The sequence below is a fragment of the Hesperophylax consimilis genome, chromosome 14 (genome assembly GCF_061612785.1).
Source record: "Hesperophylax consimilis isolate HC1 chromosome 14, BYU_Hcon_1.0, whole genome shotgun sequence".
NCBI classification, from domain to species: Eukaryota; Metazoa; Arthropoda; class Insecta; order Trichoptera; family Limnephilidae; genus Hesperophylax; species Hesperophylax consimilis.
This window is the reverse complement of record NC_142849.1, coordinates 32,143,825-32,215,913: the sequence shown is the minus strand read 5'-3', so window position 1 is coordinate 32,215,913 and position 72,089 is coordinate 32,143,825. Positions and strand designations below refer to the sequence as shown.

At 32.2% G+C, this 72,089-nt stretch overlaps 1 protein-coding gene and 1 non-coding gene across 4 annotated transcripts; one reads left to right on the top strand and one right to left on the bottom strand.

The window, feature by feature from the left end:
• Positions 1 to 16,203: 16,203 nt before the first annotated feature.
• On the bottom strand, positions 16,204 to 16,276 carry TRNAA-GGC (transfer RNA alanine (anticodon GGC)). The gene has a single exon. It is a non-coding gene; the product is annotated as a tRNA-Ala (tRNA).
• Positions 16,277 to 33,304: 17,028 nt separating this feature from the next.
• LOC149418199 (uncharacterized) lies at positions 33,305 to 70,115 on the top strand. 3 transcript variants are annotated; one of them, XM_089639363.1, is made up of 9 exons: positions 33,305 to 33,379; positions 34,415 to 34,522; positions 36,033 to 36,056; positions 37,591 to 37,614; positions 58,555 to 58,590; positions 59,443 to 59,600; positions 64,722 to 64,837; positions 67,282 to 67,381; positions 69,777 to 70,115. In XM_089639363.1, the coding sequence occupies exons 2-9, from the start codon at positions 34,438 to 34,440 to the stop codon at positions 69,801 to 69,803; spliced, it is 570 nt and encodes a 189-aa protein (XP_089495489.1). In that variant the 5' UTR covers positions 33,305 to 33,379; positions 34,415 to 34,437; the 3' UTR covers positions 69,804 to 70,115. The 3 variants fall into 3 exon arrangements, with proteins under 3 accessions (XP_089495489.1, XP_089495490.1, XP_089495491.1); XM_089639364.1 differs by lacking the exon at positions 36,033 to 36,056; XM_089639365.1 differs by lacking the exons at positions 36,033 to 36,056; positions 37,591 to 37,614.
• The last annotated feature ends 1,974 nt before the right edge of the window (positions 70,116 to 72,089 follow it).

Below are 72,089 nucleotides of genomic sequence, written 5' to 3'. Positions count from 1 at the left end.
ATTTAAGCGCAATAAAACTACGAAAGGAAAACTCTTTTTTTAAATGGATTTTTTCTTCAATTTCAAAGGTAACGTATTCAATTGAATGTTACTTTAGTGTAACGAGATTTTGATAGATGTTAACACTTTTTTCCCTAGAGTCCCAACTGCCCAGAACTAATGGCTTCACCAACATTTGGAAATTCACAAAACGCTTAACACTTAAAGATATTTCAAGGCACGTTTCAAATCAGAACGATATTTCATTTTCATCACGATTATTCTTAACCCTTTCGTACCGTGTGTACGAGTATATTTTAAAATAGATAGATCTAAGGTAGGTATATTTTATTGGATTTTTCCATCAGTTTAGGCGGAAAACATTTTTTTATTTTAAAATGTAATTTACCCAATTTTTTTCCGGTTAAAAAAAAAAGTTTTGAAGAAATTATTTCAGTGTTTCATTTTTAAGTTTAAATGAAATTTTTTTTTTTTTATACAGTGTATCAATTTTGCTTTTGTTTTTATTCTGGTTCTTCCAAGTCAGTTGTTTTTTTATGGTTTTATCCACAGCAATATATTGGTTTAAATATTACTTTTTTATCGTTTTTTCAAATGAAATAGTTTTTATATATATGTAGATATATTGTTAATTATTTTTATTTTTGGAAAAACTTAATAAGTACAATCTCAAATCGTAATACTTAATAATTGAAGACAAATTAACAACGAAAAATGTGAAACTGAAAAATCATATAAAGATTTGGTGGCATTTAGGAATGCTAAGATAAAAAAAAAACATCCTAGACTTGTAGAAAAGTCAATAGATGTCGCACATAAAAATAAAAATGGATATATAATCTAAGGCACTATCTAGATTGCATTTAATTCGGGTAGTATCTTTCAATCATGAATAATCGATGCTAATAAAGATTTGCGCTAAGAAAATAAAGATAATATTGGTAGCTCTTAGTCGAAATGTGATACATTCACAGACATAGTAATTAATAGACGAGAAGATAATGGCGAGGGGTAAAATCGATGTGAATATGCTTAAAATAAAGTAAAATAATGCTTATATATGGAATGTAATACGACAATTGGGTTTATTCTCTTTTTCAAATCTATATTTACAAGTTTTCATAGTACAAGTCAACATTTTGCCGTGTTATTTCGTAAAATGAACCGATGATGCCTCGACCATAGTTCGCACAAGAATGATGACGTCACGTTTTCAAATTTCACTTGAGGCCATACGCGAGCACAGCCGGCTCCAATGGAACCGGTATGGGGAGTGGGGATAATACGCTTTTAATCACTTAGGGCAGGTCTACTAATATTCATATGTCTATGGATACATTAAAATATGAACTAAGGGGGTTGGATCGAATTGACTCAGTGGTAGAGCGAAGCCCCAGCAAGGCTGAGGTCCTGAGTTCAATTCCTAGATGCGACCAATTTTTTTTCTTATTTTTCTTTTTCTTTCATTATAGAGACGTTGATATTGTCTTCAATGATGAAATTGTTTGTTTATCTTATACTCATCTACAAGTCCAATGTTGTAAGCGAATAATAAATAATTTAAAGTAAACATTTAAGTCATCGTGAGATACATGTTCCAAATTGTTATATCTCTGATTTAATTGCAGATTTCTGTGTTGGGAACTCTTTGATAAAGTAAAAGGGTCTTTACTATAATTGCGTTTATTTACGTTACAATAAATAAGTCTGGATTTAGCTACACTGTTCATTACCCGAGGGTTGGTAATTCTCTGTTTCTAGAAGCTTGTTGTCTGGCAATAATATCCCACAGGCAATTGTTACACTCTAGCGACATCTGTCGGACTCTGGAGTAAGATTTATGACTGGTGCCATCTATCGCTTGAAAACCCAACTTATTACCAAACATCACACATATAGATCTTTATCTATGTTAGTGTACAAAAAAGATGGTGTTATCAAATAGAATACTGCAATAATTCATAAAAGTGCAGAAAATAAATTAAGAACGACATTTTTCTATTCGGCAGAATATTCGAGGAAAATAAACTCTCTCGCCATACAAATTAAGCATTAAATTATATTTGCGGGGGTTGACCTACGTAAGATTGTTGCTCCAAAGGTCATTGTTAATATTAGCTTTACTTTTTGCATTTCAAATTAATAACGAGCTTCGCAGCGGAGTGAATTTATGACGCATAGTTGCGCGAAGTACCAGTAAACATTTAAAAATGTTTTTTTATGTGACGATGATTAATTTTACAAATTCTCTCCCAATTCTTTTTCTCCTCCCTCTTACCCGTTTCTCTTCTATATCGATGCAATAACTACCGTATTATTGTGACAACTTCAACACGGAAACACAATTGTATACTCACAATTGTTTGTCGTATACAGAATTTGGGTAATAATTATAAGGACTAGCAGTTAAAAACCCGCTCCGCGGGTTTTTGCTGCTAGGCCCTGCGGGCGGCACTTGGTTGGGCTGCGCCCAGTTTAAGTGATATTAACAACAGTTACATTTAATAGATAGATATTAGGTCATTCACAGAGAGAGGGTGAGTATATATTGTTAAAACACGGAACAGGAAGGAGTTAATGAATAATAACATGCTCAATTTAGGCATAATAAGAATGACAGTTGTTTGAATAAATGAAATTTTACGTATTTGTGATGGATTATTTCAAATGAAACACTATTATTGACTACATGTCTACAACTGATATTAACTGTTATGGTACCTAATATAATTTGCTCATAGGAGACTTGCAGTGCTTAAATATGTGTTACAACCGTCAATGTCTATAAGTTGAATCAATATCGTATAGTTTGTCACAACAATTAAAGATAGTTACAACAAAGTTGACTGAAATAATACATTATTACATATTGATTAATTGTACCCGTGTTTATGGATAAAAGGAGGGTAATTGTGCAATGTGATTAGCAGTCGGTTTAATTAAAAGGTGTGAATTTTACTCCAACTGGTGGTAATTCTTTTCCTAAAACTGTTACTGTATCTAATAAAGTTTAAAGTTAGATTATATATACACCTTCATCAGGAGAGTAAAAATCTATATATAAAGGTAGATTATTACAATATAGCGCCCCTGAGGTGATATCTCACAAAAGCGGCGCCATGCAAACTGTCCAATTAATAAATAAATATAATGTTTACATTTTATTATGTACGTATGCATTGATATACAATGGAAATAGATAAAATAATGTTATCCGATTAAACTTTATTTTATTAAAAAACAAATAACTTTTTTAACTTCACTTTATTATATACAACCAATACATGTTTCATGAACGAAGTATACACCGAAGTCAAAAATTAAATATAGATTACAATTGGAAAAAAGAAGTGGAAGGAGGGGGGAGGGGTAAGAGTAGGCTGGGTTTATAAGAATTAGGAATTACAATATGAAAGACCAGTTAAGTGGGAAAATATTTAAAAGAGAGTTTATAAAAAAAAATTCTTGTTAATTACATCTACTTTTATAAACATGTTCTCTTATTTCTAAAATTTCGAAATTATTTATTTGTGATGCTTTATATCCTGTGTGAAGTATTTTAAGACCTGAAATTTTTTTTTGCATATAACCATAAAACAATATATTCATAAGACAAATAACATTTAATAACGGTTATTCTAATAAATTGATAGTTGAAATACTAAATAAAATAATTAAACATATTATCTTCAAACGGTATTTTTACCCTAGTTCTTAAGATATAAATAAACAATGGCGTAGAATTCTGTTTGTGGATAACGACACTTCTAAAATTATATATATAAACATTCCTGGTACTATTCAACCGGCGTTTTACACTAATAACAGAATGAATAAATATATTCTTAATAATATAGATTGCGAAAATCAAACAAAAAAATCAGGAGTTTATAAACTCAATTGGGCTGGATTGTAATTTATTTTACAAAGGTAGAACCAATAGAAACTTTGAAGTCAGAACTAAAAAACATCTCAGGGTTCTAAATGGAAATAGTGAATATGAGTTTGCAAATCATCTTTTGAATCACACTTTCGATAAAAATTCAGGTCTTAAAATACTTCACTCAGGATTAAAGCATCGCAAATAAATAATTTAGAAATTTTAGAAATTAGAAAACATGTCAATATAAAATCAGATGTAATTAATAAGCAAAAAAAAATTATAAATAATAATGAAAAATGCCATTGCAAAGTAGAACTAAACTTCCAGAAGAAATCTTATTATTAAACGCTTGATGTTCAAGTAATTTTGCATATTTAAATATACGCGCCAGTCATTTGATTCGTTTCTTCACCGCCAGAGGGGCGCTCTGTCGGCCACCTAGCCGCGATGCGTATCGGGTATCGGCCATATTGAATTAACGCGTGCTTTTTTCGTCAAACGTCAAACGTAATCACGTAATTGTGGATAATTTTCACTGTAATGTAATTAATCCAATGGATTATGAACTTTCTAAGACATATTTTCTTCGATATTATCCAAAAATTGTATGAGCAGGAACGATATTTTTTAAGAAATATCGTATTACATGTGGCGATTCTATTTCAGTATGAAATCGTGTCTTAATCTTTAAAGTCTTATTTAAACACAATTTGAATTTGACCAATCACAGGGCCTACACCGTCCAGACGCTGGAGTAATAATATTATCAGATGTTGTTGACATGTTTAACGTATCAATCAATAAACATCTCTGTAGAATTTATATCGGAAAACAGATCAAAAAATATAATAATGATAATTTATTTATTATTATTCATATATTTATTGTACTATTCCCAAAATACTATTTTACCATCTAGCTTCGTGGAGTATTTTAATTTTGTGATGTCATGCTTATTTGGATGTTCTTTGTGTAAAAATGGTAAACATGTAAAAGTCCAGCTGGGTTTGAAATTAAAAATAAATAAATAAACATTGCAACATTGAAGAAGAAGATAATACTAATAAATCTGAACGAAACAAGACACAGGCGATAACGATAACGATAATAATATAATAGGAATCGAACCCAGGATCTCTTGTCTGTCCGGGACAGGCGTCTTAAACCACTCGACTATTGGGCCCTATTTATTAAATGTCATATTTGTCAATTTAAATTTCAAATTCAGAATTAAAAATTTCATTTTCCCATAAATTGGCAGCTAACTTATAAAAAAATAAGCATATATTCGTTTACTTTGAATTTTTTCGAAGATGTATTATGTTCCCACTGCTAATCTCCTACAATAGCATGAAATGGCGCCACGAATATTCACTGCATGTCGTTATTATCGGTAGTGGCAAAATATTATTATCTCTTTGGCTAACATCATACTAAAATTATCGATAATAAGTAGCTATTATAAAAATACTTTTATCTTCATACTGACAAAAAGCAGGAAAAGTATTTTTTTTGCCAAGCCAAGGTTAGTGGTTAAACACCGTAATATAATTTATTTTTGTTTCGGTTAGTTTATGATTTCCTAGTATTTTAAATAAGTACCTCAAAGATTATGCTTCATGCCTTTATGTATTTATAATGGGAAATAATCTGGTAAGTACTTACCCGAATTCATAACAAATGGTTTTAGTCTATGCTTCAAAAATACAGCTACTTGTCATCGTGGTTTTAAAGTATTGTAAAGCATAACTTGCTAAAAACGCATTTTAATAAAATAATTCAATTATATTCTCGTATGTAGCTTATCACAAATTTACTTAAAATACTTTGTTTAGCAAATTTATTCTCACGAGATTACAAAAGAAAACACATACGGTGATGATGAGAAAAGACACTGAAGCTAGAACCGGTTCCACGTAGGGAAGCAATCAGCTTTGTGGGAATATTAAGTGTATGGGGGGATGTTATACTGAATACACAGTACATAAGACTGAGTGTTAACGCGAGCATTGGAACTGACACGAAAACGTTTAAACAATAATATTAGTGCACATACAACTGAATGCATAATTTTCTCTTGCGTGGAAACCGTTCTACAGAGGAAGTGATCTAGATCTTTTAAATTAATGATATTTTACTGGAAAATCAATGATGAAATCAGCAATAAAGAAGCATGCCCAATCCGTTTTACGACAATAAATTGCGATCTCGTTATATCCGGAAAGTAGAAATAACTAATAAATGCTCGCACATAAAATATAAAATTAGAAATGAATGTATTTAATTTCAATGAAAATTTTATTTGTGTTATTTCAAAATGTAATTTTAATTATTTTTTACAGTTTTTAAAATTACTGTTTCGCTGATTTTCTCAACTACCATACTAGGCTCATGCCCGTATTATGATAGTCGAACATGATTTATGTAAGAATAACAAAATAATATTTTTTAGAATAAATAATAAAACATAAGCGAAAAGGACATTTTATGGTTAATCGAAAATATATACTATTATAGAAATTAGATATAAAATTAAAGATCAAACTGATTAAAAAAAGATATTTTAATGAAAATAGAAATAAAAACCAAAATGTTAAAAGTTAGAATAAAATTTATGCAATTTACCAATTGTTTTATAGCATTAACTGTTTATTTCCTTAAAATATAATGCAATTTACCAATAGTTTTATCGACTACCATAATACGGACATGTGTCTAGTGTGCTAGTCGAAAAGCATGTAAAAAACCGTATACAAATATATTTTACGTATAAAGGAAAAAAAATCTTATATAATTGTTTATTTCCTTAAAATATATGCAATTTACCAATCATTTTATAGCATTGTTATATAACCCTTTATTTCTTTAAAATATATGCAATTTAACAATTGTTTTATGGCATTGTTATATAACCGTTTATTTCCTTAAAATACGTGCAATTTACCATTTTATAGCATTGTTATAAATATTATACATTGTTATAATATACTTTGTGAAATTTATCATTTTATGGCATTGTTATATATCTGTTTATTTCCTTAAAATACATGCAATTTACCAATCATTTTATAGCATTGTTATATAACCCTTTATTTCCATAAAATATATGCAATTTACCAATTGTTTTATGGCATTGTATAACTTATATAACTGTTTATTTCCTTCAAATAATAAAATAAAATTTTATATTTTTAATTTATTTCTAATCCAGCAGCCATACCAAATCACCACAACGCGGAACTTTTAATAAAGCACCTCCTTCCCTTGCACGTTAACGAGGCGGGACAATTTAAGGCCTCGTTGTAGTGTTGATACAACCTTTTATTGCTCGTTAACAGGCGACCTAGCTGTCACACCACATCGTCAAGTGCAATCAATACAATCATATTGATGTATTATGCGTGGTTTAGTATAAACTACAAAGGGCAGATTAAAGAGTTTGAAAGTTTAAGAACAACGATAACGCAGTATTGAATCGGAATTAACTTTAAAATGATGAGTTTAATCCAGTCACACCTAAATTATGCAAAAAATATGGGGAAATTCACACATTGAATACTTAAACGATTGACAAATAATACAAATGAACTTATTAATATAACTCTTCAATTTTAACCAGATACCCCCACTAAAAACTGTACCTTAAATAAGCTTATTAAGGCTGGCCGCATACATACGTTTTCCGTATTCGATTTCCGAATTCGTTTTCCGTATTCGGACATCCGAATGCACGGAATCAGTAGAAAATACATTAACTGCCGCACACGTTCGTTTTAGTTCCGAACGGAACAAATTCCTTACGCACGTTCCGAATGCAAGCCGGCGCGTTCGGAGAAACCGAATGGAAAAAACCTAATGACGTCATGTGGAACGCAGCTCTTGCATACATTTTGTTTGTGCCGATGCAAACGTTTGGAAATTTCCGTTCAGTAATTCAGTGTTGCTAACGGATCTTGGGAAAACGAATTCGAAAAACGTATGTATGCGGCCAGCCTAAAAATTTTATATCAATATTTCATAAAAGTGATGTTTTTTTATAACATAAAGTGATATTTTTTAAGCATGTGTTGTCAAACATGTATCCCATAAATAAACTTTTTGAGATGTGTATGCAATACATTACACATGTCAGTTTTTTATTGTTAAATTTTCTGAATTAAAAGTAACAACATAATTTTTTTAATATTATTTTCTTGTATGAACGAGATAAAAGTCAAGAAATGTTATTTTTGAATTTTGAAAAAATGTCTTGGTAAGTTTTTTTCCAACTTTTGTCATGTTTGAAATTAAAATATTGCAATTTTTAAAAATTAAATTATGAAAAATGTAATTTAATCTAGTTTTTGAAATGGTATTTGTTGATATGACATCTTCAAGAAGGAGAAATTTATAGAAATACGAGAATTTATATTATTATTTCAAATTTATACATCAGATAAACAACCCTACTTGGCTGGATAAGCAATGCTTATAAATTTCCATCAACTATTTTATGTCAGTTTCTATATTAGTAAGGTTTTTACAAATACGGTAGTTTATAAATTGAATACAATTTTCATCACGTTTTTTAGTAATGCTTATAACATTTTAACACATAATTGATTCCGAATGCGCAACACAATCTTGGTGCGAGTCCCCAGTTTTAATTAAGACTACACCCAGAATACAAAATGGTTTTTCTCCTATTTTTGCAGCACATAATTTGCAACCAGTATTTTCTTACTACACTTCGAAGACAATAATGACTTCCTTCGAAATAAGTTAGCAGAGAAATCCACAACTGTAATTTTATCGGTACATTCTGAACATAAACCTGGTTTTTACTTATCTTTGCGTGAGTCTGAAACTTTTATTAAAACTACATTCAGAATATGAAAATGGTTTCCTTAGAACTGATTCAGCGGATAAATCTACAACTAATTGAAAACGGATGCCCAAATGCTTTCTATTTAGTAACGAAGGTGTGTACTTCAGCTATGTTATATCTGTTATATCTATATATTTTGCAACAATGTTTTAAAAATCCATCTGAAACACCGTGAAAGTAAACCGTTCTCGCCCGTTCTTATTGAATGTATTTTTCTCTAGGAATGACTCTAGACTTTATGAATTAAGAACAAACCAACAGAGATCTTAATTTTCCAATGATTAAATTTGGTTTTGTAACATATCCCTCTCTATTTTATTATAAGGCGTAAACATAAAGCTAATGTTGTCCGACATAATAATGACTGACCGACAAATTGTAAGCGGACTTTTTCAACGAGAAATATTTTCAGCAGTTCGGCGCGCCTGGAACAGTCGGCGCCTGAGATTTAGTTCTCGGAAGTGCTGGTTTATTACCTTTACATATTTATTTAGACGAAGGCCTTTAGCGAGGGATGTCAACGTAGAATTTAATTATTTTTAATGTATTCCCTTCCGACAGATTTAAACTATTTTCCGTTTGTTCAAGCAACTTTTGCGCTGAAAAATAATTGTATTGAATTTTGTAGATTCTTTAAAGAATGTTTTTCTTGTTGTATATTGTATCCAAATTCTCATTCTTAGTGTATATTAAGTTTATTGAGCGTGGAGAAAATGTAAACCTAACCTTAAGTTTTGTTGAAGAGTAATATTTTTGACCTTAGGTTAGGAAAAGTTAGGTTAGGTTACGTTGGGCGTTATGCTAACTGGTGATGTTCCGTTACATTACATTTTTATTTCTACGGTTAGTAAGTCAAACTTGATTTTAGTATTGCATTACATTTGACATTTCAAGTTGTTGGCAGATTTAATGGTTGAGTTAAGATTATTTTTCCAAATGAATCGTTTAGATTGTGACGTTTCTGATGAAAAATTGTATGATTTCTTATTGGAAATAAAAATTTAGGTATGCTTAATACTTAAGCAGGTAGATATTTAAATACATAATATGTACAAATATTTTGAATTCAGGAGATATTTTGGTTTTATTATTAGATAAAGGACAATTATAAATCTACTGCTTTCAGAACAACTACTTCTAATATTATATTTGATAGAGACACAAGGGACACAAGAGATACAAGGGACACAAGAGATACAAGAGACACAAGAGACACAAGAGACTTAAGAGATACAAGAGACGGAAGAGACGCAAGAGACGCGAGAGACGTAAGAGACATAAGAGAAACGAGAGACACAAGAGACACAGGAGACACAGGAGACACGAGAGACCCAAGAGACATAAGAGACACAATTGATATATAAAATAATTAAGTCGACATGTTTTAAGCAATAACAAAACATTTTAGCTGAATTCGTATAAATTATCAACGAAAATGTCTACTTCAGCACACGAGCCCGAGCGCTAAAATAGGCGATATTATTTTTGGATGTGTTTAGGTGAAACATACTAATGTATTTTAAACAATAGGAATTGGGAATATTTATTTCAATATTGCCAAGACATAATGACATATAGTGACCGTGAATTATTTTATGTAAATATATTAGAACAGCCAATTGCTTTCTGATTTTATGTGTATCAATCTTAAAGTATTCGAGACGTAAGTAATAAGATCTAAAATGGTCATTAGACAACATTTAAAAGATAATAGTTTCATCATATTACATTGTTTTACAAGGCCAGTAAGTAAAATAATAAAATTGTTCCCAATACACTTCTACCGGATTATTTCGCCAGTGTTTGAAGGTGTAATTATTATATTTCATAAAACACCTAACAGCACCACGTAACGTGACATTGACGTAACGTAAGATTCCATCGATCAAAAGGTGTCATGAAGTTCAATATTATGATAGCACCCTTTTTATCGAACCGATCCGACGTGTCATAGTGACGTCAATATTGTTTAAAAGAGATTATTTGACGGAAAACAACATATTGACCTTTTTTATAATGTTCACCGCAACAGCGGGATAAAAAGAAATTTTGTGAAGATAAATATTATTATATAAGGTCGGAGTATTACTAAATCTTCCTTGATGGTCGATAATCGATTGTCTCAGGATTTATTTTTTTATAAATTTTATCTTAGTTATTTGTACTTATATATTTCAAATGACTAATTTATTATAACTTGCATATTATTAGTATTATAATATTTCACCCCTTTTTGGAGAAAATTGTTTTGCTTATTAACGTAATGACGTTGAAAATCTCGAAATAATCATATTTTTTATGATACTAAAATAATTTGTGATCATTTACGAACGAAATCTTATTTTTTGGCTTTTACTTGTATTTTCCGAGTAATGAAAACATTTTCTCATTACACACGATAGCATTTTGGCAATTTACCTAGTAGCACAGGACCTTTCGCGACGCGTGGTAGTTTAGTACTAAAACTATGAAATCAAAAGCACTACAATTGACTTGCCACTTTAAGATTTCTCTAGTGCGAGTATATAAACTATAACGTTATTGTCGGTGACATTTTTTTTTATTAAAAACAAAAAATGTTGTCTCTATTTACTTATTGAAAAAAGGTAAACTAGTCGAATTCTGCTGCATGCAAAAGGCTCTTAAAAAACAACACTTGATTTCAACTTAAATATATAATGAAGACAACTATTTAAGTCATGGGTCATGGCAAACCCCTCTCACGATCATAAAACCAGAGCAAAGCAAACAGACATACTAAATATTCCTAAATGTAATTCTACCTTTGGACAAAGAAGCTCTGAATTTTTAGCAATAAAATTATATAATAAACTTCCTCTCAACATCAAACAAAGGAAAACGAAAAATAACTACATTAAGGACATCAAATCTTGGCTTAAGGAAGTATCGGAAGAAAAACTAGCTAATATATTAAAAACATCATCTTAGTCGCTGAAAACGTATACTAACATATATAGTCCCCCTCAGCACAGGATCTCCAAGTGAGGAGGACTTCAATGATCTGTTTTAATTTTATATATTTTTTTTTTCATGTGCCATACAAAAATGTACCTAATTATTAAAAAAAGTAACTACATAAAAAAAGTGGCACATGCACTAAATAGGTTTTTAGGGTTTAGTTAAGGTTATTTTAATAACTTAGACGTATTTCTTAATCTTCAAACTTAACTTAGATTGAGAAAAATGTATCTTAATTGCATATTTTACAATCTCCCACGGCATAAATAGTTATTTCTTGTAGTAATTAAGTTGAAACCAAGTGCTATTAATATATTTTTTACTTACTAAGCGTGCAGCGGAAGTTCATAGAAAAAAATATCACCGGGTAGCGAAATGACATCTACCTTTTTTAATTCAAATTAAACTGAAGTTATACTTGTCAGGAATAAATAAATAAATATTTAGCCTGTTTTTCCATTCCTTTATATTTATTATTAGTCTATATTCATCTCTACTTTGTATAGATTTTTCTAATTACTCTCGTAATTGCTCAATATTTAGTATATAACAGAATCCTATATATGTACACCTATACATATAAATGATCCAAAAGTTTCAATTGTTCCTATTATATCCTCCAATTACATAATGTTATTCTATTTTCCCTATAATTAGTGTAACTCGCTCCCCAAGCACAAGAACCAGTTACTTTGGTGAGATTGCAATTATAAATGTATTTCGTACCGATATGTAATTTATATAACACACTTATGTTAAATAAAAAAAGGTTGTTAAAGTCAGTAGGTTATGTCCAGATACCTGTACTAATTTGACTGCACTGAAGTATAAAGTCAACGCATTGTTGTTAGATTGCAATTTTTTGTAACCAACCCCAGGTGACAGGGAAAATTATCAGTAATAAGTAGTGAATAAAGCATTGAGGGAGAAGATAATACTAACAAATCTATAAGAAACATGAAAGAGAATAAGACACAGTAAATAAAAAGATATAGGATTTTAACCCAGAATCTCCTTTTTTACCGGGGTAAATTAGTTGCAAGATGATATTGTTTATTCTGAATATGAGCTCGACAAATATGACATTTATTAAGCAGGTCCCAACGGTCGAGTTGTTAAGACGCTGTAAGAAAAGAGGTCCTGGGTTCGATTCCTAGTTTTGATCATTATCTTTTTATTTCCTTTGTCTTCTACTGTTTCATGTTTCAGATTTGTTATTATTATCTTCCTCTTCAATGATATATTACATCGATGGGTATAACCTTAAAAAAAGTTATTGAAATAAAACTTTTAAAACAGCAGATCTGTAAAAAAAATATTAGATTATTGTCCATAATCTGGAGCAGTTATTTCAGTTCGCTAATCGATGGTGCTAGAGTGACCATATCATGGGCGTAGTGAAGCTATTTATGGATACTCCTTAATTATCGCAACCAATATTTTCCATGCTATTAAGTTCATTAATGAAATCACCAGGGTAAATATTTAACAGCCTCGGAGCATAGACTAAATGAGACATCAATGCCTCAGAGACATGTATCACAATACAAAATGTCTCATTTGACAATATTATTTTGCTAAGCATTTCAAGTTAATTAAATCGCTAAAATCGATCTCACGAAACTATTCTTGTTTTCAGTAAAATTTTTGGATGTTTTGTTGCATACATGATTGAACAGTGAAAAATTGAATACCTCCATTAATTTTAACACAAATATTTACAGAAAGTATTACCAGTAATTTATATTGTCGTATTATGTTGTGTTGCGCTACCTGTGATGATGGACATTGCGATGTTGGCCAAAACGTTGGCTCTTTAGTTATATGTTGTGGAGGTAGTGCAACACGGTAATAAATGTTTGGAGATAGTTAAAAAAAACATTGGAAACACAAGAAACATAGGAAACCTAGGAAATGTATATAATTCCGAAGCTATTTAGGGAATGTATAAAATATTGTTTTAAAAATTACTTAATACATACATATCCTGGGAAATGTATACATTTACTAGGAATTGTATATAATTAGATTATCGTATTAGGAAATATATAAAAATAATGCTTTCTGTAATAAAACACGTTGTTTTATTTGTAAAGCTGGCTCTACACTCGCGCGCGAAGTCGCGCCGTGAATTCACGCCGTGAATATACGCCGCGATCCGCGCGTGAACTGTGTCCATCCACACTCGCAAAGCTTCAGTCTTGTTCGCCGCAAACCCTTTGTCGCGGGCCGAAAAACCGACAAAAATCGGGGAATGGCGCGAAGCGCGGATGCGAAGATTGCGAAGGCGTGAACAAGATCCACACTCGTGTTTCGCGGCCTTCGCGGCCGTTCGCGCCGCGAGTGTAGAGCGCGCTTTATATTCTTATAAAGTTAAACATTCATTTGGTAAGTAATCAGTCTGTTATTTAAGTAATTATGAATGTCACAATATTAAAGTAAAAGTCTTTTGGGTTGGGTTAGGTAAGGTTAGGTTAGTTTTGGTTAGGTTGGACGTGCGTACGCACTGACTGTTGACGCGGCACTAGCGCGATCGCCTGATCAGACGATGCAATACCCTCCCCTTGCCCCGCTATCCCCGCGTACCCCATTGATATCTTAAATGTTTTACTATTTTGATTGCTATTTAGGAAAAGTATAGATTTCCTAGGAAATGTGTCTAATATAATTTATTTCATACATTTCCTGGCGATTTTAGGAACTACATACATATCCTAGGAATTGAAAACAATGACGGATTACATACATTTCCGTTAACATATACATTTACCATATTATTAATAAAATATCATTACTCAAAACATTAATATGGAAACGTTTAAGCTGCTTATTGCGGATAAACCAGTGAATCCACCTAGATTTCGCCATTTATCACATATTTTTAGGTTCTTTAAATTTGGCATATTATGTCAAAAGATCGCTCGAAACGTTTTTGGTAACTTGCCATAAAATGCCGTAAATCGCTGGAGTGGATAGAAAAAATGGAATAAAATAAGTTTTTTTTCTGTACTGAGGGAGAAATGACAAAAAAAATGTACATTTATTTATGTTAACTATCCCGCAGCTAAGCGGAGGAGTAGGTAGTTCCCAAAATTACTCTCCTAAGGATATTAGCTTAAATTGACCTATAATTTTAGTATTTTACGTATTCCTGCGCAAATACGTAAGATTCCATTAATAATTGACTGAATGATTTAAATTTATATAGTTTAAAAACCCATAAGACAGAAAAATCATGGGGTCGTCGAAGACCCACTCGGTTACAAACGTTATGTTTGGCATCTTGGACTGTCAAGAGAACATTTGTTTCAAATCGCACAATCGATTTAATAATTATCTGGATGCAACCGATTTTTTTTAATAATTACCTGGATGTAACCGTTTTTTTCAAGAATTGTTGCATTGAGTGAACGAAGACAATACTGAGACGCGATGTTGTTACATAAAATCATAAGCAGTTATTGACTGTCCGGATTTATTAAACAAAATTGATTTGAAAGTACCTACACGTTACGTACGCTCATACAATATTTTTAATGAAAAACAATATTAAACTAAATAAAAACAAATTGCTTTCCTCAAGAGAATGTGTAAAACATTTTTAAAAAATCTCTCTGATGTAGATATCTTCAATTGATATAAAAAAAACACTATAAAAACTTTATTTCAAATGTATTCAACAACTAAACCAAACTACATAAAATGTAATGATATACTCGTATTATATAATGACATAATATTATGTAGTATCTCTTGTTATAATTATATACTTTATATGTAATATCTGTTAATTTTATAAATATACTGTTTAACTAGATAATGTATAATAGGGAGTTCTATAATTGATTTCTGAATTAAGTAAATTACACATGCATAAACAACCATATTGTAACTGTTAATTTCCCTAAAATAAAATAAAATTAATAATAAATTGCAAAAAAACATTTACTAATAACTAATAACCTATATATCAATTGAAAAGATATTTGTCAAAGGATAATTCCAACTGGCTTCATATGGTGCTGAAAATATCTTCGAAAAATAAATATTATTTTATGTTTTTCTTTATCAAAAGGAGACAAATATTCCCGGGTTACAAATAACCTGACAAATTTTGAATTCTCCCTACCTTCATTTATTGATATTTGATTTGATTTTTTACGCCCATCTGTGCTTTTACATCTTTCATTTATTTTTGGATAGTAAATATCTGAATGTGCACAATAATATAAAAAACTTTACCGCTGATCTGTGGATACAAAAAATGCACAAGTAATATCTAAACAAACAAAATTGATAGGGAATCAGAAATAATGTTTCTTTGGTATAAATTCTGAGCTCTAATAGATTGGAATAAGATATTGATGGCTCTGTTCCATCACAATATTGTTCATTCGAACAATTATTTTTATAAGCAATAATTATTAGCCTGAAACACTCATCCACATTGAAAAATCTCCTGATAAAAGATACATGACGCCAACGGGACTTGAACCCGTGTCCTTTCGATTGCCGGTCGACAGCTCTGACCACTAAGCTATGGCGGCTTATCTCTTATCCGCGAAATAATTCAATATATACTAGTGTTTCACTGAACAATAACTGCTTATTACATTTTTTCACCTGAAAAAAACCAACTTTATTTTATATATATTTCTCATATATATATATATATTTCTCATGTATCTTTTACCAGGAAATTTTTCAATGTGGATGAGTGTTTCAGGCTAATAATTATTGCTTATAAAAATAATTGTTACCCTTTGTGCTATGCATAAAAAAATCTTGTCTTAAACCTTAGTTTACCATAAAAAATAATAATTGTACATTCGATATTATACATTCGATATTAAGGTACATCTCGACAGTAAGGCTGTACATCTCGACACGCAATTCCCTATTGAGATAAGGGGCTTATGATTTTATTGTAATTTATACTATTTTTTTAATAAATAACTACCTACCTAGTTATTTCACTTTTAGATAGATGAAGGTAGGTAGATGTACTGGACGGGAGTCCGCAAAAAACTGTGGGCACCGGTTCCGAACCGTGTCTTCAACCGATGGGAATGCTCCTTTACGATGATAGTTGTATGAAATTATTGCAATCTGCCTTCCGCACCCGGTGCTCGGTGAATGTTGGGCACTGGGTGTGCTGTCGTCTCTGCTCGCTTCTGGTGTTTGGCGGTTTTCCTAGGCAGGACCGGCTGGTCTTGAAGAGGTAACACCAGAAGATTTGGAGCAGAAGACTAGGCGAGGTGGGGCAGTTGGTGGGCAGGAGTCACTAGTTGAAATAAAAACACTTGTTTTTTGATGGTAAAGTTTGAACCGATTTAATATTTTTAATGACGCTGCTTATATTCTATAAGGTTGACTCGCAACCGACATTTGGCTGTCGACCGAAAAAGGGTGGGGATTCTACCCGCGCCACAAACGCGTACATAGGCCACCGTAAAATGTTGCATATTTATTTTGCCGGTGGATTAGCCGAAGGCAGACGCTTAAATTTGAGAGTTCGCAAAGATTTTGCAAGCTCGCCTGTATTAAAATTACATAGTTTTATTACATAGCAGTTATAACAATGTGTATCTTGAAAATTATATTTTTAGTTTGTCAAGATACGACAAAAAATAATAAATGTTTGTAAAATATAATTGTTTAAATGAACTTGAAGCGATTAAATTGGTAAAATGGTTATGGCAGTATTTTTCCCCCGTGACATAGCGCTCCGAAAGAGGAAAGATTCACTATGCTACGAGGTTCCTGGATTTTTGTAGAGGCAAATATGTAAAAATAATTACACAAAAATGGTTACATAAAATCCTTAAAAAACGGCAAATTAAATATCTACTCAGTGGTAGAATATCGCAAATACTTTTTATTTAACTACCGCCGAGGAGTTGTACAAGTTAAAATAGGCATTAGTAACATTTTGTAAATTATAATTTGTTAGTATAATTTGTATACAGAAACATCTGAACATCGTACCGCTCGGTCGGGGTACGTGCGCGATACGGTACCGATGCTTTTCGGGGTCAGAATTTTTGGGCAATTTTGGCCGAAAGGGGATACAAATGAAAGATAGAGATAGATAGGAGGATGGATTCGATTGCGTAGTTTGTGGATTTTGCGCAGTTTGTGGTTTTTTCGAGGCTTGTAATATAGCCACAAAACTGCTTCCGTCTGGCTTGTGTTCACACAGCCAGACCTCAACACCTTACAGCCGGCCGGAGAAATCCAGCCGGCCTGGAGCAGGCGCACGCGCCCCAACTGCCCTTTTCATGGCAATCTTCGCAAATCACTCACGTCGCCCCAACTGCCTTTCTCAAGGCATTCTGCAAAATACTCAAATATTACTAATTTTTTCTCGTTTCTTACAGAACAAATCAACACATAATGCTTTACCACCGCACACCAAGTGGAACAGCGACATTCAAGCGCAACAAGCCCCTGCCTACGGCATTCCCGGAGGGAGCCACTGGCTGGAGATTCAATCCAGATACGCATGGGCAGGAATTCGTGTATGGATCCTAGCAGACCGGCTCCGGCTCGTCAGCCGGATCACCAAGAGCCACATCACCTATGGAAGAGGAATGGACGAGAGCTACGGCTTCAAAGCGCCCCCGTTCCACCCCAAAGCCCATTTTTCACCCATCTGGTTCACGAAAATAAATACGAACCCCTATATAAAGTAAGCGAATCACTGCAAGAAATCCCGCGCAAAAGAGGCAGAGAGCAAAGAGGCAGAGCCCCGGGCACAGAGACCCGCGGTCCGAGTAGACGGCCGGTCCTGGGCAGACGTAGCGGGCCGAAGCAACCACCAGCAACAACGGAACAACGCCAAGCGCCAAACACCGGATCCTCTGATGACGAGGACATAATGATCATACTCCAAGGCATCATCAAGGTACGCGAAAGACTGGCCTCCTGCTCATCCAAAGCAGAGAAACTGATCATCCTAATGGAGCTTCTCAAGGACACCTCACCGTGAAGCTCCATGAGAAAAATGACAGCGACGGCGAAGAAATAGTATCCTTTTTAATATAACAAAATGTTTTTTCTCCCACAGGATTTCTCTCCCAAACTTTTTCTCCCAACATGCAGGACCACCGAAGCGAAAAGGACGCAGCCAAATTATGAAAAAATGAAATACTTAAATTCAGTAAATCACAAAGTAAAACAGCGTAAAAAGTTCAAAACTTATTGTTTTTCTTTTTCTTGTCATTTGTATGAGGTTTTTTATCCAGTTAAGAATTTTTCCTCATAAAACTTATTAATGTAACATAAAATCAGTCAATTAAATACAACCATCAGATGGTGATAGTAATAAGGCTAATCAGCCGCAGTACTAGTTAGTTAGAAACATGAAGGGTATTGTTATAAGCCCTAGCTAGTTAGAGGATTACGAAAGAATCCATAAAATCAAAAAAAGGGATACAAATGAGCAGTGGCGGGGAGCGAGGAATTTGCCAGTGGCGTGGAGTTGGCACATTTTATAAATGTAAACATATTTTGAAAAAATGTGGCTAACAACGTCCGTTACAGTAGATGAATCGCTTTGTTGAAAGTTATCATTTTACAGTACCTGCACATAATGCAGGTAAAAATATATCGTTTTCAGAAAACGTCATTTATGAGACCCACAGGAGAACAAGAAACGTAAAACCGTTTGAGGTTGAAATATCTCTTTCTGAAAACACTCCTTAATTTGGATCGTAACTGTTCGTACATGATTGATGTAAGTTTACCAAACAAACTATGTTTTTTCAATTATTTGAGTACTTGTTTTACTTTGACGGCCCCCACCGTCCATTTCTTTATTTTTTTATTAAAAATAATAATATTTACTAACTATGTTTGCTGCACGTTCCAGAGTGGAAGATACTCTCAGTATAAATCAGATCAGATTCCCAATTAGGAATGCCATAGTCTCACTGGCTTTTGACGATTGGGAGCAGTTGATATTAACATAAAAAATAGTTGTTGTATTATTTAAATATGCAAGTGTCAGGAAAGTGCATAGATGTTATATTAAAAAGTAAAATGATTATGTATATCCCTTTCGACGCCTCCGTGGACGAGGAGTTAGGCTCTCAACTAACAATCTGACGCGAGTTAAAATTCCGGCGTGCGCAAGTAAATTTTATTTATATTAAAAAAAAATATTAGACATGCAATACGTTCCAGAGTGGAAGATACTATTAGTATCGCCCCGGTGTAAGACCACCATTCATAAATGAAACGTTGGTTGAAATGGCTTTAGTCGTGTTTTACTAGATCTGAATAGTCAGATACTCCCCAACTTGCGCTTCCCCATGTACTTATCCTCCCCACTACCTTCAGCCTCATAATAAACCCCAATTGGGGATGCCATAGTCTCACTGGCTCCAGACAGTTGGGATCAGTTGGTTTACATTAAAAATTCAGTTGGTACGACTGCAGTTCCCCAGTGAACCTCATTGAAGGTAACTCGAAATTACGTAAGAGAAGACTTATTCCTTCTTATAATTGCGAGAACTCGCTTATTACCTTAACCCACGGAGAAACCTTACCGATAAAATATATTGCTAATTTATTAAGAATATCTTTAAATTATCCGGTTAAAAACGGCATTGCATGAATAACGAATGAATTGATTACTTATAAACTATTAGTAAAATACCAATGAATTTTCATGATGTCGGAACACGTGTTCATTAAATTTATATTATTACGAACTCACTAAAAGGATTTCATAGACATTTTTAACAAATAAACAATACTCATTTTTCTCCGTTTCCTTTACGAAATAAAGAAATTCGAATTGTGATAGGCCCCACAAGCAAATTTTTTTGTTAGTGATCCCATAGGACAGGTTGACATTCTCGAAACACTTTCAACTCCCTGAAACACGCGCGTGAAGATATTTTACACAAGCAGATTCCGCATGTTCGATCGACACCGGTTGCGTTCCCAAGAACAGATTTATTGTGTGTCAGGATTTTTCAAATGACAAAAGTTGCGTGTAAACATAGACATATGAATATTAGTAGACCTGCCCTAAGTGATTAAAAGCGTATTATCCCCACTCCCCATACCGGTTCCATTGGAGCCGGCTGTGCTCGCGTATGGCCTCAAGTGAAATTTGAAAACGTGACGTCATCATTCTTGTGCGAACTATGGTCGAGGCATCATCGGTTCATTTTACGAAATAACATGGCAAAATGTTGACTTGTACTATGAAAACTTGTAAAAATAGATGTGAAAAAGAGAATAAACCCAATTGTCGTATTACATTCCATATATAAGCATTATTTTAAGCATATTCACATCGTATAATATGAATCAGTTGTTACTATCACATCGAGAAACGTCTGGACGCGAAACACAAAGCTGGTTGGTTGCTGGGAAGTAAATTATGAACATTTATAAAAGTGTCTTAACTAAATACTTAAACGAAATATTCGACTCTGAAAATAGAACCGAATTTTTTGCCGAATTTGGACTTCGCAAATTTGTTCATAACGTGGCGAGTAATTTGCGCTCCCATGTAAAAATGTCTATTCATTCAAAAGCAGATTTTACTTTTAAGAAGTAAATGGTGATATTATAATGCGAGATGCCTATTTACTGTCAGATTGATTTATTGACGAATCACAGTCAGCCTTACTCCCTTCGTTCTTCAACAGTTGATTTTACCCCTCGCCATTATCTTCTCGTCTATTAATTCCTATGTCTGTGGGTGTAAAGGATTTTGCGAGTAACCGTCACCGTTACCGTTACCAAAAATAATTGCGTTCACGTGGCACGCGAACCAGCGGCCAATCTTTCCTCAAAACCGTTCACAACCCCGCGCTACGGCGGGTTTACTTCAGCTATACTAATATTAAAAGGAGATAAGGATAACTGTCCTGATCACAGATATATGAATATATAGACTAGAAATTAAAAGTGAGGGGTAAAATCAACTGTTGAAGAACGAAGGGGGTAAAGCTGACTGTGATTCGTCAATAAATCAATCTGACAGTATATAGGCATCTCGCATTATAATATCACCATTTAGTTCTTAAAAGTAAAATCTGCTTTTGAATGAATAGACATTTTTACATGCAAATTCGGCAAAAAAAAAATTCTTCTATTTTCAGAGTCGAATATTTTGTTTACGTATTTAGTTAAGACACCTTTATAAGTGTTCATAATTTACTTCCCAGTAACAACGATGCGCACACTTGAGAATCGCTACATTCGACCAAATGTTGGCTATATGTGATAGTATATGTTTCTATAACTGATTCATATTATACGACGTGAATAAGCTTAAAATGATGCTTACATATGGAATGTAATACGACAATTGGGTTTATTCTCTTTTTCACATCTATTTTAACAAGTTTTCATATCACAAGCCACTATTTTGCCGTGTTATTTCATAAAATGCCTCGACCATAGCTTGACGCTAGTTCGAACAAGAATGATGACGTCACATTCTCAAGATTCACGGGAAGCCATACGCGAGCCCAGCCGGCTCCAATGGAACCGGTATGGGGAGTGGGGAACAATACGCTTTTAATCACTTAGGGCAAGTCTACTAATATTCATATGTCTATGGTCCTGATGATGGTACGGAGGTACTGAAACCGTAGACAATAACATTTTTCATTAAAGTGACCTAAAATCAAGTATTTTTATTTCATTTATGTAAAAATATTTTATCATTGAAGACAATATTAATTAGCGAGTCTCAAACGAAAATTAGAAATAGGAGTATCAGGAAAAGCTTAAAAAAATATTTATCCTGGACTTCTAGAAAAAGTCAATAGATGTCGCACGTTAAAAATAAAGATAGATATATTTATGCAAGACGCTATCTGGATTGGATTTATTTCGGGAAGAATCTTGTAATCATACATAAAGATAATGATAATGTTGTAATTCTTAGTCGAAGTATGATGCAGTTAAATATGACTGAAGGGGATAGTGTCGAATTAGCTCAGTGGTAGAGAAAAGCCCCGGCAAGGCTTAGATCCTGGGTTCAATTCCAAGAAGCGCGTAGTATTTTTCTGATGTTTTTTGTTTGAAATTTTCGTTTGAGAGTCGCTTATATTGTCTTCAGTGATGAAATATTAAAAAATGAGGATTTACTCATTAAGTTATTCCAAAAATATAAAATAATTTAATGTATAGGTTTAATCTTGACAAGTAAAGTTAAATTTCATGTTTTTTCAAAGGTCTGCGCTTATTTACTAAGTAACTAACTAGATTTACTAAAAGTGTTCATTCGTAGGGTAAATATCTGATCGTCTCTCTAATTTGTCAACAAAATATTATTATTATATCGTAAAGATAATTGACAATATTTGTTTTTGAAAGTCGTGAATCCTGGCTTAAGTATTGGAAATTCTTCCAGCTTCCAAAATTCGAGATTAATTATAATTCTATTTTTTCACGCGTAATGTACTGATTTTCAAAAGTTTATTTTCCTTATTATAATGATTTCATTCATGACTTTTTTTAGAAGACTTCCAGATAAGAATAAACTACCAAATTAATCTCTCTATAAAGTTTTACAAAATGAGCTATTTCATTCCTTGGCAACCAACCTATCTGAGTGTTATAACATTTTAACGCAATCAATCAACCCTTTTCTGGTGTTGAATTTCTAATCTCACTAAATACCAGTGTTTTTGAAACTTTTTCACAGATGAATTTATTTTAAAATTTAGATTAGTTTTTAAAACCGCATTCCCTTTTTAACGGTCTGGTTTAGAGGTCTTTGTTAGCTGTGATATCGGAACTATATCACACCAATTAACCAGTTCAAACTAGGTGAAACCAGGTAAAACTAGATCAAACCTAGATCACATAAAAAAACAGACAGTTTGATAATGCCTTCAGAGGGCGAAACAGCTGTCACGCGTAATAATAACTACACAGCAGAACTTGTTTAAGGCGAATATAAACGCCAAACATATTTGGGTTTCTACCCCTTCCAACAGAATATAAAATGTGCACATTTTTTGTTACTTTTCTGCACGAGACAAGTAATTGCAGTAGCCGCGTACTATGTACCTGCTATACGTAGGAAGCGCCCGACCAGGCCTCCCCGTTCGCCAAGGCTTCCGTATACCTACTAATACCTTTTTAACTGGTGGACGATTACTATCAATCTTATTTTGACAACAGCGGCAGAGCTATAGCTGCCGGATGGACTCAAACTGTGGGGATATTAGTGATTAATATAATAATTAATATTTTTTATTTTTTAATAACTGTATATTTTTTATTGATTTTTATTATTTGTATGCATTATTAAAACATATAAAATATTTGTTAATAATACGTTACATTGAAATGTCACTTACATATATTATTTAAAAAAAAAATTAAATTCACTTTTATCAAATTTATGTTGCTAATATATTTTTTAAATTCAATTTACAAATAATTTTTGAAGAACAATCAAATTACCAAACAAATATCCAGTATTAGAAATTATCAAGGAACAATTCTTAAGTTATTTTTTCTAAAAATAGTGCATGAGTATATAATTCTACATGCATGTTAATTGTAGCAACTACTAAATATATAATCTAATATCAACTTGTGATAGTACTCCCTCTCTAATCACGATCATTTCTCAACTAGGGAGGTATTATTACCACTAATTAGAACATATTAGCTTTATATGCATTTAAAAAAAATGTACTTATACCTGCTTTTATTATAATGTAAAAAAATTGGAAAAACAAAAAATACTTATATTGTGAATTTATATAGCATATTCATAAACCTAAAATTTCTCAAATGATATAACATTCTCAATATCAATAGAGTTGAAATCAGGAACAATTGTTGATGACACATCGTCTGTTATTATGCCATTTTGTAACTCCATTGATGATGATTGCGTTATAGGCGTAATTTCTACAACATCACACGGATCTGGTATTTTTTCTGAATATGTTAATTTACGCTTTGTTGGAGGTTGAGAGAGTGTTTTTTTTTAGTTTGTCATTGATTGCATCGACTATAAAAGGAGGATTCCTAATTGGCATATTCCTGTTCTTTCTTGGATCAATAATTTCAGGAAGTAAGCAATGTAAATAAAATCGGACCAATTTGGGTTCCATTTTTATTTTCCGGAAATCGTCGTCTTTATAAATATATTCAGTTTTTAAAGGATATTTCCGTCCACTCCATACAACAAATAAACAGACATTTTTTTCCGTAATGCGAAATTGCCCTTGAACCTGAAAATACCAATCATGATTTGTATTTATTCATACTTCCATCTTTGTTTGTCCTACAAAAAGTAACTTTCTTCTCTTGAATAGCTCTTTCTAAGCCAAGTTTGAAGGACGTTAAAGGACATTTTACTTCTACTAGCATATCGCCGCTAAGACCGTCCGGAGAAGCTCCTAGAAATGGAAATTCCTTGTCAATAAATAGCCCACACGGTTGAATTTCAATATCGTGTTCAACGCTAGCCTGATGTAAAGCTTCTTTCTCATATTTTCTTGCGTGACTTATTGAAGATACATGAGAGATATTGACTTTGTACAGCAACGATTTTACAAGAGCTGCACAGCTTATATTGTCTCTTCTACGTACAACTTTTCCAAATGAAGATGCTGTGATCATTTTACGTAGCAACTCCATCCATTCACTGCAGTTACTCTGTAAAATTGTTTCCCGTTCTATTTTATTCCTATCTTTTTGTTTTTCTCTCAACTCATCCAAAAGTATTTCTTTCTCCGCCTCGAAAATAGATTCAGGAATATCTGGTTTTATGCAGAACTCTCCATACTCAGCATCTTTTCGATTCATGTGTCGCTGAATTCGATTTTTCTTACGAAAATATCGCAAAGTAAGACGACATTTTTTGTTTTATTCCCCATCTTCAATAAATTATGGACCTGTAAAAACGCATTATTAGTCAACATAAATGCAAACGGAAAGCATTTTTCCGTAAGAAGTAAGTCATTAATTTTGTGAAATAATGAATAAAACTATACATTCAAAAGTATTTTGAGATAAAAAGTACAATATTTGGGCCATGAATAATAACAATATAATAACAAAACTCCCTCACCGTTTGAGAAATAATAATACTCGTAACCAGAGTGTATATTATTACTCTAAACTCGTAACCAAAATAATGCCGACAAGAAAAAACTGTCGAAAAAACTGTCACCAACCGACTTCCGTTCCGTGCCACGTTCCGCGGACTTCTGTACAGATGCTAGAATGTTTGCGTCTTATATCACCACGAATAGAGGCGACAATTGCTTAACCAGTGGAGTCTGGCTAAATTTGACGTAAGCGCCAAAGTGAGTTTTATTTATTTGTTGAATATTTTTATATGAATGAAAAAAAGTTAGTCAATAATAATTATAAAAAATAATCTTAGCCATAAAACGGTATTTTTTTAAAGGTGTTTCTTATATGAGTTCTTAGTTACCTCAAGAAAAAACAAAATTATCAGTGGTTTACGTTTATATTTTTTGTAACGCAACCAATAATTTTATTCCAATTCCGATCAATAATAAAGAAAGAAAAAGCTTCAATTTATGCATAATATATTTTTTGGCATTCATAGTGTATACCGATTCGTAGCAAAGATTAATCTAAATAGTGATTTAGCATTTACCTTCGCAAAGAAACTGTTTTTATAAACCCAATAACAATATTATTGAATATATACAAAATAAAAATTAAAATGGAGTTCTACAAATTAAACTTAATAACAATAAATAGCTAAAAGCCAGTTTAAAGTAGATTTAAGTAGTTTAAACTAGATTTAAGTAGATTAAACTAGATTTAGTCTAAGGGTAAAAAAAGTGCTCTATCTTCGGGTGGTGATTCTAAGTGATAGTATGTAAGTAAAAAATAAGAATTCATTTTTTTTTAAAGTTCCATTGTTTATTTATCCATACAAACATATTTTCCCCTAGTAATATATTTTTTATATAACTTTTTAACAAGAAAACTATCTTAAAACACTAGAATTTCGAAAAAGTTGTTCATCTTTTTTATTTGTACTATCATGTAGAATCACCTTAATAAGTTAATACACTTTACTTTATATTAGTAGTTCTGTGAACAGTACAAAAGTAGTATTCAAAAAAAGATAATCTTTACTGAACGATACTCAAAGTTAACCATCTATGTAGTCCATGTGCTTGCTTGAATAATTAAGTGAATGTAGGAGATTTTCAAAATTAAAAACCGAACGCACAAAACCAATTTACGGGTAGGTGAAATGCAAAACGGTCGAGTTAAAGCATGATTTCGCTACGTTAATGGAATTTCCAAAGCTGATGATGGATGAACAAGATATTTCAGATAGAAAAGCCAGAAAGACAGAAAAGCCAGATAAACAGAAAAGACAGAAAGACCAGAAAGACAGAAAAACCAGAAAGACAGAAAAACCAGATAAACAGAAAAGACAGAAAAACCAGAAAGACAGAAAAACCAGAGAGCCAGAAAAGCCAGAAAGACAGAAATTCCAGAGGGCACTGTTCTTCAAAATATTTTTTGCCGATTCAATAATTTCGCAAACAATACTTTGGTATTGCATAATTTAACATTTTTAGAATGGTTTTATAATTAAAGTATCGCTTGAATGTAATAAAACCAGTCATCAACTATAATGCATATCGCTGAACATTAACTTCAATAACCGTTTGTTTTAATTAACGCTTTGTTTTGTGATAATTGTGTATTATTTCCTTTTCAATTTTTTTTCGCTCATTTTGTTTTCCAGTAGGTTCCTATAACTCAATTTCCATTTGATCTGTAAAATATTACGATACGACATATCGGTAAAACGATACCTAATATAATTATGGCAGCCATTATTTTTTAACATGAATCGTAACCTACTCGACGTCAGTTTCATTTTTTGACATGCGAAGTTAAGAATGGGTTGTTTCGCAGAATTTGAACAATTCATCAAACTTCAACGTTCATTTTAGGGTTCTGTGAAAGTCCTATTCAAGTCATGTTATTATACAATTATAGGCTAGTTGCTTGATAGAACTGAAATAATAAAAGAATATAAAAATCTTTCACAGACTTGAAAATTAAGTATGAAATATGAAGAATTGTTAGAATTCTCCGAAACAATACATCCTAAGACTATTTTTTCACTTGTTTGTGGATTTTTGAAAATTATGGTCAGATTTTACTTTTATTTTATCGATCACAATAAAAATATGAAATAATGGTGAACCTCTTACAAATATTTATTTATCTATAATTTTTTGATAATTTACCGACGATTTTCTTCGGTGTTTCTATAATATATCTTTTGATTTATCAGTGATTTACCTATGATTTACCTTCGATTTGGATATAAGTTATCTATTTTTAACCTAAGATTAACCTTTGATTTAACTATGATTTACCTACGATTGACCTATAATTTATCTGTAATTTACCTATAATTTATCTGTAATTTACCTATGATTTATCCATATTTTACCTTATATTATAAGACTTATCTTTGATTTTCCTAAGATTTACCTACGATATACTTATCATTTGTTTATGATTTATATATTTATTGATTATGCTTGGGAAGGCTGACAGAGATATTTAAAAAGAGTAAACGCAGGTAACTCCATTAATGGAGGACTGAACGCAGTTAACGATAATAAAAAATTGTCCAAAGAAGCGAAGCTAACAGTCCACAATGGAGTACTGGTACCTATCCTGATTTATGGCAGTGAAGCATGGAACTGGCAGAGGAATATGAAAGTACAACGAATGCTGTTAAAATGAGATCCCTGAGGCGTATGTCTGATAAAAAATGTATGATCGTATGAGAAATGTGGAAATCCGCAAAGAATACAAGGCTGATGTAAGCGTAATGAGTAAAATTAAGAAAGGGACGCTAAGATTGTTTGGACATGTAGAGCGAATGAGCGAATAGAGCAGTGTAAGGAGAATATAAAAAGCAACCGGTGCATAATCACACAACAAGATTCACTGAAAATAAGGGCCTCATTATTCCAAGAGTAACAAATAAGTATGGAAGCCGAACGCTTAAATATTTAATACCAGAGATTTTCAATAAATTTAATAATTCTTTTAAACCTCAGAATAATGAGAGACCCTGCCCCAAAAACACTAAGCGTTGGCTAATAAGCGACGAATCAATGTATCTCTGAACTTTATTATTGATGTATTCCTGAACATCTCAACGTACCTGCCTAAATAATTTGTATATAGGTAGGTACTTTGAGATATATTATTTTGTGATATTGTTTATTGTATAATTTTGTGTCATACATGTATTAAAAATTAAAAATGTTTATATATATTATTTGTAGAACCTACAGACAAGACGTCATGTGTGACAGCTTTGTGGGACTGCATAAAACTTGTATCTTTAAAAATTTATAATAAATAAAAAAAATAAAAAAATAAAAAAAATATGAATGGTAACAGAAGTCGGGGACGCCCGAGGAAGACACGGCACGATCAAGTAAATCAGATGCTTGAATCGGGTCATGTCAAGAGTCAGAATAATAAAAGAGTAGGTATGAGACTATACACGAAAGTGTCAAGACTGAGTTGTTTGGCGGTCCGTCCTCTCTGACTACCCTTTCGGGGAAACAGCGCGATGGTTCGTTAGTTAGTTATGATTTATCTACAATTTGTCTATGATTACCTATGATTTACCTATGTTTTACGTGATCTGTGGATTTTTTTTATCAGGTTTCTTTGGTCTGATTCTCCGGTCCTAAGAACCAAATCAAAACAAGATAAAATGGTGAATATGGAATAATGTCAGGTTGTGATATTGTGTATTTGACAAACCCTATTAAAAGCTGTTTGCAGGACCTAGCATCAAAATCCCTCTGCAGTTTCTATTAAAATGCTAGTCACGATTCATACCAAATTATTATTCTACACGGAGAAATATGAGCCATGTTTATTTATTAAGAATCTCTTATTAAAATTATTATTAATCCGGATAAAACGCGATTGCAGGCCCTTAACGAATGAATTGATAGGTTTTCTGATATACTTTTAGTAAAATACGAATGTATTATCAGGATGTGGGAACAGGTTCTTGAACACGTGTTACGATATATTATAATTTTACTAAAATCAGGAAACGACCTGAAATCCCCTTTTAACCAGATTACCAAGAATTTGAAGAGATTCTTAATAAATTAGCAAATTTTCTCCGTGTTGTATATTGATATAAATTAATTTTATTTAATCAAAAAAGGTGTAAGAGATATTGAAAGAAACCATGACATATGACATTCGGATATGATATTTTCGAATTAATTAATTTTTTTTATTAATTATAAAAATGCTGTTTGTATCATCACGTTTTCTGATGGTATTATAAGGCATTACGTAAATATTAAATCGATACAACTTATTGGCTTTTCTTGTGGTTGTTACCCTTCAACTTTATATATATATACAAATTTAATTAGAACTAATTAATTTTATTAAACGCCAAAACCGGAAGGCTAACAAAACATACGTTAGGTCACTATGTTGAAAATGGACGTATTAATTAAATTTTTACAAACCTTCTCGTAAACAATGATACGTATGTTCGCACTTCTTCAATTTATTATTGTTATAGTACTTTAAACAACAACTTAATTTTTTTAATAAATTAAAAAACGTATAGGACGGGTTGTTTCACAAAATTTGAACAATTAATCAAAATTAAAGTTGTGTCAAAGTTCTATTCAAGTTCTGTTACTATCCAAGCACTGCGATGCAACTGGCCCGCACGGAAAAAAATACGTAGTATTGGATCTCTTGGAAAAATTACATTAATTCCACACAGGAGGCCCGGAAGAAAATAATTTTTCTATTGGGTACACTTCTACACAGGTATTTTGGATCTGTAGACTAGACATCGGAGCACGTGTTCATGCACGTGATGATATATTCGTCATTTACTAAAAGTTTATCAGGAAACCGATTAAATCATTTGTTAGTGCCTGCAATCCTATTTTAACCGGATTACGAATAACTTGACTTAGTTAAAGAAATTAGCATTACTCATGGCTTGAATAGAACTTTCACAGAACTCGAATTTAAGTGCGAAATTTGATGAATTGCTAAAGTTTTAAGAAATAACCCGTCCAACATTAAAAAATTGGTTACTATTCATAATTGAAAAGCAATAGATTTCTCCAAAAGTTTTCGCTTATTTATGTTTTATATTCGGACAACTATATATAAGGTTAAGGTTTTTAATATGCTAATAATATTTGGTACTTGCAGTACATAGCGTAGCATTATCAGGGCAAAAATAATTCTAAAATAATACATTTGAGACAATAATAGTTTAATATGAAATAAATAAGATTATTTATTTGAAAACTCTAGTATCATTCAAATAGTATGAAATATGTAACACCCAGAATAAAAATAAATAGATTGCCAGCGAAAAATTGAAATTAAATTTATAGGGTGTAATGTACACAGGAAATACTTACTGATATGAAATATTGTTAATTTATTAAAAATCTGGTCAAATTAAAAAACTGGACTGGAGGCCTACAACGAATGATTTGACTAAATTTTATAACAAACTATCAGTAAAGCACGTATATATTATGAGGAAATAACACGTGTGATTAAAAACAATAATATGTATACGGACAACGCCACATGACTAATATTTTCTTAGTTCTACACATTTTTAACAGTATCTTGATAAAAAAGTTGTACTCATTTTTCTCCGTGTAGTTTCTGTAATTTTTAAAATCTAATTATTCAAAGGTTTTTAATATTCTTAAATAAATTCACACTATAATGCAGCTTAAAGTACTAAAAAATCATTTCAATTTAATCTACAGTGATATTATTTTAAATAGATTTGTTTTTTGTTGCTTCAGGTTATCAGAAAATTAGAGAAGACCGTATACATTTATGCTTTTTTATTAATTTCTTCTAAATTAAGTTACCCATAGAAAAGTTTTTATTTACTTATTTGTACGTGTTGATAAATATAATATCCTTAAAAAATATGAAGCTTCCCTATTCCAGAATAATTTAAAACAGAATATGTATATATTTTTTACATTAACCTCACACAGGAGTTGGGACGATGTGCGGAGGATTTTTTTTAAGGAAAGGAAGTAGAGGAAGTTCTGGGAAGATAAAAAGTATGTGGTTTGGTTAGGATTTTATGGATCCGTGTGTCTAGGTAATGACCGAGGGAACCAACTCTAGGGGACGCCCACGCCGAGAGTACCTGGAGAACCTGCTGGTGGACGTGCGCTGCTCATCATATGCAGAAGTCAAAAGAGCCGCACAAGACAGGGAAGAATGGAAGAGGAGATTAAATAAAATTGCTGCAAACCAATCCCAGGATTGAAACCACAGAGAGAGAGTGTCTAGGTGTGACGGACGTACGAATTTATTCCTCCCTCTGTGGAGACCATTTGGAGAGGTCTAAGGTCTCCCCAGACCAGCCTCTCTCGATCTGGTACGCCATACAGCTGGTGGGCTCATCCTGAACACATCTCACCCAATGAACCCGGGCACTCTTGCTAAATCACTAAATGTACCAAACAACTTGGGGTGAGATATGGCAGGTGTTGGTTATCCAATAAATTAAATCAACAAGACTAAGATCAGAAGAAAGGATGGTAGTACCAAAAATGAACACATCGTTTGGACAACGTTTCAATGTATTCCTGGCTCCCAAGGTGTATAATGGGTTCAAGCAGCAATGCAGTAAGATTAAAACAGGCCCTCTTCAAAAGCATATTACCGTATGGCTCATAAAATGTGGCAGAATGAAATCGGAAAGCTTCCTGAAAGAAGTTATTGTTGTAAAATTATTTAAGAAAGACCACTAAGTGAATTCATTTCGATTTTATCCATATTTTCGTATATATATTTATTATTTTTGTTTATGTTTTACCATTTGTCTAACGATATATGTCCAACATTGTATAATTGTTTTTTATATGTTTTTTTATATTTTCTTATGTTTTCTTTTTATATTTTCTTATTTATGTTACCACCATAAAACGGGCATTTGCCCATTTTTTGCCTATCATTTGCCTTCAAACCCGCTTCTCAATGATTTCGAGAGACTTTAGAAAAAAATACAATTACGAAAGTAATAAAATTCATGATATTTTCTTGAAGTTTTACCGCTCATCGTCATAGTTAAAATTCTAAAGTAGTCCTGGTCACTTGTCGAAAACTCTTTTACTAATGCCAGTATTTTGTTGTCTTCTGACAACATATCCTTTTAGCACCTCCGTCGCTGCCAAAAGCGCAATATTAATATTCTCTTATCTAATACATTGCAGAAAAACACAAATTTTCAAGATTTATAACAGTTCGTAAATGTCATAATAAGTGGCGCAAAAAACTGATTAAAGAACCGGAATCATTTCACAGGTTGCCCGTCATAATTGCCAAGTTTTCCCCCGTGGTGCACTGGGAAGGCTGTATACTGTGTAGGTGTAATTGTGTGGGGGGCTGGGGGTGGGGGCGGTGGAGAAGGAGAAGGTAAAGGGAAGGGGGGCGGACAAGCGAAGCTCCGGCGCATATATAAGGGGCCCAGTCCTGTTTATGGTCGAGTACAATCCTGACTTTCGAACAAGCCTAATCCACGTACCAAGCAAGCAAAGCTAAGTGACCACCTTCAATTTCGCTGCAAAGTTAGATACACTTTCTTTACTAAAACAACTACTTACAAAATTTTCATTTTGCTTTTAACGTAAAAAAAATCATTTTCGCATCCCACAAGTTCAATTTTTTTCTTTAAAAATCTTAAGTTGGATACAAAGTAAGATTATTTTGCATATTCGTTGATACTTTTTAAAAAAACCACTCCATTTGAAGAAAATTTACTGTCGTGATTCATGTTTCTGTCATTATGCCGTGTTCCGCTTCCTTCTTCATTATCTAACGTTTCTGGCATCGTTACAGTGTCCATCATCAGAACAGATACCGGATACTGTAACGCTATCTGAAACGTTGGATAAAAAAGGCGCAACACGGCATAATAACCTAAAATCGAGCTCAAATTACATAATGAAATTACTTTTATATTTAAAATTCAAACAATGGTCGATAAGTTAAATAATATTTATAAATCATGATGAAATAATTTTTTTAATGGTAACCGCAAAATCCTTGTTAATTTGCCTCTAAGGGGTATTGATTGTTTTTTTGTTAATTTTGTAAAATTATGTAGTTTTATTAATTTTTACAATAAGTAATAAAATTATTTACGTGTTAATTTTTTTAACCAACAGCTGTATCATATTTTCGAAAGGTAATCTATAAATTGATGCGTTACTCAAAGATCGGGATGAATAATAATTATTTTTTAATTTAACATAATATCTCCATACGTTCCTTCACGTAGCAGCATTTTATTCCTACTGGGACCTTTTATACTGAAAATTACAATTTCTATACCATTGCTGACAATTTTATTTACATGCACACACTTCTATCTTCAATAATTCAACTTTATATTTTAAAATATACCTACATATGTTTTCAATAAATAACTTTATATAATCCAATATTATGTACAAAAATAACATCTAGAGATACCTATCATCCCCTGGTACCAATTGAAAGATTTTTTAAAATCCATTGTTCACTTTTAATATATATTTCTTTATCAAGTGTTGCCAATTATTCAAAAAAACATTTAATTTTAATTTAATATTTTGTTGCAGGCCAATTTTTCATCTTCCTAGAAATGGCGAGATTGGGTCTAAGCGGAGCCTTGTTGACTCGCGCCGTGGGACTTCTCTTGGTCGTTTGTTTGGCGGAATGTGCAGCAGGTAAGCTAACACCTTCATTAAAATTTTAGAATTTATTTAACTGTACTGTTTCTGTGCTCCTGGTAGCAAATACATCAGAATGCATTATTATAGTCAAAGCAAAAAGAACGAACGATGTATGATTGTGAAACTGAAATATATTTTAACCGGATTACTTCTGAGCTCCTGTTAGCATTAACATGATGTATGCGTTATTTCAGTTATATTTTCGTATTTTGAAGAATAGCGAAATTTTTAACCATATAACTTCTGATTGCCTGGGAGAGTAAAATATTGAATATGACCGAGTGATATTTTTGAACTGTTTTAAACGAAATTTATTACTTGCACGAAAAGCTAAACATGTTTACGTAGAAGTTATTAAAAGTCTCAAATTCAGATCAACGTATACTTGCATTATATCATCATTACTAATGTATTATGTAGTTTGTGAGTTTTATCATGTAGTGCACTATGTAAATTTCCTTGAATTGCAAATATAATCACATAGATTCTACTGAAGGAAACTTTAACTGAGCCTTCATTGTCATAAAGAGGTACAAAAGTGTTTAAATGAAAAATGGAGCTAAAGGTGTTGGAAAAACATAAGCCCAGTGTTTTCAGTAGCTGCAGATAAACCAGAAGGTTATTTGCGTTGTATTTTTTTGCCTGGAAAAAGTTTGTTTCAATGAATGTTTGACCCTCTTATCGTGTTTTTATTCTGGGTGCAGGACAGTGTTATTCCTATTACAAATAACCAATGACCGAAACACTTGTAGCGTTTCGTAATTTGTTTGGGATTTTGTACATTTTTATTAATATTGCAATCGTAAACTGATTAATTTCTTCTTCAATAATTGCAAATTCCGTTGCAAAATAAAATAAATCACATTGTATACTCCATAATGTACCTGGTGTTAAGGGACGTACTTGACTTATAACCAGTGATTCCTAACATTATTTGGAGTAAAAAATGTTAAAATAATTGCTGCATTTTGGATTTTTTTAATCAAAATCTTCTACATTTCATCACTTCCGACAGCCCAACCCCTAACACTGACCACATCTGTACAAAATACCCACTGATTTTTTTAATGTTTTAAGTTGAAAAAAAAACACCGAAAATATAACCGGAGAGAATAATTGTATTTATTACTCCAAATAATGTACTGGAAGTGAAGTACATCACTTAAAAACCTGTATACAAAGTGATTTATTTTCTTTATTTTTTATTAAATTCACTTAATCGTAAAAAAAGTTTTCATTGTTTTCACTGGATGTTAATTAGTTAAGATCGAATGTTCCTCAAGAAAATGAAAAAAATACTTAATTAGAGAAATGGAAATGATAGAAAAACCAAAAATTTTCTCTACAAATTTTTACCCCTGAACTCTTTATGAGAATTAAATATCTTTAAAAAGAAAATCAATCGAAACATCTTTAAAAATAGTTTCTACGTTTTTTTTTTAAATTATTGAATGATAATTTTTCTTTTTTTTCTTTTATTAATACAATCTAATTTTTGGCGCAGGTAAAGCTAATACTCTACTTAAAGGTATGATTTTTTTCTATTAAATACCTCACAGGAAAGAATTATCCAAACAAAACAAAAATTCCGATTTTCAATTTTTGATGAACTCTTAAATTTATACGAAGATTTCAATAAACTTATAATAAAATAAAATAAATAACAAAACAGACAAATTTTACTTCGCTTTCCACTTTTCCATTCATTGACTTTAGATTAAGAGGAACGGCTGCGCGGACTTTTTCATAAAATACTTAAATTTGGATTTGAGGACAGAATATATTTTTTTAATCAAACTGTATAGCATATTTATAGAGTATGGATATGTGTTATTTTGTTTATTCGTGTTTAAAATAATTATATATAGTCCAATAAAGAATGAAAATTTTCACGAGGTAATTGAAATTATTAAAAAAAATAATAATATAATGAAATGTAAAATAAAAACTATAACACTGTTAAAATGCGATTTTATAATTCGAAATTTATATTTTATTTTATAATTTAAATTTAAGCACATCATAATGCTTTTTCGATCATTTAAATTTTACTAATCTAGAAAGTCATTATTTTACACAATTATCATTAACTTGCCATTAATTCCCAAAGATGCCTCTAAAATCATGAAAAATCAAATAATTTAATGACCTAAGTTTTATAATTTTATCCAAATTTAAGTTTTATATGAAAAAGTTCTCCTTAACGTAACCGTCTTTTACTAACTACAAACATTTTTTTACGCTTATATCAAAATAAAATCCAAATATCAACGAGAAAGTACTAACTTTATACATAGGTACGATGATTTTTAATGGATCACTAAAGAAAATGAAATACATTATTCCCGTATTCGGAATAAAGACAAAAAAATATATTTTGCAAGGCGACACAAGACTCTTATAATGAAGGTATATTCTAGGCTCATATTTTAACTAATTCCGACGAATTCGGAACTATAATGGCTCATTTTTCAGACCAGTACTCACGGATGCAAGGTATTTATATTTAAGATTAATAAAAACAGTACCTCATCATTAAAATATTTTACATAAAACGTTTGAAAATTTTATAAAATATTTTAAAATTAGCGGTAAGCACTAATTTTATCTTTCTAGACAATGGATTAGTAACTTTCTTAGGTATTTGTTAAGAAACATCTAAGATTTCAGCAATACTTAAAATAAACCCCGCGGCAATATACATTTTCTAGGCCTGCTAATGCGAATTCGACCGTCGGCCCGTCCAATACGCAGGGGCGCGTGTCGAATATTTGTGTACACGCCTTTTTCACTTAAGTCGTTAAGATTCCCACTTTATATTAGATATTTGCTAAAGCAAATTCAACCTTAGGTCTTTCGAATACGCAGGGTCGAGCGTCGCATTTTTTTGTACACGCTTTTTCACTTACGTCATTACGATTCTAACTTTATCTTAGGGTATTGTGTCACCTTGGTTATTGACATTAATTGAAGAAATACGTGTGATGTATGCGAAAGTGGTATGTTTGAACAGTATTTATTATTATTATTTCAATTTGTAACGAATGGTTTTGTTCCTATAGCTCGCACTGGGGGGCATAAAAAAGGTATAAAAAATAACTGTTTAAAATTCAACACTAAGTCCAAAACAAAAGGTTCAACGAAAAGAGGATCGGGATGATTATTTCAATTGGTTACTTTAATATTAAAAGCCAATTCTAATATATCATTGTTCTCTATCGGATGAATTCCATTGTTTTTATACCAAGCCATTCAAAGGCCAAAATCCAGAATTCGAATTGTTGGTCTAGTGGCTAAATTACACGCCGCTTTGTTTTTAAGTGGAAAAATTATTGTTTAACAAAATAAGATTAGTTTATAAGGGATTTAAAAATATCATTGTTGTATTAAGGGCTTTTTATGTAATGTGTATAGATGGTTTATTTTATATGATTTTATTGTTATTCTGCACAGTGGCGTGCATTTCTCTGTGACCAAAGGTAAGCTGTGTGTATTTTTGGGTATTAATAAACTGTGCTTTGGATATTGGAAAACGGCTATTTTATTATCATCGTGGGTTGATAGTTGTTGTCAACTGAATTTTCTTACCACATTCATAAAATAATACATATCGTTCAGAAACTTCGTATTAGTCATTTGAACAGCTTTTATGGACCAAACGCAATTGCTTAAAAATATTATTGGTTTTTTAAATCATAATACGGAGTTGACAAATACAAAAAACATTTTATTACACAGTTCGAAAGTAAATGAAGACATAGTGAAATGAACTCTGATTTTTAAGTATCGTAAATTCTTGGAATTTTAAATTCATAAAATGTATTTTATTGTTTTTTGATCATTTTTATCGATTGGTAATATTATTTATCTACGTATAGTTATTAAATCTATTTAACAAATCATAGTCCACCTTTCACAGGCTACAAGGAGAGAAATCAAATTTTGCCCTCACGATAAATTTTATAAACAGGCCTTAATAAAAATCAATTAAAAAAATGTTTATCGATTTGCCTTGATAATAATTATCTTAAAGATACATTTTTGTTTATTGAAATGCAAAAATATTCGGATTTTCATAAACACATGATAATATATTTATAATTTACTAAAAGGAATCTTCTTCATACATTTGTAAGACCTGCAATCCCGTTGAAATTATCAATAATTTGAAGAGATTATTATTAAATAAGCAATAGTATTTTTTTCCGTGTAGGTACTAATTTTTTAATGGTAAATGTGCTATGTGTTATTTATCGGTTAACCTGTGTTCAAATAAACGTATGCAATGTGGAATCGAAACTATCGCAAATCTTTATATGTTTTGGAAATAGTAATGTTTTGGTAACCTGTTGCAACCGTGCATTCCTTCTTTAAGGCAGATATTAACTAATATACTAAACGTTTAATAAATAATTGACGTGCATTGTATTATATTTTTATCTGTTCTGGCGAAAGCACGTTTTTTTCTGAAACCATTTGACATATTCTGGTGAATAAAGCGAAATAGTTTATTTACTATAAAAACTAATTTTTTTTAAAAACTATTTGATGATGATCTTGACCCGTAAATTCATTTGAAATGCGTTTAATTTTACGGTAATTTTCATTGAAATTTATTTTATGACAAAAGTTTAAATTCAATAGTTTTTAGAGAGTTTCTTCTTATCTTTGTATCTTCAATGATTACTGGTAATATGGTAGCTTTTTAAGCATAAAACTGTAATAATCATAAACTTTTATAGACTTCTGCGAACGCTGTTTAGGCTGTTAATAAAGCTGCAAGTTTTCATATTATTATAAAAGCTTATAAAGATATGCTGCAAATATTATGGTCGAACGTAATCAATCTTCCAGTAATCCGGCAAACACATTAAAGCAGATAACCATCGATATAATAACATGTATATTATGAAGTGTAGCGATAGATTTTGTTTATCTTTTTACGTAATACTGACCATAAAGCTCGCATATTAATTTATGCAACCGTAAAAAATACAGTCTCCTGATCAAACATAGGGTGATGTTAGCGTGTTCAAAGCAAACTTGCGTAAGTTTTGTTTATAATTTATAATGGGATTGAGTTTTCAATATTAAATTTCATGGTTTTATGTGCATTGACAGTTCATAGTCGCTATTTAACCCTTAAGTGGCGCCGTGGGTCCAGGAGACCCACATCGATACTCCCACCCGTCTGCCTTTATTATTATTTGTTACTGTGCCCCGTGCGTCTCGGTATCTTCCTACATTCAGTGTGAGATAGCGCAGGAGGATAGACAGCTCCCTCACATAGTCTTATGGGTCTTCTGGACCCACAACGTCACTTATTTTAGTTTTTTTTTTAATTTGACCTGTCAAATGATAGCGAGTCAAAACTCGGACGGAAGTACTTTAATCACTACTTTTATCTCTAATATAGACAATATCAAGCTTTGGCTATATTATTGGAGGTACTCTAAAACGAAGTATATATTGAAGATTCAATTACAGATGTACAATTACAGTTTAACTTTACATCGTCATTATTTTTATGTCAAAAATTATTGTTGTTTTATTTTCATTATTGTCTAAGGACATTTTTTGTACGTTAGCTCCTCATAGGAGGCCCTCAGGAAAAAAATCCTGAGAGTGAGAAGAACCTAAGAGCCTATGTCATCTTTAGAATGATGTGTGGAGTCTATTTTTAGGGAAAGGAAAGAAAGGAAATTCTGCGAAGGAAAAAGGTATGATGAGTAGGTAGTAATCTTGGGGTCGATGTGTCCACGAGTGACGGGCTTATGGACCCACCCCTCCAATGGCGGTGCAAATGGTCGAGAGAGTCCGGCTAAATAGGTCAAAAAGACTTTCTCAATCAGTCTCTCTCGATCCAGCCAGCCTCGCAGCAGGTGGGCAAACGCATCCGCCCCAGTATCTAGACAAACCTCACCCTGTGAGCCCGGGTACCCTTGCAAAGCAAAATTTAGAATTTAAATATTTTGACGTATTGATGTATTTTTTCAACGCGTTTTTTCGCAGATAAAACAAACATATTTGTAAGTGACGAAACGAAAAGCTAAAAAAATATAAATTTATAGTATTTCTTTGCCGTGTACTGTATTTTAGAATGCTAAGAGCAGTTTTTAGGGTTACAAATATTATAAAATCAAGTCAAGTGCGGCCAGCTACTAGCAAATCCACGGTGGATGTCTTGGCACACTACCGGTTAACACACTTATTTTTGCAGGCGTCATACTAGGAACTATCGATAGAACAAACGATTCATAAATATATAGATATTTTGTATTCACAAATCTGTACTAGCAACTGCAAAGTTAAGTAAGTCGATCTGTTCGTATCCGTTTCCATTGAGATAAGATTAAAGATTTCATATCACTATTTTTTTCCTGTGTCGAGATGCGCAGTTTTACAATTATATTCAAATCAAATAAGTAAATCACATAACACATACACAGATGGATTATATTGAATGTGGGGCTCTTAAGGTGATTCAAGACAGAAGCTACGACTTGGGCAATCCAAAATCACCACTCTCAGGCAGGATGGAATTTTTCACCATTTTCTTCAATATATTCAAAGAACCTATAATTTTTATATTTTCATCGAGCATATTATAAAGCAACCGAGCTTTATAAGAAAAAACTCTTGTCCAGAGGATGTTTTGGTATTCACCGGTTGATACATTAAAAAAAGAATCCAATTTAGTATTGTACATTTGTTGCGATCTTTTAGCAATATCAATATTGTTGAAAAATTTACTATTGTTTTACACTATTTATGGTAATTGATAAAGACACTTACCGTTGAATAACACATATACGAGCGCTTTATCAAAAAATTTATGAAAATATTTACTTAATATCGTATTTAAAAACCATTACAGTTTCTTAGCAGATTTTAATACAATTTTCTCATACACTTGACTGCCAGATTTTCTATAAAATATTCACGCTCCTTCATTTCCCATTTGCCAAGATGCAAAAAATAAATAGACTGCAACATGCATATGAGAAATTTCATGAATGTTTTGCCGCTCTTTAATAAATTTACATTTTAACATCCCGTTCATAAATATACTACCGTGGAAAAATAACAACTTTGAACATACATGTACGAGGCAAAAACAATAAATTGACAGCAAAAAAATGTAACAGTGAGAAAAACAAAACAGAACTTTATAAATCAAAAGATTTTATTGCTGTACCTAATTTTACCACTGAGAAATCGTTTCTAATACCTGCTTCACGAAATTTCAAAATTTTAAATATTTTGTAAAGATACTTCAGAAACCACACGATAATTATTTTAAAATTAAGTGGTTTAAAACACAATAGCTATGTATTCTAAGTATAAAACAATGAAGTCAAGTTCTGCTATAAAAACGGATATGTTGTATGATATTATTGATAAATATTTGTTGACTTCAATTTAAAAACAATTAGTTAAAATTTATCAATGTAAGACATGATTGTACCTAATAGTTTTCCACCTTCTTATCTAGCTAATTGATATAATTTATACAGGATTTTCCAATAAGAGGTGTTATTTTGAATAGCCCGCTATTTCGGTAGATGTTACTTTTGAAGGTGTCATTTTTTAACATTTGACAATTAGAAACTACGCCATTAATAAAAATGGAACGATACACGCTTCAACAACGCATTGAAATTATTAAAATTCACTTGAGTGAATCAAATGCAAATCATCTGGAGTGATGAAGCCCATTTCCACCTCGGTGGCTTTGTCAACAAGCAAAATTGTCGCATCCGGGGCTCGGAAAACCCAAGAGTAATTGTTGAAAAACCTCTCTATCCTCAACGTGTGACTGTTTGGTGCGGTTTATGGTCCGGCGGAGTCATTGGAACTTACTTTTTAAAAATGAGGCTGGAGTAACAGTTACGGTGAATGGATTGCCCTATCGAGAGATGATTAATGATTTTTTATGGCCGGAATTGGATGCTATTGATCTGAACAACGTTTACTTTCAACAAGACGACGCTACGTGCCACACAAGCAATGAAACCATTGATCTTTTACGATTGAATATCAAAATAACACCTCTTATTGGAAAACCCTGTATAACACAGAGAACATTATGTTCAAATTTCATATTGATGCTTACAATATTTTTGCAGTCAATGGAATAACGTTCTTCGATTTAACTATTGCTTATTAATAATTTCAAATTTATTTTGTTACTGAAAAGCAATAAAAAGATTCTACAACAAATCATACGTAAATAAGCAGAACCGTAATAAGTTATTATCTAACTTTACGGTCCTGCTTATTTACGTATGATTTGTTGTAGAAACAAATTCTACAACAAATCATACGTAAATAAACAGGACAGTAATAAGTTATTATCTAACTTTAAGCTTACGACAGTCCCAACAAGATTGCGAAGTCCAGGCAGTCCCAAATAACAGTTTTTGCTATCGGAGTAAATATCTCGTGTTTTTTTGCCACTTAAAAGTTGTTTCCAATACTGCATAACTAATTCGTATTTCTGTTAAGAGTAATATTTGAATGCAGTGAGAATAATAAATCTCGTAACTTGGGATTAAGATAAAAATGTTTATCACAACAAATTCTTGAATTAGTATCCAAGTGAAAATAATTAGTGAATGAAAGTATATTTAAACCAGATATCAGATCTATTAGTGACTAAGTGGTGGAAAGCTTTAGGTTTCCACCAAGGAGTCACGAGTTCAATCATCCATTAGCTAAGTTCTCCATCGTAAGGTTGTAATGGGAATTAAAATTTTGTCAGGTAATCATCACCTGGTCTTTTTATAAAATGTATATATTTATATGTACCTTAATGTGATGTTAATGAATGTTACTGTATTTTTATGAATAATTTGTTGACAGTATTGTTCTATCAATAAAAAATATATCTTTTGCACCAGGTTGTAGACTTTAATATGGTTACCAAATAATCTCAGAGTAATCGGTCGTCGCGTCAAACTGTGGCACCCAAAAATGAAGGGTTCAAATTGAAAATCTGATCTTTCAAATATTTATCCTGTCCATGGACAGAAAAATACAACGGTTAAACATCATTTTATTGAGAAAATACTATTTTAGACACCGGAAAAAGATTATTTTAATATTATAATATACGATCCCTTTTAAAACATTTAAAATTGTTTTTGACTAAGGATCGAACCTTCTTCCCCAGGTATTTGAGTCAACCGCGCTAACAACTAAGACAAATCCCGATTGGGTAGGACCGTAATTATTTCGTATTTCAGAAAAATGCTTAGATTGTTACCAATTGACAAAATGCATTGTCATTGACAACGAGTCTTTCTGCCGAGTCACAGATTGATCGGATCCCGGGAAGTGGGTTAATTTCCACTTCCTATATTTGTATTCATTACCTCACGAAAACAAAATCTAAATTCGAATTGATTTAAAAACATGTTTTTATTTAATGAAAAATAATATCTGACGTATTCGCAGTACGAGAAAGAAACACGGGACAGTAAGGCTTTTCTACTATTCTTTTAGATATTGAACTAACATGTTGATTTGATGTCTTATAAATAATTCATTGCATTAACCAAGTGTGTTTATTTTATTGGAGTCATTTTTTATATTAGTCGACAAGCAATCTCTAAGGATTTGAATCAACTTTCAAGTCTGTGATGTTTTACGAAAATCAAAAATAATTTCAGGTTTTTATCACGTACCAAAACTTTCCAAGTGCTCCAAACCTGTCCGAGAAATCAGCAGAAAAAAATCACAAAAATAACACCCAATAAATAAGTGGAAAGTTTACTGACGTTTCGAAGGCTGAGTGGGTAGGGACGCGACTTAAGTTTGTTAATAATAAAATTAAGGTTAGGTCGTGTAAACCAAATATAATATTTTTCTGTGATTTTCGAGACAATTCGACTTATAAGTTATGGGAATGCATGGTTTGGAGTAATGTTTTGAGGTATTTAACTCTAGTAATTCTAGGTCTAGGATGGACGATCGATAAGACCCTATGTCAATACGATATTGACTAAATTCGGGATCTATGGTCAGTTAACAACATTCCATAGAACAGTCACTAATTGACAACAAATGCCCGCAAATCTCCTTGGCTGTCAGTTAAATTTGGCTGACTGTTGATACACGCGATTTTTGTTTTAATAATGTCGTTCTTTATTCAAAATCACTGGTTTATATGAACGAAGGCAAATTAACAAGCTCGTAGGATTGAACTACGTCATTTATACGATCGAACTTGGAATGAATTTGTTTGAAACGACATTTGTATTATGGCTAAAAATCTCATTAACCCAGTTGTGAATAAAGAAATCATTAAGTAATTAACTCCCTTTTTTATGACCAAAAGTAAATACGGACTGCAAATGCACATTAAGGTTAGAATTTCAATTCAAAATTCCCATTTCATTAATATTTTTACGTAAATATATGACGTTTGATGATTCGGAATGTCAAATTACTAGTGTTGCAATAACCTTGCAATATCAAATCGAAAGGCAGAACTACCGAGGAATTTGTTGCGATGTACGTATAAATATTATCATATAATGCAAATCGATACACGCTTATAATATGGACAGCTGGCAAATGAATTAACGTCAGACAGTTACGTAAAAGTAAAAAAAATACTAACAACTTGACAATGTCGAACTAAAATAATAACTTTTTGACACTAAAATGGAAGTTAATTAGATAATGAGGTCTTTAGTTATGACTGACAGCTTTAGTTCTTCCAGAACGAAATCAATTGATCGCGTATACGATTTCATTTATCTTAAGGACTTAGTTAATTCACACTCATTAATTAATTTATCACTTTAAAACCGTCTTCCGTAATCTTCTTCATCTTTTTTAACGCTTTTAATGGAGGCTTAACGGAGTGATTAGAAGGTTTAAATTACACATGGCAGATTTCGCTTAGTTTTCATAAAGAGGGGTTTGGAAGTATATGGGTATAATATAGAAAACTTGCTTTTCAGATCAAGTAAGACAAAAATTTGGTAATGCCATCGTAAGGCGAAACAGATATCAAAGATAAATATAATTATACCTGAATTTTAAAACATTAAAAATATGTTATTATGAAATTAGCTGTAAAGCTACAAAACCAGCAAAAATAAAGAAGCTGTTATTGACGTGTTTTCTTTATATCTAGCGTAGTGAGTATATATGATGATGGCTAGTAATTATTAAAACCAAACTACCAATCTTTTAGTAACTCAACCATATTTAATTAAAAATTGTTACTTTTACACTTTGTATCCCAACTACGAGTCGAAAAGATTCTAAGGAATATTTTATATTAGGAGAAACAGCAACACAAGATTTTTTTAATACGAAGCTACGATAATCTGCGATAGTTATAAAAGCACTGTTTTTTAAAATATTTTATGAACATAAGCGAGTTAAGCAGTATTAAACTAAACGCTTATTTGCGTATAAACCCCACGGTACTGAAACACGGTATTAATGCACAGATTTATTTACTAATTACAAACTTGTTGCAGTCTGGGATTAGAATATCCAGAACGGAAGCTTGATGCAGTTTCTAACAAAGTGACGTTTTGATGTTGCCTCTTAATTACATTTATCGAAAATACTACAGGGATTTGATGACTTGGATATCGCTTGCATTTAAGGCTACACAGGACTAAAAGCGGGGGCTTGCTCCCGGCACACATTTTAATTAATTCCGATGAATTAGTAACGATAGTACATCTTTTTTGATCGATACTTACGTATGTAATTAATTTATATTTAATCTTAAGAAAAATAGTGCCTTAACATAGTTTAAAGGGGTTATAAGCTATGGTAATTTAATTAGTAATTTCCCGAGGTATTCGTTTAGAAACATCTGAGATTTTAGTAATATTATTAATATAATAATTCTTCAGAAATAATTCAAATATACCCATCGGAAAAATCAATTTTCTAGGCCTGCATTAATATTTTTTCCCACATTATTTTAGAGATTTGCTAGGGCAAATGCAAACGTAGGTCTGTTCAATACACCAGTGCCACGCAACGCATATTTTTGTGTATGGATTCTTCACTTAGTCGTTAAGAGGAAGCTACAAGCCAAAAATGTGTATATTCTTGGTATACCTTATGTTGCAGGGAATAGGCAATACAATTGCTTGACATACGGAGTCTAGAATCGTTCGATTTCAAGCAAAAAACTGGTTTTTATTTATTTTGTAGATAATTTTGTAAAAAAGCTTAAAAAGTTATTCAGGTGAAACTGTCACAGATAATTTTAGCTATAATCCTGTATTTTTAAAAAGTTGTTTCCTTTACGCGTTTATTCTATTGAAAAATATTTGTTTTAGTAGTTTACATTTGTATTTTTTATTGAGTAATTTATTATTTTATTTGTATTCTACTCAAGCGAAACGTTAGGAAAACCTTCAATTTATCTAAGGCATATTTTTTGGTATTCATAATGTACAGCGATTCGTTATAAAGATTAATCGAAATAGTGATTTAGCATTAAGTTTCGCCTTAAGATTCCAAATATATTTTAATGTATTGTTAGGTTTTAACCCAATTTTTTTTTAAATTTTCAATATGTGCGTTTACGTGTGGCGTTCTTTGAAAGTATACAGTGTTAGTGTTAGAGGTGCGTACTAAAACCGTATATATAAAGATTTAAATAGTAGGAAAGCATACAGTGTAATGACGAGATTAAAGCATATACGCCTATATACCTATACTACACCATTACAGTTTCAATTAATCTCCGCCATTAAGTTTTTAAAGTAAGTTACAGATTTTATTTATTAATTTTTAAATTATCTTTATTGCCTCGAGCTTTCATTTGTTACAGCCAAAGTGATTGTATAATACTCAGCTAAGTGATGGAAAAACCCACATGAAAAACTTTTTTTATATTTGCGTAGGTACTTTAAATATTTTTTTAAACTATTTTTATTTAAAATATTTTTTTACAATTGTTGAAAAGAATGTGACCTTAGTAGGGTACTCCGTTCAAAGGTCACATTTTATACATAAATTGTAAATTTAGTCAAGTTTTTTTAAGAGGTAAATTAAAAAAGCAAAATAATATAAGAAAAACATAACGTTATACCAAAAAATGTATTGTGGAAAAACATACAGAAAAAAAATTGTTTTAGGGAAATCAATAGTTTAAAATTTTGTTGGTTTATACATTTCATCATTGTACGAATACATTAAACAACAACACAGTATATGAATTATATATGTACGTATATAATTATAAAAAATATACCTATTACATTTTTTTATAGGGCGGAGACGGTTTGCATATAGTTCCCGTGAGCACTTAGGATATAGGCCCATTGTGCTATCTCTCATTTTACCTCAATCCTTTAACAACAACCCAGTTCCTTTAATAAAGTTCACCAGGGTTGTTATTAGATATGTGGCCATATTTTCTGGTTAAAAAATGTGTATTCACAGGTCTCATTTCTCCTCTCCAATCCCCTTTGGTTCCCTGAAGGCCCCACAAGGGAAGAGAGCCTTATCTCACCTCTCCATTCCCCTTTAGTTCCGTGAAGACCCCACAAGGGAAGAGTTCACGAAGGTGGCCTTATCTCTCCTCTCCACTCGTTCTTGGTTCCCTAAAGGTCTCACGAAATAAGAGGATCTCATCTCTCCTCTCCACTCCTCCTTGGTTACCTGAAGGCCCCATGGGGAAAGAGTCCATTCCCCGTTGGTTCTCTGAAGGCCCCATGACGAGAGAGTCCACTCCCCCTTAGTTCCCTGAGGGCTCAACGAGGAAAGAGGGCCTACCTATTCCATAATATATCATTATATTTTATGTACTTTATTTTTATCGTTATTTGGTTTAATTGAAATAATTTTTTAAAATGTATTCTATTACACACAAAATAAATATTCGCGCTGCCTGAAAGGGTTAAATGAAAACCTGTGTTGGATTTGTTTTTCATAAACAAGCTTGGCCAGGTTACACATAATCATGTTGTTCTGATCTGCGATTCAAACAAAAGTTTTAAATCAACAAAGAACTGCATTCAATACAAAAATGTTGACCTTTAAATGCATTTATTTTTGTTAAAGTTTACCTTTGTCTTCTGAAATCCACAATAAATAAACAGCCTCATGCTCTCAATCGGTGCTACGTAACACGAAGTTTGAAATCCAATAAACATCAAAGCCATTATATTTACATAAATGTCACATACAGCCAGTAAGCTTTCCCGCGGTAGAAGCTTGGATATAACAATGACTGATTTCAATTTATAAATGGCAGTAATCATCGTCAAAGAACGGATCAAACAATTACATGAAAGGAATGTGCAGTGTCAATAATCTGTGCATTTGTTTCTACTTAGTATTTTTTGCTTTCATGTTATACCTTATCGGATAATTAATTCAATTACTTACACTTATTTGTTGAATTTAATATAAATGTAATTATCTGTAGTGATTTTAGAACGAAAGTAAAAAAAATAACTCGTACTATAATAATTACATCTATTTAAGAAATTATAATTTAAAACTTTTAATTTTTTGGTTGACTGAGTATTGAAATTTAACAGAGTGCATTTTTATCGACAACGAGTTTATTTGCTAAGTTTCAGCTCGTTCAGATGTCGGAAAGTGAGTTAATTTCCGCTTCCAAGATGTACATTCATTCACTACCCAAAACAAAAGTGGAATTCAAATAGATGTGTTTAAAAATAACTTCTTAAAGGCGATGCACTACGTCGTGTAATATTTTAAATTGAGCCACTATCAATAACAACCCTTACGGAGATGGCGATAAGGTTAAAATTCCCGCTTAACACCATCCGCCTCTTTTAATTTATGCAAGAAAAAAACATGACCAAAAAGTGCCTTTTATTTTATTTTGTGGATGTTCAGGCATAAATATTTTTTTTTCGATCATTTTATAAGTAACTTAAATTGCCGCATTATACAATAAAATCATAACCGAAAATGGGTTCGTAAGTAGGAGATTTTGAACTTTAAAGCAGTTTTCATAGGCCTTTACACTATTTTTTCTGTGCTTATAAAAAGACTTATCTAAAAAATACTAGATTATTTCAAAGGCCAATATGTATTCTACTCGCAGTATTTAATTAAAGCATCTGAAAAAATTCTAGGCGACCAAATTTTCAAACCAAAAACACATGATTTTGAATTACTACGTATGGCATTGTTTTTTTGTCAACCTATTTTCACTACCTAAAGATTTGTGGTGAAGTATTTAGCCTTCATAGACATTAACTAACTAACCGTCTAATATCCGTAATCTAACTATAACCGTTTCCTCGCAGGGGCAGGCAGAGACGATGGACTGCCAAACAACTCGGTCTTGGCACACACTTCTTGCCTCATTCACATTCATATATCGTCTAATAGAATATTTTCTAATCCAAATTAAATACCAATGCTACTACTCCACATTTTCCTCAGTCTGCATATAGGTCGTTTCAACTGAGAGAGCCACTAGATCATGGATTTAGGTATTCTGTCATTACGAATACTTTTCACCACACGATTAGTACAGATCCTACAGAATCTTACGATGATTCCACATTGATTTCTCGTGTAAGTGGCTCATTTTATATCCATGGTTTATAATTTTTTAGTAAGCGTTCAAAAAGAAGAAGACGATGCGATGGTTTGAAAGGGAAATATGTAAATACGAATTTTAGAGGGAGAGCGCTAAATTTAAAAAAAAATAATAGGCGTAAGCAAAAATATTTAATAACGCATGATATATTTTAGATAGAGCAAGAAGCATTTAAAACAACACTGTGAATTTTTTGCATACACATAACATGTTAATTTACAGAATCACGGTTTTTTTATAATATTCGGTGTATACTTTGCGATTTTTTTCAATTCTAAAAAACAAGTTTCCAAGAAAAGTATGTTATAAAATAATTAATTATTAATTAAGAAATTCGGAATGCGGTGTTTCGAGTTTTTAAGTATTTTGCGTTCAAAGAGTAGAGATATTATTTGAATTCTAAATTTAGGTATCATTTTAGGCCATTTATTTTTTTTCAGGTTAAAAATTTAGGCTGGTAATAGTGCTACGCGTTAGTTGGTTGCTCACTAATATCTATTTGGGTAAATGAAGAGCGGTACTGCCACGCGATTCACTACCGGCTACGTACATCGGTCCAGCTCGTCAGCGCTACGTCGTCGGTTGACCGACGGTATGAGTTGCATTATTTCCAGGATTTTATGTGAAATATACACTTTATCTTACGTTAATAAATTAACGAAATAAAATATTAAATTAGATAACCCTCATACGACCTAACTACTTTTTTTGCTCACACATTAAATTAAAGTAACGAAATACGTATACATTTTACAGATAAATTATTAATGTATAAAAAATATATAAAAAATAATATTATTTATCAATATATTTAATATATTCGATAGTAAAAAAATAATACAAAATTCAGTTTTTCCTATTAAATTTAATTCAGGACTGTTCAAGACACATAATAATAAATGCTACAGCCCCTACCTAAGCCCGCCTCACAACGCAGCCCAACTGGGTGGCGACATAGCTCGCCTACCTTCACACTGCAGACAGAGGCTTGTTAGGTACCACATATAAAAATTAGAAAATGTTTCAACTTCAACATTGCCAATGATTTATAACTTCAACTTGAACACAGAATGGAACTAAAACAGCTTTGCTGAATTAACCTAAAAATGTTATAATTATAAGGTATAATGCACAATCAAGAACATTTATTTGATAGTATTTAACGAAATAATTTCACCGACTTACAATCTGTTAACGTTTTTTTTAGTGTTTTTGTCATTAAATTTGTTTGAAACTGAACCACGTAACCTACGTTTTTGAACAATTTTACTTACTTTTTTTATAAATATTGATCAAAATACAATTTAGAAACCCAAAACACCGTCACCAAGTACCAAATAATTTCAATTTGCCGCCATTGAAAGGAATGTCAAAGCCAATACGCTACACTAACTCCCGATAGCGGCTAGAGTTGAGTTGATATTGCCTCTGGTTCAGTGGGAGTTGGACGTATTATTAATTATGGAACTGAGATAATGCTTTCGTTTTTAGAAGAATATTGAAATTAATTTTCGATTAATTTCAATATGCCTTTTGTGCCATGACTGTTACGAAACATCGATCGCAATGTCATGGTTTAGATTTGCCAAGTCATGGATAAGCAATCTTGATTCTCGGAGCAATAACAGATTACTTATGCTCGGTTGTTCTGCAATCAAGTCACAGGTAAGTTATCCCTGGAGATCTAAGTTAGCGATTCCCAATACAACAGTTAACTTGCCACAAACTGTTAGAGGTCTCGTACCTGACGCTTTTCAGCGAAATAGTTTCGCATTTGAAATGAAAATCTAATTATTATTGTAGAAAGCAATCACTTTGTGGTTTGACATATTTAATTAAAAAAAATATATTTTTGTTTTAAAACCACGATATTTATTAATTTAAGAACCGATCGGTTTCGCTTTACTTAAGCATCATCAGGGTACAAATTAATACTAGTAAGTAAAGTTAAAGCTTAAGTAAAGCGAAACCGGTCGGTTCTTAAATTAATAAATATCGTGGTTTTAAAACAAAAAAGTATTTTATTTTATGAATATCTAATTATTTTTCTTTTACCACACTTTTGGACCATGTTTTTCAAGTAAAAAATAGAATAATTTAATGAAAATTTGAAACCGAAAAAGATAATGTCGCATCTTGGACTTGAACAAAGGACCTTCGCCTTGCCGGAGCGCTGCTCTACCAACTAAGCTAATGGAACCCTATCTTTTTCGGTCATATTTAATTGCATCATACTTCGAATAAGAACTACCAACTTAACTTCAATTTCTCCCCTCACATTTTTACCGGCTGCTATATTTACGAACTAAATGCAATCTAGATAGTGTATTGGATAAATATAACCTTTTTATGTGCAACATATATTGACTTTTCTGCAACCGTAAGATGAATATTAATTTTTAAAATTTTTAAGGAGTAAGACCAAGTAAATTTTAATATCTAATTTTAAACACAATATTACCGATTTTAAACGAAAATTTAAAACACAAAAATCAGAAGCAGGGCCCCGGAGAGGCGAAGGTCCTGGGTGCAAGGCATAGACCTTATCCTTTTCAAGTTTTTATTTAAGAAACGCTAACAGTACTGTCTTTATAATTGAAATATTTATACTTTAACGTTATAATTTTCTTAATATATTATACAGAAATGAATAAGTAATGATTTATGAACGTTATCGGCCCTTTTCCAACAACTTTATCTACGTTAAATTATGAAAAAAGATTTGACCTCGACTCACCACTTTATTAATTGGAATTTTGCAATTATACTACCGAGCTTTCAATTCAACAAGGAAAACTAAAAGGCAATAAAAAAATTCACCGTCTAACATGCCAGTTTTAATTTTTTTTAATGATACAAGTCTAGAGGATAATTGATAAGAATAAGGGATGATAATCGTTGTATTGACTTCCCTTGTGGACAGAAAAAAACTGTGCAAATATCTCGACTCTGAACCTCTCTGTCGGAGTGTTTTCGGTACAACGAAAAAGTTTTTTTTTGCTTTGTAATAGAACTCTGGAAGCCATTTTTTCCAGCTCTATTCCGCCAAACGGACTGAAATTCTGGGTACGTATTAAGAATTATGGTCTGAAGAGGATTTATTGGTAAAATTCAGTAAAGTAGCATTTTCGAAAAAAAACTAAATTTTACCTACTCAAATGCAAGACTTTTACTCAAATGCAAGGGTTCGAACTTTTAAAGCCATTTTCTCCTGACTGATATTTAAGATAGTTATTTAATTAAAAAATAAAATTAGTTATACGAGCATATATAGATATTGGTTGCGCGCCAAAATTATTTACTGTTTGGTATAACATGTTGATATAACAATATTTATGTACCAGACCACTACAGCCGAAGTCGATACCATGACTTATTTAGAGTACCAAAAGGCAAAACCGACGTCCTGGCAAAGCATAGCATGACGAGGGGTGTGGTGCTGTTGAACGAACCAGCAAAGAATTTGGATGTAAATGACTGTTCTTTAAACGACCTAAAACAATTATTGAAGAGTCACTTACCCAAATGCTGATATGATGTAAAATTATACTGTTTGTAAAATTGTACTGTAACTGGAACGAATGTTCTGTTGTACAATAAAAAAAATATATATATATAATCTTCACATTCGTACACAGAATCAATGCTCTCACTGAGACGAATAACTGCTATGGTTGACTTGAGATTTACGTAAATAAACTTTTTTTGCTGATGGAGCTGATTGATTCAAACACATTTCGAAAAAAAGCTCGCATACGAATTAAGCTGTGTCGTTAGGTAAACACTCGAGTGTTTTCAAGGATTATTTTCGATTAATAATTTGTAATGCGTACATCACGAAACATGTTGACAGAAAAGTTATTTACAGTTGGTATTTTTTGACGGTGCAAAAGCAGACGATGTGCTATAAAATTGCTGAGTGTTTGATGAAGAATTCGATGAGTCGATTTGTATTTGATAAAATGAAATGGGAAGAGAAATTTTTAGCCGGCTCAATATAAAACACATTTTTATAATGTTGGTATATCCGTTACATATTAGGCATAAGGCACACGGGGAAAAATCAATATTGCTGATTCATTAAAAGCCTGGTAAAAACGGGATAGCATGTCGTTTCCTAATGAAATATTAGTACATTCAATGTATAGTGGAACATTTTTTTATGCCACTGCGTTTGTCTTGATAATACACAATGCGAAAATATTAGAATTTTGATGAAAACGTGTTCTGACATCGCCATATATAGTTTATAGCCTGTCAATTCATTTGTTTAAGGCCTGCAGTCCCATTTTGACACGAATACGATTGATTTGAAGAGATTCTTATTAAGTTAGCAATATTTTATGTCAGTAAGGTTCTCAGTGCAGGGCCGTTTTAACAAGAAGGTTCTATTTGTACTTCCGCCCAGTGAATCATTAACTGAATAACACATACGTCAATAACGTCATAGGTCACTCTAAGTAGTTTGATGACTTAGCAAAGGTGCCGGAGTTCATTTGGTAAGGTTTATCCAGGTCTTGGTGGTGGATGCGTCTAGGTAGGATTGGAAGAGGCCGGTCGAAGAAAACCCATTGACCCCTCTGTCCGAACTCTCGTGACTCCTTGATTCAGCCTCATGAATATCTTGCACCAGTAGAAGGGATGGATTCATACCCACCCCTCATACCTTTAACTTCCTCGTCTTCTTTTATTGTGAATGGTATTATAATCATATTTTTGCTTACATTCCAACAACCTTCAAATAAAACACATGTCAGCGTAATCCTAGCAGTTATTTACTAACTTATCTTGTCACACCATATCTTTGCAGACGTAGGCAGATTGATTTATTCACATTAATTAATCGTATATTATGTAGGCTGTCATTCGGTTCTTTTCCACGACCCCTCTCAACTACCCAATTGATTTACTAAAAAACGGAAGTTAAAAATACTATTATTATTAACAGAAACATTATTACAAGTAGTTCTGTGAACAGTTGACCTCGCGTTCAAAAAAAGTATGTTTCCAATTTTATCTAAACTTAAAACTCTCCTTTTTTGACCGTCATATCCATAAGGTCATAAACCTTTTTTGACAGTCATATCCATAAGGTCATAAACCTTTTTTGACCGTCATATCCATAAGGTCATAAACCCTTTTTGACAGTCATATCCATAAGGTCGAAAACCTTTTTTGACCGTCATATCCATAAGGTCATAAACCTTTTTTACCGTCATATCCATAAGGCCATAAACCTTTTTTGACAGTCATATCCATAAGGTCATAAACCTTTTTTGATCGTCATATCCATAAGGTCATAAACCTTTCACCTTCACAAACCAAGACATAGTAAATATATAAATGTGTGAAAAATTAAAGATTTTGAAGGTAATCCTGAAGAGCCCTAAAATCTCCAGTCTTATAATAAATATCTGCTAATACAAATACTTTCAATAGTAATGGAGTGTAAAATAGCAAATTTAAAATTATGTATCTGCGTGCAAAGCCGTAAACTTTCTGTTTTCTGTTTTCCGTATCTGTTTGTAAATAATAAAATTAGATACAACCTACAAACTCGTTAAAAATTGAAAAGCGCCCTTGAGGTGATTTTTCACAAAAACGGCGCTACACAAATTATCCAATTATTATTATTATTATTATCTAGTTGTAATTCGGAGAGACCTATTTACACGCTTTTCCCACGCCTTTACGACACAAGGATTTCATCTGATAGTATTATTATTTAATGACAGTACAGCTTAGGATTGTTGTAAACGGAAGTGGCGCCCTCTGTTATTTTAAAAAAGAACAGTCAAAGTTTTCAATCCGTGGCAGCGGTTTCTTATCTACTAGTTCCTAATTCATGTTCCTGCATCGTTGTCCCACATCAGGGTCGATATTATGTTAAGGTATAAAATATGAACAGTGCAGTGTGTATCTATTCACGTTGACATAATGCGTTCTCTCTTTGGTCACCACGAAATATCAAACAAAGAATACAAACATAGGTCATACAGGATACAAGACGACGCTGACGTTTTTTTCAACAAGACAAAAGATTTTTCTTACGAGATGGTTTCATTCATTGAGATGTTCATGACTGCTTGACATTTAGGGGATGTTGCTTTTGTCGTGTTTTAAATAGGGAAGAAGCGCAAAACGAGTAAAGAGAGCTAAAATAACTTTATTCATTTAAAAAAAAAAATTATATGTTTTTACAAAATTCTAAAAGAATGTGAACTTTCTTGGGCACTCCGTTTTTAGGTCACATTGTACATGGTTTTGTGTATTCACTATAAATTAGGTAAATTTTTTTTATAAGTTAGTTTATTATTTTAATTAAGCTTATGTATGTTAAAATATTAGAGGATGATTATAAAGCAGTATCTCTAGAAGACAAACATAACACAAGCTTTAACAACTTACAACATTGTATTTATATTCTTTTTCATTGTATATATTTTCCTTCCAAGAATATACACAATTTACGCCTGACTAATAATTTTTACCCAAATATCTCAATTTTTAGTTAAAGCCTAAAAAAATTCCTATGTTATTAATAAAATTGTTTTGTCACTCAATTCCCTTTCTTATGTGTGGTCTCAGCTGTTCATCGCAGCAGAAAATATAATAAAACGTCTATCATAATATTCCATCACTTCATCAGGATATTATTTACAAAAAAAATGTAGAGAATTTCGTATTTACTGTCAAGTATTGTTTATTTTTATTAACAAATAAACAACTGATAAAGTTCTTTGTTTAAGACACTTTATTTGAGTTATGCGCGTGGACTGGTTTTGGTTGATCTCAACCTTCATCAGGACAATAAACATATTAAGTTTATATTTTATTGTCCTGATGAAGGTTGATCTCAACCTTTATCAGGACAATAAACATATTAAGTTTATATTTTATTGTCCTGATGAAGGTTGATCTCAACCTTTATCAGGACAATAAACATATTAAGTTTATATTTTATTGTCCTGATGAAGGTTGATCTCAACCTTCATCAGGACAATAAACATATTAAGTTTATATTTTTACTGTCCCGATGAAGGTTAAGATCAACCGAAAACGGTTGAAGTGAATAATAACTCAAATAAAGTGGTTTTAAGTAAATAACTTTTTAATTTGTATAATGTCAAGCCACAAAGGGTTTGCTTTCTTCGATAACAAATAAACATTTGTATTGTAGGGCATAAGGGTTGTAACTGGTGTTGGTTTTATCTAATTTTTTACTTGATGTTACCACTACACGGTAATTACAGTATATTCTATTGTAAATAATTAGTGCAGGATATTGTATGTTGTACCAATGTTAATGTTGTGTTTTTGGATATGTATTAATACATTTGGAAAGTCTATCGTAAATAGGGTTCCATGATAACTCAACACAGTGACAATCCAACACACTTTTAAAAAGTGATATAAAGTGATTAGAAACGATGAAAAAAAATATTTAAACCTAACCTAACCTAACCTAACCTACTTAACCCAGTTAATAAAGTTTTTGTTTTATCACTTTATTTATACCTTTTTAAAGATGTGATGAATTATCAATTTGATGAGTTATCCGGTCACCCGTAAATAGTTATATTTCACGATACGAGTGGAATAGGTTTGGAATCAATATATTATTGGTAATAATATACGTAATGGTTAATGGTTGATTTAGCTTTAATGAACATAAGTGTACATTATGGCTGGTCGTAACGTTTTCTTATAGTACTTGACATCTTAAGTTCCACAACATAATTGAACTAATATTAATTACTGACTAATGTTAGTAATTAACAAATTAATTTGGTAATGAAACACGAACTAACATGCGCTTAAAAACAGTCTTAGGATATAGAGAATCTTGCATGTAAGATCCCTTATTATTGATGATTTTAATTCTAAGGACAATTCGACGGATGTCATGAGGAGAAAAAAGACTTTTGTTAAATTATTAAGAATCTCTTCAAATTATTGGTAATTCCGCTTAAAAACGCGATTGCAGGCCTTACGGCAAATGAAAAGCAATTTGCCTAGAGATAATATATTCGTAATTTACTACAAGTTTATCAGGAAACCTGTTAATTCGTACGAAAGGCCAGCAAGTCCCGTTTTTAACCGGAATTACCAATAAGTTGAAAAGATTCCTTAAATATTAGCAAGAGTCATTTTTCCTTGTTAACTTTATTTTTATTTGAACTACTTGCATAGTCAATTCATGGTGTGTTTTTGAAAAATTTCAATGTGTTTGCGTAGAAATATTATAGAGTATTTACATTTTACCGGAGCCCGTTTAGTGAACTTAATGCTGATTTTCACCATAAAACTGTTAGTTACTAGTTACGTTGCCTAAAAATACCAATAACCTTACTGTTTTGTAAAATAATTGTATTAAATCTTTGCTAAGTTCCTACATAATCACTGTTTAAACGAGCATTATTATAAATGAAACTTATTTATTTTTCAGGATCCTGCCTCAGTTATGGGCACTCTTGCTGGGGAGGTAACTATAAACGAAAATAATTAATTACATTGGCATTGTTTTTAATTAGATGCTGTGTAAGAGTTAACATAAAAGAAAATTGAATAGCTAACTTAAATATTAAGACACGTGCGGTTGAAATTAGGAATTGTTTCCATTTATTAAGTTTTTGAGAAAATATTTGTTTGAATTGTTTTTATCACAAATAAATATGTGTGTGAGTAATAAATTTGTATTATGATGGGAGTTTCTTGGTGGAATGTTTGCAGACGTGGAAATATTGCATTATTTCAGTGTGTATATCTATAAAGTGTGATCTACAACGCTTTTATTATTATTTTAATGATAAACTAATGTTTATAAGACGAGGTTTTTTATAGCACAAAGGATAACAAATTACTATAAGCAATAATTAGTTGCCTGAAATATCCATACAAATTGAAAATATCTCGCGAGTAAAAATGAATGCCGCCGACGGGAATTGAACCCGCACCCTTTGATGTCCGGTCAGGTGCTCTGGACCACTGAACTACGTCGGCTTATTCCAAACCCGCTAAATAATTCAATATGTACTAGTACCTCAATCAACAATTACTGATTATAATATTTTTACATTTTTTTTAATTTTTTATTATTTTTTTATGATGTTTTGAATTTTTTTATTTTTTTTGCTGCATTTATTTTTAGTCGGGAGATATTTTCAATTTGTATGGATATTTCAGGCGACTAATTATTGGTTATAATAATTTGTTATAACGCTTTTAATGAAATGGTTGTCGCCAATTCACTTAGGACCTCTCAGACGCAGATAAACAAAATAAATTGTCTACTTGCAAATTTGTATTAATAGTTGTTGTTCCTAATAATTTACAGCCCACGGAAAGCGCAGTTCCCCCCGCGCGCAGCAGCCCTTGGCGCCCTCCGAAGCGGCGCGCCTCTCCGCCCTCGGGGACCGCTGGTTCTTCTCCCGCCTGCTCCGCCCTCAGCTCAAGGAGCAGGATCTGTCTCTGCTGGCCGCCCTTGCCATGAACGTAAGTATTGATGTTTTATTTATTTATATAATTACGATATTATTTTCTCATTTTCGACAATAATTTAAAGCGAAAATAACCTAAATAACCACAGAAAATCTATATTTGTCTTTAAATAATCTTGCAACTTTATAACTTGCAGTAATCGGATACTTGATTTAATTTTTTCTACTGATGAGGATATAAAAGTCTATGAGTTAGCCGAATCCTTTGACCCAATTGATAATCACCACCCTCCACTTACAATACTAGTACCTAATACAATAGAGTGTGACCCCCTAATTAAAAATTGTAGTCGTAATTTCATTAATGCTAATTACCAGGACATTAATCATGCACTCAACAAAGTAAATTGGTCTGTTCTCAAGGAAGGTGATCTCAACTATAGCGTAGAACTATTTTACTCTCAACCACAGACATAGGAATTAATAGACGAGAAGATAATGGCGAGGGGTAAAATCAACTGTTGAAGAACGAAGGGCGTAAGGCTGACTGTGATTCGTCGATAAATCAATCTGACAGTAAATAGGCATCTCGCATTATAATATCACCATTTACTTCTTAAAAGTAAAATCTGCTTTTGAATGAATAGACATTTTTACGTGGGAGCGCAAATTACTCGCCACGTTATGAACAAATTTTCCAAATTCGGCAAAAAAAATCGGTTTTATTTTCAGAGTCGAATATTTCGTTTAAGTATTTAGTTAAGACACTTTTATAAATGTTCATAATTTACTTCCCAGCAACCAACCAGCTTTGTGTTTCGCGTCCAGACGTTTCTCGATGTGATAGTAACAACTGATTCATATTATACGATGTGAATATGCTTAAAATAAAGTAAAATAATGCTTATATATGGAATGTAATACGACAATTGGGTTTATTCTCTTTTTCACATCTATTTTTACAAGTTTTCATAGTACAAGTCAATATTTTGCCGTGTTATTTCGTAAAATGAACCGATGATGCCTCGACCATAGTTCGCACAAGAATGATGACGTCACGTTTTCAAATTTCACTTGAGGCCATACGCGAGCCCAGCCGGCTCCAATGGAACCGGTATGGGGAGTGGGGATAATACGCTTTTAATCACTTAGGGCAGGTCTACTAATATTCATATGTCTATGCTCTCAACTGAATAGTATCATTCCCGACACAATTCCTCTAATTCATCATTAAGTATGAAAGTATCCGATATGGTTCAGACAAGAATTAATTCAGTTAATTGTTATTAAAAAAGAAACACATAAAAAATATAAAGAACACAGAACAATTCCCAAATATATGGAATTCAACAATATTAGAAGAGATTGCAAAAAAATGACAAAAAGGTGTTATAAAAATTACATTAATTCGGTTGAGAACACGATACTTCATGATGTAAAATACTTTTGGAAATACACAAAATCAATGAAAAACAATGATGCTGGTATTTCTGGTAATATACGTTACAGACAAAACGGCTCCAGTAAAATTTATGAAATTGTTAACATGTTTGCTGATTACTTTAAGGACGTGTATGAACCTGATATTCCAGATGACTTTATTCCGTACTTCAATTCGGATATAAATTTACACTTATCGCAAATACACATTGATATTGAAGACATTATAGTCTGTATTAAATCACTTGAACCCAAAACAAGCTCGAGACCTGATAAGATTCCTTCCATCTTACTTAAGAATTGTGTCCAAAGTTTATCTGTTCCGCTTAATATACTGTTTAACAAGTCACTCTCCACAGGACACTTTCCAAAAATATGGAAACTTAGCTACCTAACTCTTGTATTTAAAATTGGTGATAAATCCTTTGTTGAAAATTATCGGCCTATCTGTATTCAATCGTCTATACCTAAACTTTTCGATAAATTGATTCTTAGGAAAATCAGCTTCTTTGTAAACTCTTTTATCGCAACTTGTCAACACGGCTTTATCTCCGGCAGATCAACTTTGACTAACCTAACATTATATGAAAATTTCATTTCCAATGCACTTGCCAATGCCAACAAACAACAAGTTGATTCTATATATACCGACTTCAGTAAGGCGTTTGATAAGGTCTGTCATAAAATCCTCATGAATAAACTTTTGAAACTCGGCATTAATGGAAACCTTTTATCTTGGTTTAAGAGTTACTTACTTAGGCGTCAGTTAATTGTCTGTATTAATGATCACTTATCCTACATTTCCGAAGCTACCAGTGGCGTACCCCAGGGTTCGCATCTTGGTCCTTTACTTTTTAATTTATTCATTAACGACGTAACAAACATATTCACCCGTGTTCTCATTCTAATGTTCGTTGATGATATGAAGATATATAGAATTATTGATAATATCAAGGACTGTCTAACACTTCAATCTAATATTAATAGCTTTTACGATTGGTGTCTTAAAAACAAATTAACTCTTAATGTAAAAAAATGTCAACTTATGAGATTCCACAGAAAAAAAATCCATTGTTGTTCATCTACTTTCTCAATAATCACCCCTTAGTATCTGTTGATGAAATAAGAGACCTTGGTATAACCTTTGACACTAAATTAACATTCATTAAACATATTAATAATATAACCAGTAAAGCAATGCGAATGTTAGGATTTGTCTTACGGACTTCAAAGGATTTTAAAAATTTAAAAACTGTCAAATTACTTTTCACTTCACTTGTTAGAAGCCAACTAGAATTTAACACCACCATTTGGAGTCCTTACTACAGTGTAGATGAGAATTCCCCTGAGCGAGTCCAACATAAATTTATACGTTATATTAATTTTAAATTGGGAATATTCATCAAAAATATTAATTACCCCTCTCTGTTACAATTATTGGGACTCGATACATCAAAAGAAAGAAGAATATGTTTTGACCTATTTTATTTATTTAAAATCGTTACCAACCTGTTGAACTCCCCTGAACTTCTTTCGTTAATATGTTTCCATGTACCTAGTCGATCAGTTCGTTTCAAATTACCCTATTATTGCAACAATACAGGATCTAACGCTGAACTCAATTCCATAATGAATCGCCTACATGTACTTGGAAATAAATATGTTTTGGATGAACCTATAAACATTGTTAGTTTAACCTCATACAAACACTACTTAATTAAAACTGTCTGTCAGCGCTTCTCAGATTGACTATAATCAAATACAGTTTTAAAGTATCAGTTTTTATGTCGATACTACTATTTCTATTGTTCTCTTTTATGTATTTTATATTTATATATTTTTTTATCTATGTATATTCCGTATTCATATGTAAAACAATTTGTCATTCTTTTGTAAAAGCCGCTATAATCGGCGTTAATAAATAAATAAACTTGAATCAATCCAAAAATTCAATTAGTCCGTATCCTCGCCATGTGCAACATTCTTTGGGCAAATTTAAGCTTGGGAAGCCTTAACATATATGACGTTTACGTACTCTAATCTTACAGAAATATACGTAAATTGCAAAATTTTATCATTATGTTACTGTAACTGTTACGCTCATCGAGCGATGAGGGATGTTGATGTTATTAATTGATAATCAATCTAAAATAGACAAATAGTAAGTAAGTAAGGTGTTATACAAGGAATTTTTCAACGCCCGGAAAGTGTTTTCAGAAGTTTGTTTATCTTAATTTCGTGAATAGTGCATTGAATATAGCAAAAAAATACCATATAAAATTTAAATCCTCGCGTATTATCAAATAACGAACTCAATAAATTAGCCCACCAAAATGATTTGACATTTTTAAAGCTCTTGATTTCCCGCTGACGCAGGAGCATAGACTCACGTAGCAGAGAAAATCAAGTACTTTCCTAAGTACTTTAAAATTATAGACAATACGTGCAATATTGCTGATATCTAGGATTCCGAACTATAAACAATTTTGTTCCAAGACGCTCTTAGCTTTACATTCCAACCAAGTCGAGCATTAAATCTACCGATAAACCGGTCCTATGTCAAGCTTTAAGTGTATAGTATTATAACATAGGTAGGAGCTAACACTGCCACCATTGATCCAATAACCAAGCAACACAAGCAAGCATCGAAGCAGACCGGTCAGTGGCTGAGTTGGCATCGCGTTTAGGTTCCACCCAGGCGTAGTGTGTTCAATTTCTCAGTTAGAGTATTTTAAATTAAAAATTTGTGTTGTTATTTTTGTAACCAACTTCTAATAGTTATAAACTGCACTTGCTTTCAACGCAGGATTTCCCAATGAGACAGGCATTAATCACCAATCATCACCAATAAATAAAGAAAATATATTTTCTTTCTTCATTTAGCATTAACACCATCGACTTTTGCTGTACGGCAAGTCACTCCGTTGTGTCGTAGTGACTCGCCGCACTGCCACTCCATTTTCACGGTCCATTAATATCGCATGCGACTAGTTCCATTTTGTTTTAAAATGTTTATCAGAACTGACGAGCTATTTTTTTTCTTGTAAGCATTTCACTACGAATTCTCAAAAGGTTGACTGACTTTTATTAAAAATTATTTTACTGGATCTATATAATATTTTTAGACTGTTTTTATCTCCCTCACTTTCTGTTTCAATTTCCTAGTATTTCTTCTATATAACCGGAGTTGCAAATGTTTTTTTTAAGATAAATCCGAGTTCAAATATACCTTTGACATTCATATTTCTGTCTTATTCTTACTGGAAAACGAATTAACCTAAAACAATAACATTTAAGAATCACTAAGGGATATTTTTACAAAACTCACTTTGATAATACACCAGTTTTTACAACTGTACAAGGAGAGTTCTTTAATTATTTTTAAACCGTTTTTTATGAGAAAAAGTTGTTATTCCAACATTGTCTGATTACAGGAAATATTTCGTTATAAAATGGAATAAGTCAGGACTAAATTATTGTATTCCAATTCGAGACAAACAAAAAAAATATATATTTTGGTATGACTGTTGCGGCCAAATGTCATTTTCTAAGAATATATGTATTAAATAGAAAGCTTACTATTTTCACTGCTGGCACTGTCCAAGAATTAAATCAAGATGGCCTAAAAATATTGACGAATTATGTATGAACTTACTTCCACCTATCGGGGAAAAATGAAAGCTATTTCTTACCCAGCGGTAGGAAATCTTTTTTAATGGAGTTTTCTTGGTTTCAGCGTCAGGCGCTAGATGGCAGTAATGACGCCGAGATGTTCCAACACCGGCGTGCCCTGAAAGAAAACTCTGATATGGAAGATGAAAGGAGAGACTACGTTTCTGGCAGAATTAACTCGTAAGTCAATACATTGCATTTATATAATTGATGAATAATTTAATATTTTTTCTTAAGAAATTTTCAATGAATACGACTCTTAACATGAGTCAACAAAACATTAACTAACTGTAAAACAGTCAACCCGTCTGTTTGTCTCAGCAAAAACTCACCAAAGGTGAGATTTAGTATGTTTACATTTTTACAATATTTTGTCTGGAATTTCAAAATAAAGATCATTTATTAATGGCATCATGAGCTATGGAGTAAAAATATCAATTTAACTGTTTGAAAAAGCCTATACTCAATGTTCTTCGCTCTGCATTTTATAATGGATGAAAAACAATAATAATTGAAATAAAACAATAACTTTGTTTGCAACCACAATCTATTTATTATAATTTTTTTAATAACGACTGGTTTCGCATCTTCTATTGAAGATGCTATTATTAAGGGAAACAGCTTTAAAAAAGATAATCGTGGTTACAAACAGAGTTATTGTTTTATTTCAATTAATATGTTAAACTACAAAGTGACTGCTTTATAAAAAAATAATAATAATGAGGTTTGTTTTTTATCATAATTTTTATCATAGAGGAAGGAAAAACAGAGGCCGGCAAGTCGTACCACAGCCATTGATGTATTATATTTAGATGAGACATAAAGCGAAACAATAGGTTCCGATTTTTGACCTCTAACTCTCCCAACGCTCTAACTAAAACAACTGATTCCGGTCTACGCGCACCGCTTATCGTGTTATAATAGTGGAACAAATTTTGACGAGATATTAGTAAGCAGTAGCGCCTCTAATTGTAGCTCTATGACAACAGGCGAGCTGTTCAAGTGTTGGGTGCGCGTTTAGTGTGTTTTCCGAAAATGTTCCTGTGCCGAAGGGATCAATGACCCTAGTTACTCGGAGCACATTTCATTTAAATACCAGAAGAACAAGAACAGCGTTTCAGCCAAACAACTATGCTGTAAATATTGCAATCCGTTTGTTAAGACAGAAGAATTTATCAAACGGACAGCTCGTTTCTGCACAGAATCACGGGTTTTTTTCTAGTATTTTTGGACTTCAGACCAGAAGTGCCTGATGCCGGAGGGGTGCAATTCCAACAGTGGGGTACAATTATGTTACACACAGAATCAGCAGTTGTGTACTATTAAAGCCTATGGTCATTAAAGGGATGTATGAAAGTATTAAATTGCTAAAAAATCATTCAATAAACCTTTTTACACTTGACCTATTGTATATGGCTCACGTAAGAACTCATATATCATTTTGATTTGGAATCCTTAATACCAAACTTATATTAACTGAATTGAAAATATTCAGTATTCAAGGGGGACATCTAGGTCTGCGAGCCATTCTAGGGCCTCAGGCGTCATCTTGTGAACCTCACCAATCCCGCCGGGGAATGAATGGAGCGGGCACGTAAATGTGGTCAACGAATTTAATGAAGATGTGATATATCTCACTGTATATAGCACACTGGTTCGATGGTCAAAAGAGTCGGGCCTCTTATGCTTGCATCTTTGATGGTTTTAAAACGCTTTGGTGTATTTAACTCATTACCGCCAAATTTGTGGCTTGGCTCCCTTTACATTTAGAGCGTCAATGTTTAAAATCAAATTAACCTTACAATGTATCTACTTAAATCAAATAATATGAATGTTAGTATATTACTTACATTACGTAATAAGGTTACATTTAATATCTACTTGCATCCGTTTTTAACGTTAATCCCGCACAAAAGTCCTAAGAGAGACTATGACATTCCCAATTGGCGTATGTAGTGAGACTGAAGATAGTGAGGTGGGGAAGGAGATGGGAAATAAGATGGTGGAAGAGTACCTGGCTATTCAGATCTTGTCATCAATCACAGCTAAAGCCATTTCAAGCAACGACTCAATTCTGAATGGTGGTCTTACACAAGGGCGGTACTGAGAGCAATCAAATAAAATTTAGGTATGATTTGAGATTTCCACGGCCAAAAGTATTAAATTGATTTGTTTTGGGGGTATTATGCCGCGTTGCGCTACCTCCTACTTTAGCCAACGTTTCGGACAATATTACAGCGTCCACTACAATTGCCACTGCAATGCTGTCATAAACGTTGGCTAAAGAAGGATTTGGCGCAACACGCCATAATACCCTAAAAACAAATCACTATAAAATAAAGTTTACTTCCCAATCTGTAACCATAACATTTTTTATTGTAAATGGAGCTTAATTTGTTTATTTTATATTCACCGACAAATTTATAGTTAAATTATTAATGGACTTTAAAAAAATAAAATAAATATTTCTATTTAGTAGAACTCAGTATACAGTTCCACAGCGATTGTGTGAAACAAGCATGTAAAATAAATTCGCCTCTTTCCTGATACACCTCTCCCTTTCAACGTGATGCTTAATGCTAAGACTTTCATGATGAACACATCATATCATTTCATGTTTTCAGATCCGAAAACATTGAGGACCAGCCTGAAGACAAAAGCCCACTGGACATGATGTATATGGACGACAATAGGCTGGAAAAAGCTAACTACCTGCAAGGACTGGTAAACTAAGCTATATTTTAGTATATAAAACATAATTACCTATGTAATTAATTTATTTATTCAAATTCTCGTACATACATAAACTTGATAACAGTTTACATAGATAATTCTCGTACATAGATGTAAAACTTGATTACAGTTTACATAGATAATTCTCGAACATACATGTTAAATTTGATAAAAGTTTACATAGATAATTCTCGTACATACATGTTAAACTTGATTACAGTTTACATAGATAATTCTCGTACATACGTGTTAAATTTGATTACAGTTTACATAGATAATTCTCGTACATACATGTTAAACTTGATAACAGTTTACATAGATAATTCTCGTACATACATGTTAAACTTGATTACAGTTTGCAAAGATAATTCTCGTACAAACATGTTAAATTTGATTACATTTTACATAGATAATTCTCGTACATACATGTTAAACTTGATAACAGTTTACATAGATAATTCTCGTACATACATGTTAAACTTGATTACAGTTTACATAGATAATTATCGTACATACATGTTAAACTTGATTACAGTTTACATAGATAATTATCGTACATACATGTTAATCTTGATTACAGTTTACATAGATAATTCTCGCACATACATGATAAACTTGATTAAAATTTACATGGATCATAAGTTCCAGAACATAATTAACTGATTATTATTACTAATCTATTAAGAATATTTTTTTGTTTGCATTAACCCCACTCAGCGGACCCTCAAACAAATAATTACCCTCAGGGCCTATGTCATCTTTTGGGATGCCGTGTCTAGGGTATTATTATATAGAACTCCATTATAAATTGGCAAACATCTTCCTTACAACCTTTATTCATATTTAAACAATACAATAATTAAAAAAATCCTTTAAATTATTTCGACCACCGCCCACTTGATTTAAAAAAAATCTAGTGCCCCCAATATTTTTATACTGCGTATCTTAAACACAGTTATTACAAATGTTATTTAAAACATGCGTTTTTATACGGATAGGATAGACAAGATGCGACCCATTCCCTATTACTGAGATCAAGGAATGTTTCATTGAGAGGAAATAAAACTCACACTGAATTATCGAGTGTTTTTATGAACAGTAAAAGAAGGCTTTGAATATAAAACTTATCTAAAATGAAGGAAGAATCTGATGCATTTCGATGAGTTTGTTGATATCAGGCTCGAATTCAATTAAAAACAGCTGTAAGTCACCGCGTTCAGTAACTTGCGACCCATTTCTCTTCTTAGTTAGCAACGTTGCCACAGCACTAAATCCACGTTCACACAAATGCATTCACGTTCATACAATATATCATTGTTATAATGAAGTGAAACAAACTATTTTTATTTAATTCGGCTAGATTCCATCAGAGTTTTAAATATACAATTTTTCTGCCGTCGGTTATCTAGATTTCCTTAACGCCCCCTAATTTTCTTTGAGCCTTTTACTGCCACCCTGAAACCCTCCAGCGCCCACACAGGGGCGATATCGCCCCACTTTGAGAAAGATTTCTTTAGATCATTGTGTTTTAGTGGAATATATACTTTATTTATATAACTCGATGATTTTATCTGTCCAAGGACGGGTTGTTTCATAAAACTTGAACAAATCATCAAAATTAGAAGCTTGTAACGTTGATTGTCATCGCATAGCATTTATCTTACCGTATTCCAATGAAGTGATCCACCATAGCTTGCAGCAATATCATGGGAATTAAAATGACAACGCGGAATATCAATTGAGATATATATAATATGTTATATATTTAATTAAAATTTTAATACAAGAGCAAGGACTCACATTTAGTAATAACAGGGGTGGTTGGCTACTTGTAAGCACAAACGTAATATGAAAGTTGGCAACGACATTTATTTGTTAATTATATTAACTAAGCATCATAAAAATAAGACACCACCAAATGAGCGCCAGTCTAGAATCTATTCTAAACAAATTTATAACATGGTGATATCTACGAAGGCAACCAAATTATGTGTCTATTTCATTTTAAAGTTATGTAAAGGTTCTATTCAAGTTCTGTTTTATATCATTATTGGCCAGTCGTTTTAAAAAATTGAAATAATAACAGAATTTGAATAGAACTTTCACGGAAATTAAAAATCAGCTTTGAAATTGTATGAATTTTTAAATCCCGTTCAAACGCACGTAATACGGCCGTCAAATGATCACCACGACGCAAAAAGCCGCAAACAACCTTGTTTGTCACGTTTTATCATAAAATCGAAAACTTTTTATGTATTGATTTTTAAATTTCTACCAATTTTGTAAAAATACATACTTTCACTTTTATGTCATCACGTAATATAGGTATTGTGAACAGTTATTACAGCGAAACTCAATTTAAAAAAGGTGATTTTTTTCTTTTCAGAAGGACAACAGCGCTGGAGTACAATAGACAACGTTAATTTAATCTTCTGACTTATGATTTCCGGGTTTTCATAACGTTTTCCATTTCATTTAAATTGCAAAAAAATGACTAATTAAAAGATTGAGATAAATGTATCTTGTTAGGATTTTTGCGAAATAAAATATTAAACAATGTAATATTAAAACAAATGGCTGGGTTTAATATTACGCATTTGATCGTTATAACTAAAACTGTTTCTTGCTATATTGATTTGGTACTAACTCATTTGTCCTTTTTTTAGTGGTCCTCCATAATAATGTAATTTTGATAAAATCAAATATCTATGTTTGAAATTCTACAAAGCTTCAAATGAATAATTTATATTTGTGATTAAGAAAATATTGTAATATTTGATAATGTTCGATATAAGTCTGGTAACATGTAATATTGAATGAATAAATAAATATTCCGCATTATAGAAAATTCATGATGCTACAAGAGACAATTTCAATTTATTGAAACTCGTGAAAAATGGTTTGATTCTTTGGTGGAATTTGGTTTCAGTTTTCATCAATAGGCGGTGTTGAAATTGACGATTTTTTTGAAATGAAAATGAAACAGAAAAAAACACAGAAAAATAAAAAAAGTTAATTTTCTCAACTAGGAATCGAACCCAGGATCAACCAACATCCAAGTATCAACCATTTCAGGATGTAATTAAGACCTACATCGGGCCGGCCTTGTGCCGAACGGCACCTGGCGCTGGTAAAAACCTCAAGGGCCCTGTATTAGGTATTATCTGCGACCTGGTTCTTTGGCAAGCCGGCGCCCGGAGCGGACTGCTCCAATTGTGCCTGCATCGGAACCTACATAATTTTTAAATATATTTTTTAATATGTAGGGTTTTCCAATAAGAGGTGTTATTTTGATATTCAATCGTAAAAGATCAATGGTTTCGTTGCTTGTGTGGCAGGAAGCACCGTCTTGTTGAAAGTAAACGTTGTCCAGATCAATACCATCCAATTCCGGAGATAAAAAATCATTAATCATCTCTCGATAGAGATCCATTCACCGTAACTGTTGCTCCAGCCTCATTTTCGAAAAAGTAAGGTCCAATGACTCCGCCGGACCATAAACCGCACCAAACAGTCACACGTTGAGGACAGAGGGGCTTTTTAACAATAACTCTTGGGTTTTCTGAGCCCCAGATGCGTCAATTTTGCTTGTTGACGAAGCCACCGAGGTGGAAATGGGCCTTATCACTCAAGATGATTTGCATTTGATTAATTTTGCATTTGTGAATTTTAATAATTTCATTGTGTTGTTGAAGCGTTTATTGTTCAATTTTTATTAATGACGTAGTTTCTTCTTGTCAAATGTCAAAAAATGACAGCTTCAAAAGGGACACCTACCGAAATAGGGGGCTATTTAAAATAACACCTCTTATTAGAAAACCCTGTAGATAGATCGTATAAGACATTTGAAGATCCGCAAGGCTGATGTAAACGTAATAAGCAAGATTAAGAAAGAGACGCTCAGATTGTTTGGGCATGTAAAGCGAATGAACGAAGAAATGAGTTTTCGGAGAATATATAACGCAAATGTGAATAGTAAGAGAAGTTGGGGATGCCCGAAGAATACATGGCACGATCAAATGAACCAGATGCTTAGGTTGGGCTAAGTCAAGATTTTAATAGAAGAATAATTATATATATTTTTTTGTGAAAACCGCACAAGAGTCTCAACTGCTCCCAGCCGTCTGGAGCTAGTTATCCCCTATTGGGTTGTTATGCTGTTGTGAGGCTGAAGGCAGTGGGATAAAGTCACCAAACTCGGCAAAAACCATTTCAAGCAACGTTTCAACCCCGAAAGGTTTTACACCAGGGGATACTGAGAGTATCTTTCACTCTGAAACGTACCGCAAATACAGTGTTTATTATTTTAAATGATTAATTTGCGAAATAACACAAATTAATCAAATAAAATTAATTATTATTTTTTTTTAGTAAACTAATGCTTAAGACAAGATTTTTTATGCATAGCACAAAGGGTAACAATTATTTTATAAGCAATAATTATTAGCCTGAAACACTCATCCACATTGAAAAATCTCCTGATAAAAGATACATGACGCCAACGGGACTTGAACCCGTGGAATAAAGTTGGTTGTTTTCAGGTGAAAAAATGTAATAAGCAGTAATTGTTGAATGAAATACAAGTATATATTGAATTATTTCGCGGATAAGAGATAAGCCGCCATAGCTCAGTGGTCAGAGCTGTCGACCGGAAATCGAAAGGACACGGGTTCAAGTCCCGTTGGCGTCATGTATCTTT

Bases quoted from the DNA above. Each gene is read 5' to 3' on its own strand.
- LOC149418199 (XM_089639363.1), top strand. From the start codon at position 34,438: ATGGCGAGATTGGGTCTAAGCGGAGCCTTGTTGACTCGCGCCGTGGGA. The intron at 58,591-59,442 runs GTAACTATAAAC...AATAATTTACAG, and splicing joins TGGGCACTCTTGCTGGGGAG to CCCACGGAAAGCGCAGTTCC. The intron at 67,382-69,776 runs GTAAACTAAGCT...TTTTCTTTTCAG, and splicing joins CTAACTACCTGCAAGGACTG to AAGGACAACAGCGCTGGAGT.